The 68,859-nt window shown below is 31.0% G+C and overlaps 4 protein-coding genes and 1 pseudogene across 4 annotated transcripts; 3 read left to right on the top strand and 2 right to left on the bottom strand.

Annotated features, from left to right (window-relative positions):
- Nucleotides 1–12,004: 12,004 nt before the first annotated feature.
- On the bottom strand, nucleotides 12,005–13,989 carry LOC100798505 (glucan endo-1,3-beta-glucosidase 12). Its single transcript, XM_003539235.5, has 3 exons — nucleotides 13,698–13,989; nucleotides 12,448–13,563; nucleotides 12,005–12,322 (listed from the first exon to the last, which is right to left on the bottom strand). The coding sequence occupies exons 1-3, from the start codon at nucleotides 13,744–13,746 to the stop codon at nucleotides 12,291–12,293; spliced, it is 1,197 nt and encodes a 398-aa protein (XP_003539283.1). The 5' UTR covers nucleotides 13,747–13,989; the 3' UTR covers nucleotides 12,005–12,290.
- A 12,703-nt stretch (nucleotides 13,990–26,692) lies between these two features.
- On the top strand, nucleotides 26,693–32,068 carry LOC100798670 (formin-like protein 6). Its single transcript, XM_003538743.5, has 4 exons — nucleotides 26,693–28,419; nucleotides 28,515–28,717; nucleotides 30,444–30,685; nucleotides 30,783–32,068. Exons 1-4 carry the CDS (start codon nucleotides 26,969–26,971, stop codon nucleotides 31,572–31,574), a joined length of 2,688 nt encoding a protein of 895 aa, XP_003538791.1. The 5' UTR covers nucleotides 26,693–26,968; the 3' UTR covers nucleotides 31,575–32,068.
- A 9,857-nt stretch (nucleotides 32,069–41,925) lies between these two features.
- LOC100798140 (cyclin-D5-1) lies at nucleotides 41,926–44,548 on the top strand. The gene is made up of 5 exons (XM_006590567.4): nucleotides 41,926–42,545; nucleotides 42,639–42,725; nucleotides 42,824–43,115; nucleotides 43,207–43,340; nucleotides 43,472–44,548. The coding sequence occupies exons 1-5, from the start codon at nucleotides 42,264–42,266 to the stop codon at nucleotides 43,670–43,672; spliced, it is 996 nt and encodes a 331-aa protein (XP_006590630.1). The 5' UTR covers nucleotides 41,926–42,263; the 3' UTR covers nucleotides 43,673–44,548.
- A 7,835-nt stretch (nucleotides 44,549–52,383) lies between these two features.
- LOC100797615 (uncharacterized) lies at nucleotides 52,384–58,908 on the top strand (annotated as a pseudogene).
- Nucleotides 58,909–59,112: 204 nt separating this feature from the next.
- Nucleotides 59,113–64,764, bottom strand: LOC100792691 (calcium-transporting ATPase 2, plasma membrane-type). Its single transcript, XM_003539230.5, has 7 exons — nucleotides 64,138–64,764; nucleotides 62,841–62,895; nucleotides 60,813–62,761; nucleotides 60,535–60,693; nucleotides 60,217–60,388; nucleotides 59,790–60,088; nucleotides 59,113–59,682 (listed from the first exon to the last, which is right to left on the bottom strand). Exons 1-7 carry the CDS (start codon nucleotides 64,312–64,314, stop codon nucleotides 59,443–59,445), a joined length of 3,051 nt encoding a protein of 1,016 aa, XP_003539278.2. The 5' UTR covers nucleotides 64,315–64,764; the 3' UTR covers nucleotides 59,113–59,442.
- Nucleotides 64,765–68,859: the final 4,095 nt, after the last annotated feature.

The raw sequence follows: 68,859 nt of genomic DNA, 5'->3' as shown, positions 1-68,859 counted from the left end.
ATGTAAGCCTCTACTGATATGGGCACTTGGCCTTTTTTGGGTGCAATAAGAACTTGCGAGTTGTATGATTCTGTTGGTTAGTTTTAGGCTTTCCGTTGAAATCGAATTGAATGGTAACTTTCTCTGATTAGTTTTTGTTTTCAATGTTATACAAGCAAATGAATATCAAGGTATGACCTGTCAGATGTCATTATTTTTTAGTTATTTTATATGATAAAAGTGAGACAATATGTATCATTTTCTTTATTTTGAGAGAATTTTTAATATACATATAAACGTATGGGATTAAAATATAATTATATTTTTATTAATTATTTATGGCTAAATAGAAATAACGGGACTGTAATGTCTTATATTTTTAACTGAAACTGTAGAAGTCCACATCATTTCATGATGGATTAGAGAGGAGAAATGGATAGAAAAAAGAAAAAGCACCAGGAAAAATGATAGATATAATTAAAAAAATACAGAGAAACAAGTAAAAAAAATAGACCGAAAATGAATTATAGGATCTTGACGTATATGTTTATAAGCACTCTTTTTAACCTTTATTTGGATCTGTGCTTTTCATTATGTGGATGTAGGCGTGTGGTCTATTCCATGAAGATTACTACTAGCTCAGGCCAATAATAGGAGGCAATTGGTAACGGTTAAATTGGTGGATAATTTATTTATCGTAAGAAATATATCATCTGTACAAAGTTTTAAAGAGAGCTGTTCAATAATTAATAGATTATGCAGTATAAAAAAATCATTATATTATATACATGTATACACAAATAAGTTTTTGTATGCTAAAAATTAACTTTGTATGGATGATATTTTTTTTCTGTAATTATTAGCTACTGTTGTGTAAAATAAAAGGAGTCACCTATCATTATTAGTTTTTCTGTCACCATATTTAGAAATAGAAAAATACATAGATTTTGCAGCATAGACATCATATAAATGAATTAGAAAAAAATAGCTAAAAGATGTTAAATAAAATATCAAGAAAAAAACAAAAAACAAAAACACTCAAAATCATTAAAATTAAACAATATATATCTTGTTGAAAAACAACCACCACATTATGACATTGTTTTGGTTCAAATTTTATTAGTATTTTGCAATATACAGGGCAGAACTAGGTTGAAGGAAAAAGGGGCAATCGCCCCCTGATGCAGATTTTTTTTATGCATACACTAATATTTTCCCCTTTTAAATTCTCATCTTGCTTTCCTTTTTATTTTACTAATATACCACCCTTATTCTTTTACTCCTTATACCTATTTTACACGTTATTTGTAGGTTTACAAAAAATAATATCAGTAATGATACACTTTATATTATGTTTAGTTAAAACTCAAAAATCTTTCCACAGGATAAAAAAAAGTTAAAACTCAAAATACATAAATTAATAGTTTTTATGTTTTATAAATGTTTAGGTGTGCATTGTAATAAGGTATCTGAAGTAATCAAATAATGTATTTCCTTTTATTCTTTTACTTTATTTTTGAGTTTGTCGTCTTCTCTCAAACATGTATTTCCTTTTTCTATCTTCAAAGACACTAAGGTCAAGAGTAAATACGTAACATGATTTCTTTTTTAACATGGTAAATATTGCATCATATTAAAAAAAAATTATATTAAGATTTATTTATCTTTTTCAAATCTTGCGTTAAATTTTCGTCCCCTGACCGTTTTTTTTAGTTTCATCCCTGGATATATATATATATATATATATATGTATGTATGATATTTTTATAAATAAAATAAGCGATAATATATTTTATATTATAACTTGTATATTATAAAAAGACGAAAAGTAACAGTAATAATGAGTAAAACTAAGAATATGAATTTTACTAGTACTGTATAACAAAGACTCATAAATGTATCATTTTTGTAAGGAATAAGCATACGTTAACTTCTCTTAATATTTTCCTTCATGAGTAACGCTATTTGGTGCGAACCAATTGTTATGAAGTAAATATGAACAGTGGGAATTACTAACCATTCATGGATGGATCCTTGTAAAATACTAGTATTGTTTTTCCGTTACAACTTATCCTTCTTTTACATTCTCCAACAATAATATTCCTTCACTTTTTTAAATAAAAGTTGTTCGTACTCAACTGCATTTTCCTTCACTCTATTAGTATTATTTTTCTTGTTCTTTTTTCATCACATTCTTTAATACATTTATTACTTTAGTAATGGTAAAAGAAAAATTAATTAGCGTTAAGATTATTTTTAAAATAAGATTAATTTTAAAAGAAGTAATGAAGTAATTGAATTGAATTAAATATTTAATAATTTTAATTTATTAAAATTAAAGTATAAATATAAATTTATTTATTTTAAAAAATATATGTTAACTTATTATTTCTTAAAATTCGTAAACCAACTACAATAACTAAGTTTATGTAAAGTGTTGGGCTGTGGGGAGAGACAAATAAGCACATAAAAAGAGTTTTGTTTGATTTTGTTTTTAATATTATTAATTGTTAATTGATTTTTTTAATTTTAGGTCAGACTTCATAAATATTTTTTAATTTATTGAATCAAAGATTAATTGTATTCATGATGCATGATTATTGTTGATTAAAAAAAATTATACACAGTAAAAATCTAACATGAATTTTTTCATATATCTTAATTGATAATTGTTTTTGTGGGGTTGAAGCAATGGGGTAACGCATGAAAGTAATGGTGAGGGGATCAATCAGTGACCGATTGCCACGTGGCCCATGTAAAGGGGAATCTCACGGGTAATTCACTAAAGACTAAACTCAAGTGGAGTGGTTGAACCTTTTTGGTCACTTTTATAAAAAATTTATTAAGATGTGTTTTTTTCTAAAATAAATTTTTGATATGAGTCTATTTTGATAAAAGTTTAAAGTTAAATTGATAATTTGAGAACATGACATTTCAATAGGTAAAAAGGATGAACCATTCAAATTATTGAATATTGATGTGACAAAAAAAATTTTAGATTATTACTTTTATCATGTCAAAATAAAGTAACAATTTTGATTTGTAGACATGCAACTCGAGTCCATAATAAAAAATTATAGAATATATGAATCAACACTAGTTCAAGTATACGTGAAAATAACATTATGCTTAACATCAAAACAACAATTTATATAATTCAAATGTTAGGATCTATGTTATGTAGCTGTTATTGCTCAAAATGGAGCTAAGCATACTACTCTTTCGATGTTAAACATATTATTGTTTTCATTTGTACTTGAACAAGTGTTGATTCATATATCATGTAATTTTTTTTATCGTGGACTCAAGTTGCACGCATACCAACTAGCGGTTGCAGATAACTATATCAACAAACCAACAATTTCAAATTGTTGAATGTTCGAGTGAAAAATCAGTAATTTTGAGTTGTTACTTTATTTTGATATGATAAAATAACAATTCGAAATTGTTGATTTATCCTTTTTGCTTATTGAACTATCATGTGCTCAAATTGTTAGTTTGACTCTATACTTTAATTAAAAGAGATCCATGCTAATAATTTATTAAAAAAACTCATTTTGATAATAAAAATTTATAAAAATAACCCAAATGAATCAATCACTCCTCAACTGATGAATTAATAGTGTCATGTGGGACTGGCCGACGGGGTTAGTAGGTCACAACAGTAGCAACGTATTAATGTGAACGCCTAAGTGGCATTATCCTTTGTTTCTGATTTCATTTTCCTTTTCATCATATCTTTTTGGGGCTTGCCACCCGATTCATATCCTTCCCCCACATCTTTTTTGGCTAATGGGTATGGCATTCATTTTTGTTAAGACATGACTACTAGCTAGTTGAAAAGAGATAGCTACAAATTGTGTCTGTATTTATGGAAAGGATAACGTATATAGTAATTTTATAAGTCAAAGGAAGAACTCAATCAAAAGGGTAGATGGAGTTGACCATATACCTAGCATGCCTACTTGCTTTGCTTCAAAAGTTTAATGCTAAGCTTTTATCTGAAATGAGTTTGCTCTTATCCTTGTCTCCTTTGTCAAACGTGATCAAACTCGTGCTTTTCAAATGTAATCACATTTGTTCTTTTGTGTGGAGCCTTTGAAAATAGGGGTTTGAGAAATCCGTAGGGATCTAATAGATACCTTCAACGAATTTAGCACGCGGAAACATCCTAGCTAGAAACTAGAGGCAAGGATTTAATGCGAATATTTATAGGAGTAAAATATTGTAAACAATGAAAAATATAAGAGGAAAACATATTAAAATTCAACTAAAATTATTTAGATTATTGAGAAGTTAGTTGTGTTCGTGTGCCTCTTGATTCTTATATCATTGAAAATAAATGGTTTTAAGTAGAGTTTACTTAACTTTCACACTTCATATTTTGTTTTAAATATTACACATTTTCTCCTAGTTCTGAATTTACACCAAACAAGTGCTCATAATTGAATAGTTTCCGGTCACATGTCTTTTTCCATGCAATATTTCAAAGGGTATTACTTATTTTTAAAGAGTGAGTATAACTTACACAAGCATTAGATGGTCTTAACTCTTATATTACAATTTACTCTGAAAACTATAATATATACTAATTTGAAGTTTTAAGTGAAACTATTATCAAATTAAAATTTTAAAGTTTCTGAAAGTCAAAAAGTATATATGTTTTTCCAATGCTGACACGTAGACTTTTAACGTGTAATTTTTTTTTTATTTGGTTCAAATTATTATAAAAATACAATAAGTCGTAATAGATATTATAACTTCTGAGTTAGAAGTTGTCACATCTGTTATAATTTTTTTTAATTAAAATCGTAAAATCTTTTATATATTTTTTAATCTTTCGACTTTGAAGTTGCAAGTTTTCTTTTTTACCCTTAAAGTTTTGTCTTTTAGAATTTTTTATTTTCTTTTGTTTTGCTTTCAAATTTTTATGAATATTGTACATAATTTTATTTATTTATTTATTAAATAAATATAATATAATTTTTATTTTTTATGTTTCTCTTTAATTTATATTCTTCATTTTATATTAATGTATTATGTTATTTTTAATTTAAAAACTACTTTTATTACTAAATTATTAGATGTTGTTAATAATAAATTCTTTATACAAAATAAATAATATTATTTCATAAAGTATAAGTTAATATTAATAACAAAATATTTTAATATTTATTTTAAAATTTTAGTTTTTTAAAATTTAAGTATTTAAAATAAAAAATATTCAAAAAATATATTAAATAACATTATGTTAGTTTTTTTTATTTCATTTACAAAAGAAATGAAATTCAATAACATTATTACAAAATTATCTAAATTTTAAATATACAAAATATATTAAATAAAATAATATTCAAATAATTAAATAAATAAAATTATTTACAATTTTTTAAAAAATTGAAAGCAAAACAAAAGAAAAAAAGATAAATGAAAAATTCTAAAAGAAAAAACTTTAAAGGTAAAAAAGAAACTTACAACTTCAAAGTGGGTAAGATTAAAAAAAAACATATATAACTTTTGAAGTCATAAATAAAAAAATGAAATTGTAAAAAATTTATGACTCCAATTAAAAAAATAAAATAATAAATTATAAAAGATATTACAATTTTTAACTCAGAAATTATCTGGTACAATTTATTTTATTTTTAATAATAATTTGAAAGTGACCCTCAAATAAAAAAATAAAAAAATTACATACTTTTGATAAAAGTCACCCTGGTGTGTTATAGAATAACGAATGTGGTTTTATCATTGTATGGTTGACTGGTTGTGCTTTGTAATTGAAAGATATATAGAAGAAAGACGACGAGTAAAAATCTCTCTTTAATTTATTACTCAATTATTTGTTACATTCGCAATTAAAAAAGTATAAACATCAAGTACTCCCGCCACTGCATGCATCCAAACTTTCCAATTTTAAAATTGTCTATTACGCTATAGGTTAAAAGGTCTCTCTACCTGCAATTGTAATTATCTGATGTGAACATTAAAAGAAAAAATAAATTAAAAAGTAAAAGGAAGGAGAAGGATGCACGAGTGAAGTGATCACGGATCAGTGTCTTTACGCGTCTCGCTAAACCCAACAGAATAAAAAGTAATGATTTGACTGACTAATCTCTACACCAAGATAGTCTTAAATCATTAGGTCAATAAAACGACCCCAAGTTTGATTAATTATATCCTGTAATTAAACTACATATACTATTATTGGTATTAGTCAATTATGTGAATGGAAGTGGTAGGCAAGGTTCGAGCATGCTAAGTCTTGCCTAATTGCCACTAATTAAACATAATTTAGGTGTAGAAGCTCACTCCTCTAGTCACATTTTACTATTTTAGAGTTTAATAAGATAGACCATAGATACTTCTACGGAGATGGTCAGAGACAGAAGGAGACATGAAAGAAAGTGATTGCCAGTTTGCCATGAAAAGAGAGAGACGTAGAAGATTGAAATGTTTTTCTTTTCTTTTCCTTTTCACCAAGGAATTAAAGAAAGGTGCTCACCAGTGGGTGTTTTCTTTTTCTTTTCCCCCTTGTCTTAGTTTAATTGACTAATTCATTGGTTTGGATATAAGGACAAAAAGACAATTGGTTAGTTATAAACTTGAAGTCAAGATTGGACGGCATTATTTAATAATGCATGTATAGACTCAATACTTAACAATTCATATATTCACTTACTCCCTTAATTTTAAAACATACCATTCACATTACTTCAAAAAAATTATAAGTTTTTAAGCCTCAATTATGAAAAATATATAACAACTGAATTATTTTATGTGAAATACAAAGATATTTTGATTAATATTTTATCTTATTTTATTTAGAAGAAATTACAATGAATAATCATGAAGTTAAAAAAGTCAATGCATTCTTCAATTTTCTAAAGTTATTATATGAAGTCAACTTAGTACAAGGAATTTTGAGTCTGATTACACAAAACATGTATGAACGGGTTGAATATACAAAGGGAATATAAACCGAGTTTATACATAAATTACTCCGTTAATTTTGTGCATGCAGCTTAGCTATTTTCAAGTCAAGGACAAGTGGAAATTTTCTGTTAGCACTGTCTTTGTATGATAAGTCTATTTCTTTCTTCTGTCTAAAAATTAAGGTTGGATTAGACAAAGGAGGCCAGTGCTGCCGGGAAGATAATGTCACAATTACGTCCTAATTGATATTAATATTATGTTTTAAAAAGCACTCCTGTTTTGAAATAGATTACCTAAAAACTGATTTGTTTGACACAAGAAAAAGAAGAGGGAGAAAGAAGAAGAAAGTCTCTATTTAGTTTAGGCTGATAACTTGGTGTTATTTAAAAATAAGTCATTTGACTTATGTATCATTTAACTATATAACATCATGTGACTTATATTGTCACATTAGGTAATTTAGTATTTTATTGAAAGCTCAATTATATTTTTAATTTTTAATTTAATGTTTTATTAGAAGATATTTCTATCTCTAATTAATTATTATTATTCCTGATTCTAAATCAAGTCTTATCTCTTGCAAAATACACTTTCTAAGGAAGCGGCGCCGGGAATTTGGAGAAATTTTATTGGTATTTTGTAAAATACAAGGAATGAATAGAAGTGTTTTACTATTGACGATGATGAGAAAAATTATACACACGGTAGAAAAAACTAAGTTTAGAATGAGAAAGAATAGAAATTAATTAGGGATAAAAGTATTCTTTAATAAAATATTAATTTAAAAATAAAATATCATATTTACAAAAAGATCATAAGACATTAATTACAAATAACAAAAAAATAAACTGAATTATCTGATACTACTATGTAAGCTACATAACATTACATGATTAAATAATACATAAATCATACAAAGGTGACTTAATTTCAACTCACGTCAAAGAAATAATTTTTAATTTAATTACTAAACTGCATGGGGATTATTGGTTAATCTAATTCAGTTGCATAGCTACCTATTATTAGTAATTAGAAAAACAATGATCAATTTTTTATTCGAAAAGAGGCTTGTATTTATGCTCTCCTTAGACAATAGATGAGAAAGAGTGAAGAGAAACCTGAGATAAAAAATAAAATAAAAAATGGGGTGAAAATGACGTATTGTTTGAATGAATAAAAATATTAAAGAAAAAATTGCAGATTTTTTTCTCAGATTGTTTGGATTAGTTAAAAAATATAAAAAGGAATAAATATATTTTAAAACTGATAAATTTAATTCCGAAAACCTATAAAAAAACTACCTCATTAATTAAAAAAATATTCTTTATTTTTTATGTTACAAAAATTATTTGATTTCTAAAAAGTTAAAACAACAATAAAATAAAATAAAACACCACCAACCATTCCTCCCCTCCTCATTTCACGTCTTTGGGTGCAAAATAGTTTTTTTTTTAGTTGCACAGGTGTAAAATAATTTTAGTAAAACCCAACTACTACAAAATTCATTCTTATAACTTTTTTCAACCCATCTAAGCAAGGGAAATATTCTATTTCTTCTGTAATTATCTCTTCCAATACTCTTTATTTGTGAAATCAATGTAAAATTTCGTTTAATAATAAAAAATGGAAGTTGAAAAATTGCTAGTAGAGTAAATATTTCTGTTATTCAAGGTCAACCACAGTGCTTAGTACTAAAAGTGCAAATGGGAATTAGGTTAGCGCAATGGTTTGAAGTTTGAACCTTTTCGTTTTTGGTCTAAATGGATAGAGCCTTGAGCCAGGGAAAATTTGCTTCTGAAAAGACTGAAACAATAAACCATTGATTAAAAAACAAGGCTCTTGCTATTTCCAATTCCCCTTGTTACTAGTACACTCTCCTTGCTATTTCCAAAATACCCAGAAACTACACTCCCCTTTGCATCATCCATAAGTCTTACATTTCAGAAATTGTTCCCAGCGTCTCAGAGTTGTATTCCAGAAATTGCTCTAGAGATTATAATAAAATCCTTATTCTTCAAAACAAGTAAGTTTGCCCCAAATCATGAACAGTGCAAAAATTGGTTTTTCCTGCACTCAAAGCTTAAACAAAGAGTATGCTTTGCAAAATTGTTATCACCAATCAATGTTTCAAGAACCAAGCCTCTCCACCAATGACCCAATGTGAAATTGGTGGTGAGTGGTGACCGTCCATTTAGGCTACAACAATAAGTGGACAGTGTTCAGGTGATGAGAGGTAGAACAAAAATGAAGGGGAAGCTTGAAGTTTGAATGAGAGAAAGGGAGAGGACGTAAGGTTTTGAAATCTGGAAGTGGAAAACTCAACCTAAATGGCAGTGTATTTTGTAGGACATTTTTGCCTTTTTTGAAAAAGATAATCAAAAGGGAAGTGTATTAGTGATGAAGGGGAGTGGAAATAGAACAACCTTATATACGAAGCTCGTAGTTTAGTCAAGTAATTCTGAGACTGTTGCTTCTTGAACCCTTTATTTATTGGCTTTCAGATTAACCAATCTGAAATATAAAATTATATTCCAGATTGGTTTACACTTTTTGGTTTTCAAAATAATCAATTCAAAAGTAAAAAAAAAATATGGAAAGGTGCTGGTCCTGCAGGAAACAACAACCCAATTCTCATGGGTTTAATTTTCTTCTTTGGGTAATGGGCTTTCTTTAGCTTCTTTACCAACTCTTAAAGGGTGTTGCTATGCGCACCATGCAAATTGTTGGTACACCTAGCATAACTTATGCAATTTCCATTTTGCCCATCCATAAAATTGATATGGATTGGTCAATATGTAAGTAGCCCATACGATTTTTTTAAATATCTTTTACAAATTAATTTAAAATTAATAGTCCAAGCAGGAATCAAATTTGTGACTTTCGTGTTATTAGCACGACACTTTAACCAACTGAGCTAATAGGGCAACTATATTATAAAATAATTAATGTTGTTATATATAATACTAAATTTTTTTAATGTATATTTAATGCGCATGTAAATTTAGATAATAAGTTTTGTGACAAATGATTTTGATATAATAATTAATATGTTTACATATATGAATTTTTAAGAAACCTAAGATTTTTATTTAAAATTTATATATGTAAAAAATACATTAGTAAATTTATGTTAATAAACCTATGATTTTTATTTACAATTTATATATGTAAACAAGTTAATTATTAGATCAAAATTAATTGTCACAAAATTTATTATCTAAATTTACGTGTACATTAAATATACTTTAAAAAATTTAGTGTTACAAATAACGACATTAATTATTTTATAATATAATAAACCTTGGAACGTTATGTTAATAACGCGAAAGTCACATGTTTAATTCATGCACGAGTCATTAATTTTAAATTAATTCATAAAACATATTTTTGATAAAAAAAATAAAAAAAATCATATAAAACACTTAGGAATTGATAATCTGTATCAATTTTATGGAAAGACAAAATAGAAATCATACGGTTGTGATGAGTGTACCAGCAATTATGGTGGGTGCACGTAGCAACACCCACTCTTAAATTGGAAGGTCTGGCCCAGAAATAATAAAATGGTCCATCCTAGACTATTGCTCCGTGTCGTTTGAATATATTCACAGGTGTTTTTTTGTTACTTTACTGGTTTCGATCCTATTTTCTTTTGTGAACTGGTTTTGATCCTTTGATTTCAGTGAATAGGCACAAGAATAAATCTGATTAAGGTCCTTATGATTGCACATAAAATATGATATATTTGTTTATGAATAAGTACGTTGAGTATACTGTGGCTAACCGTTGCTCCTTTTTCATGCTCTTTTAGCCTCTAGTCTCAATCAATCATCCAATAATCACCCACCAAGGTCTTTTTAGGCAGGCATTTTCTTGAATCTTGTTTCACCTTCTTGCAGAAAAGAACAAAATATAAAACAAACGGTAAAAAGCTGCAGCAGGTGGACCATGAATGATGAAGTCGAAAAAGTTGAGAGGACAAAACTTCACAATGGTACACCATATTTATTTATTATTATAACTATTAAACTGGTTTTCAAAATTGTATTAATCATAGTATCAGTACATTTTAACCTTTGAGAAAAATTTTAAAGGAAAGAATGCGATTTTAGTTTCTATATTTTTTTTTTCAAATGTATTCAAAGTCATATAACTCTTATATTAACGAATTCAGTCCTCAATTTTAAAAAAAAAGTATGTAAATTTTATCTCTCCTAACTTAAAAAAATTCACAACATTTTTTTAAAGTCTAAATAACAAATTCATTATAAAACTTACATGTCTCTGATAGAATAATTTCCAAGTTCCAACGTTTTTTATAAACAGAATCGTTTCCAACTTATTACCACTGCATACGACAAATGGACAACTCAGTAGAGAACTAACCAATATTCAATTCAATCGAAAATACTCAATGACATTCCAATGCAAGCGCCCTCAAATAATTTTTCTTATGTGCCAGAAGATTCAAGCCCAGCTTGGTTTTCGAGGAAAAAACATTTTAGATAAGAAAAGGAAAGAAATCTCAGAAATACAGAGGAAGAATATTTGAAATCAAGGGGATGGACAATGAAGGAATTTGAAACGACATTAAAAACGCCACACAAAAAAAAATCCAAATGTTTCCTTGTATCTTGTTACAAAAACTCAGCATTCACCAAACTCCTCAATGTTCTAATTCTATACTCAATTCCAAATTGGAATCCAAACACGTTAATTAAAAATAAAAGAGTTTGGGAACTGCCTACATGCAGTTGAGGACACCATATGATATGAGAGCTAGAGTTGAGTAATTTTCACCACCAGACCTTCAGTCTCAACAAAAAAAGTTTGAGGTACCCCCTTCCCCAAAAGGGTTCCTCCTACCCTTGAATGAGCAATCCCATCATAAAACCTAAACAGAACTTTCTATGTTCTTCGTTATGCTCCTCGGGTTAAAATTTTGATTAAACACCTTTTAAAATATCACAATTGTTGACGACATTAAATAATTTAGCGTAACAAAGCAGAAATAAAGGCTGTTTTTCTTATTCTTACAGCTAAAACATAAGACAATTCTAGTAGAAAATTGATGGTCAAATTCACTGAATAAAACAAACTCTGCGTAGGCAAATAGGATTCAATCAGTAAGTAATTTAGAACAGAACTCCAACTTACTACTACTAATACCTATATATCATATGGAGAAACAACATAACAATTAAGCTAGAAAGTATTAAGTTAGTCCAACAAGATCCCAATATAGAAGTTTTAAGTTGGTCCATACATTATACATAAACCGATTGCTAGTTAATCAAAAGAAAAGTCACCTTAACATAAAATCCTCCACACTATCTGCAACAAAAACAGAAAGTCGCCACGCCACTTCTATTCACTTAGCTAAGAATAAACCGACAGTGAAGGAAACCTGCAAACCAATAGTAACACTCTTTATTAATGAAGGGAAACAAGATGAAAGAAAAAAGAAAACAATAACACAAAGCTAGAACAGATTTGAGAAAAAACAAGACAAGATAGATAGTGCATGCTTACTTGGGTCAGAATTTATCAACATGGCAGTTCCTCCAAAGCTGCATGTTCCACCACTTCTCTTGTGCTTCTGCCAGTAACTGTTGAAAGCATAGGAGGCATGAGCAACCAAGGTGTCTGGATTATAACAGTTTCCCTGCGGTGAGATCTCCATGCAATCAGCACCACCCTCTCCACAAGCATAGTCCATAGCCTGTTGCAGTGTTTCTTCAGGAACACTAGGCTTAGCCACACACCACAGTTTCTGGATCGGGAATATTTGGGGTGAGCCATCGTGTAATGGATTACAAGGAGGGAGTGAGAAACCATGAGGAGAATTAGCTGGAACACCAAATGGAAATGGTGGCTCTTCAGGGGCAAAAGTGGGAGAAAGTATTGGAGGGGGTGAAGAAACTACTTGAGCTAAAGGAGGGAAAGCTACATTGGAAGGAGTCATTGGGGACTTGGCTATTTCTGGCACTGGAGCTGGCCTTACTGGGAATGGGCCTATTGGGCTAAAATCAACAACTGAAAGCTTTCTTGCTATGTTTTTTCTCCCTTTTGGAACAATGGCTAGAACATTTATGTTATTCAAGTAGAAAAATCCAGGCTTTTTCAAGGACTCCAAGTGGGAAGAGACCAAGCTCAAACTTTTATCAGAAAAACGTGAGAAGCCATAATGTGGGATCACAGAATATGTGGAGTTTACCTCTTGGAGAAACTCTATGAGGGGTTTGACCAGTTTCAAATCATTGTTAAGAGAAACTGAGTTTAGAGACAAACAGTCCAGATTAAAAGCAACAGAGACTTTAATGTCTTTCTCCAAACCCCATCTCTTGAGAGAGTGGTAGACATTCTTCAAAGAAGACAGAACCACAGCGAGGTTGTTGTTGTGTTGGTGGTCTTGTTGGCAAAAAGCAGTGGTTTCCACAACAATGGTGGTGATATTTGAGGCAGGGTAGTGTGCAAGAACGTTGTGTCTGAGCCATTTTTCAGCCAATAGAATGCTGAAGGAAACCTCATTGAGGTTTCCACCATTCACTGAAATAGCCAAGGGAAGCTCAGCGTGTGATGAGGCTTGTAAAATGTCTTCAGTTGTCTCACAAAGGTTGAGGAACTCAATGGATTCTTGACCAGTAACTGAAAATGCAAACCAAAAATACAAAGGGTATCATTAGAGATCAGTGAAATAATGAAACTGAGAAGAAACCCACATTGCAAAGCATTTATTAAAGTTGAGAGCTTGAAGAGAAGAGTCAAGTTGTTTCTCTTACCAGTAAGACCAAGCGAAAAAAGAAAGAGGAGAGGAAAGAGCCACCTCATCTTCAATGGTTTTGAAGAACAGATAACAAAATCACAGTTTTGAAACACATACACTATGTTCTTGCCTGGTAGTTCTGGGCTCTTTCACTTCTTATATTGGAATGGAACCGATTTTGAATAGTGGAGAGGAAGCTACCTAACGCGTTGCGATGTTCATGAGTTTCCCTACGGTGCCTATACATCTGCAGTTCTGCACCCAAAGTTTGAACCTTTTTGGAAAAACATAGCATACACACTTGCTGACTTGCCCCGTACAAAGAAAATAAATAAGCAAAAAGGACAGAGAAGCTATTTTTTTTTTACCAAAATAAATAGAAAATAAAATACGAACACATCATTTTACTTAATATAAGAAAAAAATTAATGAAAAGAAAATTAAAGATAAAGATAAAGTGACAAAATGAATTATAATAAAAAAATACATAAAAAAGTACTAATAAACTGAAAGTGTATATTTGAGATGTATAATTAATGTAAAAAATATTATAGTCATTAACTCAATTATCATTAATCTGATTTTAATATAATTATTATAAAAGATGATAATTTTATTATATATAATAATTTTTAATTAAATGAAAATGTAACAAATCTTTATATGTATTTTTACTCGTAAGAAGTAATAATCTTACATTAGTTGAAGTTGAAATTGAAATATCAACCGCATTTTAGTTACTTTACCATTGTGATGTAATTATACTTCTTATAATTTAGTTTCTTTTTAAAAGTTAGAATCATACATGTACAAGAAAAAGACAGTTCTTAAAAGAATCAACGAGTATTTATCTTTAAATTTTAATTAATTAAACTTTTATAAAAGTATTTTAAATAATTTTTATCTGTATGTCAATAATAAAGTCAGCATTAGGATGGTATACAAATAAGAAATTCCACTGCAACTATACAAGTACAACCACTTCAAAGAGAGATTATTGGTGATTTTGTGAGACCAATTCAAGTAATTGGAATTATTTTTTAAAAGGCATTATTATTATTATTTTCTGTTTCCTTTGTTAAAGGGTCTAGTTAAATAAGAATCTCTGAGTTATTATAATCTTTTTACTTTTGATAAATATGCTTCCTTCTTTATTTGATTATCTCTTTGTAAATAAAAACTTACTTATTTTTCTAGGATAATACAACCACTACAACTTTTTTTATTCTAAAAAATATTACTTATTTTTTGTATAAGATTATCAATTATAAATAACCGCGACAAGACATGAATAGGGATTTTTAATACTGAAATTTTTGCATTACCATGTCAATTATTGTGATGAGATTTGAATTTTCCATACTATAAATTATTGCGCAAATAAAAAAGATTGTTAAAAACATTGATTTTATCCAAACTCAAGCAAATGCAAGGCCCGTGAATTTAAACTTTTTTTTTTTTTTTGTGAGCCACGTGAATTTAAACTTACAATATAAAAATTCTTAAAGTATTTATCGTTCTGAAATCTCTCCTTTCAGTGCTGCCCTTGAAAGCCTATTTTTCAGTCTAATTGTGTGTCAAGTCTCTACATGAAATTTTTTCCCAAGGAAAAGGAGCATATGAAAAATCACCGTCACGCTACTTTGTGACACGTGGAACAGCAGAAGATGTTGTAACTCGTCAATGAAAGAAAAAGGCCCACACTCCGGGCACCAGCACCGAAAAAGAATCAAGACGTTGCAAATGAGCCCACAACAGAGCCGATGGCCCAATTCCCGATATGGTATATTGGTATTCTTGGTCGATAGTGTTAACGACAATAGGGGAGTTGACGTTTCCTACCCGTACCGTACTATTACTGCACCTACTTGCCAGCAAAGAATGTAAACGACATCGGTGCCATTTTATGGGTGTCGTCTTGACATGCATATGAAGGCAAATTTAGGACTTGTACATATATTTAAGAATTAATTATATAGTTGATTTTAAATATATTTTTACATATTTGATTTTATATTAGCAGAAAATTTATAATTGATTATGAATTGAAATAAATTTGAGTAAATTCTAAGTTTAATTCAAAATATTATATTAAATTAATTTTATAATAAAAACATCCAAAAATAAATAACATTACCGTTGATATGATTTTTAAATTAATTATCATAAAAGTCATCAATTTTATCAATACGATGGATTATAATTGAATGATAGTGTAAAATTTTTTATATTTTTCGTGTATAATTTTTTTCTCTAACTCTATTTATTTATTTAAATATATATTTAATAAATTGAGTTCAAATTGTTCATAAATAATTAAGCTTCTTTCTTTACATTTTACGTAACTTGTTTTTGTTCGTGTTCGAAAGGTATTTTGATAAATAGAAAAAAAAAATCGAATTTAAGCTCCTTAAAAGATTCAACCACCTAACCATGATTCACGATAATCTGTTGGAAGAGTTTTCTCCTTGAGCATAAAAAACTCTTTTAAGCTAACCAATCTTTTAAGATTACCTTATTTGTCCTTTGCCAAAGAAAATATTGTACCAATAATTAAGCTCCAATGCTGACAATTAAGTTGCTATGACACCTAAATTTTTTTAAGGGTATTGGTAGTGGTACAATTATTTTCTGGGCCAATAGTTGAGTAAAATCCCATCCTTATATTTTCATAATACCATAAAATCGCTCTTTGGCTGTTTAATATGGTAACCCAAAGAGAAAGGTTGAATAGCTTTAATAAAAACTACATTACTCCAAATAACAGAGGCAAACTCACAATCTAAGAACATGCAGAGTTGTTTCATAGTAAGCATCACAGAGTAAACACCTGGGATGATCAGTCCTATTTCTTCTAGTTCAATGGTTATTTATTAATAAGACACCTTGAGCCACCATCCACATAAATGTTTTGATCCGTTTGGGGACCATTTCCACTTCCAAAATTGGCTAAACATCCTAGAATAATGATGAAAGCCCTCGTGGATTATAGCATCATAGGCAAAATTGATAAAGAACCATCCGTTATTTTTTAGACTCCAAGCTACCATATGAGTAAAGTGAGAAATAATGAGCTTGTTGAGGAAAGTGGACCAATTAAAAGGTGTGCATGCTGCATTTGACAATCGATCAGCAGTGGCCCAAGAGACGTGGCTTTCCTTTACAATACGCCTCTTAATCTAATTAATACCTCAAATTAGATTAGAGATGAGCATATCCCATCCTTTACAAACATATTTCCAACGATTTAAGTCTCATATTTGCATGTGTTTGAATATAGGAGTATGTTTTAGTAGTTCATATTGAAAGACTGTTATTAAAAAAAGAAAGAAATCATCGAGACTGCAAAATGGCGCATAACATTCATATAATAATTTTCGGTTAGCGTTGGAGAAGTGGAGAACTGTACAATTTCTTAAAAAGGCAGATTTTTCAACATTACTATTATTTAAGTACCTAACAAAATTCAGCCTAATCCACATTTATTTTGTATTGGGATATTGCGACAATTATAATATGATATTAGACTTCTAATATTATAACAATTCCTACCAATCCAAAAACAAATAAAAGGTGAAAAAAAAAATGAGCAAATGAGACTTGAGAAATACAAACACGGATAGTTAAAAAAATGTACAAACTTAAGCCCGTTGAAGCTTAATTATTTCATTCATCTTTAATTATAATAAGACTCTTTTAATTAATTCATAACAAAAGTAATTATTATATTAAATCTATCAATTATTTATACTATAAATTTAAATTTATTCATTTTTTTTCTCTTTCTATCCACTTATTTCTCATTAATGTTTGGAAAAAAATTTTAAGTAAAGGTATGTAAAAAAAATCAATACATTTAAAAATTACAAAAAATCTTATAAAAAAGACAAATAAATTTTTAAAAATAATTTTATAATTAAAAATAGACCGAGTTCGACTTAGAAACAAGTATAAGTCCGTGCAAGTACTAAAAAATGGTACTAAATAGTGAAAGTACAAATCAATTTTTTTATTTTATTTGTAGGAATAAAAAATAAGTATAAAAAAAATATTGAATCATTCAATTATTAATTTAACAAAAAGTATGAGAGTACTATAAAATCTCACCTCATACAAATAAAAGAGAAACCAAAGTTTACACGAACACAGAGGAATTGAGTCCGATTCAAATCCTTTTAACTATACTCTTCTCATGCTTAACGTAAATCCATCTCAATACATTTTCTTATAGAACTCAAGCTTCACATTTCAACAAATCTTTTTAACATAGGACTGGTTTTAAATATATAAAAGTGATATAATTTTATTGAGAAAGAAAGTATTTATTATATTTTATATTTTCAATATAATATATTTTTAATAAAAAATGTCAATTTTAAACGTTTAAAATTAATTTAAGGATTGATATTGACATTTTTAATAACTTTTTATATTGTTAATTGTTCTATTTTTTTGTGTGCTCTTGTTAATTGTTCTATTATCGATGCATAAAATTAAAGAAAACCTATATAGTTCTTCGATACGCATGAAAGCAAAGGATAATGTAATAATTTAATATATGCTATAGGAATAGTCGCTTAACTTGTTTATTAGTTGTAAATGGATGCCTTAACTTTTACTCTAAAATATTTTTTACTTATTTAATTTATGAAAAAATAATTATTTTAAAAAATCAATTATTTTTTATTTTTTAACACAATTTTAAACATTTTTTCATGATTTAAAATTTAAAATTTATTAATTCCATTAAATTCATGTAAATAAAAATTATAACAATCAACTAATATTTGAAATAAAAAAATCATAAATCGTATGAAAAATGAATTTCATGAATAATAAAATAATATATGACATTAGATTTGTAGATATTTGATTGATTATGGAACTCGTTTTTCATGTATATTTTTTACCTTGTTTGTGTTTATTTTTAGTCTGAACATTAGTTGTCTGCTTATTAATAGATTAAGAAGATAAAAAAAATATTTTTTCAATTTTTCATTTAATCGAATAAAAAATTAATAATTTAAATTATCTAAAATATGAAAAGTGAAAAACTCTTCTCTTTTTTTTTTTTTTCCTCTCGTTTTCTCCCCTGGTCCAAAAACGTGAAGGATATCGTCTCAAAACACTTTTGAGTCATGTCAACATGCATGTACAGTGGTGGGACACGTTAATATTGTCTGTGTTCGGTGCGGTTTAAAGATGCTGATAATGGAGAAAACGAAATGGAAGATATGGTCTTAACTTTCTGTTGTTGGGTTCTGTTGTGTTCTACGAGCTCTGGTCAAGATGGATGTTTCGGTGTCAGTTCAGAACACCAGTTTCCAGCTGGAACCCTCCCTTCAATCCATGATTATTGATTATTGGTCCACTTACCATCCCTAACTTTAACACTGTCTTTTTTTCTCCACCTTTGGAATCTTTAAGTTTATTCGCAGATTTATAAAAACAAAAACAAAATAATATAGAGCCAAAAAAGTAAATAAATTAAAATGAAGTGAAATTTATTTTATTTCTTTTTATTTTTTCTTTAATTTAAGAGTTATAAGAAGTAGTATGAAATGAATAAAGCATCAATTTAGTCTCTGGAGTATTACTTTATCTCTTAAGTAGTCTTTAAATTAATAAAGTTATAAAATAATTTCTAAAGTATTAGAAATCATGTTACACAGTCTCTCAAATATTATTTTTTTCAAATTAGTTCCTCGATGCTGGTAAAATATATCAAGCTAAGAATTAAAATTGATAGATATTTAATATTTAAGGAATTGCTTATATAATTATATTTGTTTAAGAGTAATTTAGGAGAGAAAGTGATACCTTGATTATTTATTCAATATGGAATTGATTTCTTATTTAAAATTTTAAATTATTTATTTACTTCTGAATACTAATTCATTATTCTTTAATAAAATCACACATGGCATTTGTATATCTTTAAAGTCATAAGCGAAATTAGCATTCTCATGATTTTGTTCACCTAAATCTCAAAGAATATGTGAATAAAACATAGCAACATTTGAGGGAAGAGAGATTATCACTTAGCTTATGCATTACTTTGTCAAGAGATTAGTCTTATTTTTTTAAAGACAAAAGATTATTCTTATGATTTTTAACTATAAAGATAACTTGTTTCCAAAAAAACAAAACTATGTTTGATCCATAAAAGTGTTGAGGGTGAAAATTTGTTTTCGGAATCAAAATGTACAATTATTGAAAGAATGACTTTCCTCAATGACTCTAATCAAAATCCAAAACTAGCACTCACCTAATGCTTAATACCATGTTAATTTGGTATACAAAAGAAAGTTTAAAAAATAAATAAAAAGAATGAATGAATAGATACTATGTGAATCAAATAGCATGTCATCTGATAAAAAAAGAAGTGAAAAGAAGGAAAAACACAAGCTTCTTATTCTTTTGTTTGATTAAGTAGAAAATGAGATAAAAGAAATAGATATTTGTGAAATAACATGAATACCCTTAAAAAATCAAATGTAATAAAAAAAATAAAGCATAAAATATGGTCTCAATAATAAAAAGAAATCCTTGTCAAGTTACAAGATAAATTTAAAGAGTTATAATAAATTAAACATATATTTTACCACCTAAAGTAAAACAGAACAAAACAAAATCAGCAATATTTTACAACTCGTGGATATATATTTTTTTAAACCTCAAATCCACACACCCCTTTTTTTCAAGTTAGAAAGAAACAAATTTTGATAAAAGACGAATCAATTTATTTTTCCTTTGTTAATTATTTTCCTTTCGTAAAATTTAAGATTGGACCAAGAAGAGGGAGAGATTAGTTAGCAAACTTTGACCACTCTCAAGTGTTAGGTTTAACTGCTCTAGAGTCGCGCCACTATGAGGGTGTAGTTTGTTGATGCTTAACGACCTAGCTAGCTGGAGGTCTACCTATGCGTGCTATTAGATCTTGGTTTAGTAATGCTTTTTTGAGTTTTGGCCCTCATTGTAAGTTTGTAATTAACCGTTGAAAATCAGAAATTAGGAATTTACAGTACACAAAGTAAATAGAGTAAACCAGATAAATAATACTATGTGAATCAAATAGCATGTAAATACACCAACATATAAATACTCCGAATAAAATTGAGTTCAATCCGTTAAATAAGTTCTATCAGGTTCTAGCCTCTTATAAATAAAAAATATGATTAAATAAATATTAAAAATGATTTTTCTGTAACACTCTTTTCTGAATAAATTTTATTAAAAATTATCAATTCTATTATGTTTCACTCCTCATTGATTAAAATTCCTCTTAAAAAGAATGTATGACTGTTTTAGTCCCTAAAATTATAATAATTGATTAAATTGGTGACTAAAATTAACAAAATAGTTCTTAAATTTGTATCAATAAAATAAAGTTCTTAAATTTATAAATTATTAATCAATTTAGTTCAAAAAATTATAATGGTTGATCAAATTTTGCATGTCAGATTTGTCTAAGTTTGTTTTGTAATTTTTCCACTGAATAAAAAAAATCATGTTAGAGAGTTTTCTATATAAATTCATATTTTTTTTTTGTATAATATTAATGTGTTTGCTGTTGTGGTTCAAATAATCTGGGTCCAATGCAAATTTACATAAAATATTTCAAATCTAACTAATAACAACGAATATCACGTATTAAGTAAATAATGTATAAGCATGTGTAAATTATTAGATGATAGGTGACTTGTTAATGAATTTAGGACAAATTTTTGGTATCATGTTAGAATATGGATTTGAGCTTAATTTAAGTTTAAAGATTAACTCATTAGATGAGAGTTATCTCTCACTTTCATACTCTATCCATTGTGTTGAGTCGTGAGTAACAGAGACAAAAGGAAATCTTATTAATCACGGTATCTTCCGTTTAGGTTTTGTGGTGCTCAAGAGGCTTCATAATTTCACTTCCTACTTAAGAAACGTATATGAAAGAGCGGCGTGAAAGGCTTGTTCTTTAGGGAGCAAATTTACGTGCACCCACATTTTCATCTCCAAATGGATATATATAATGATGATTATTTTTAGAGAAAATAGCATGTATGAAGAACAATTTTACATTATCAAATTAACTTTTATAACAATTACAGTTATTTTAATAATAATTTTTAATTAATTTACGGTGTAAAAAGTTTATATTTGAAAATATATAATCATTAAACTATTTTTTTACATATTAAACTCTTTTTTAAGCCATAACATTATAATTATAATAAGGATGAAAATTCTACTCAAACCTTAATAGTATCCGCATAAAATATCACATTAATGAGTAAGGTAAATACATTCTCAATGAAAATGAGTCCAAAGACAAAGGTTTATATGTAACAATTGATATATAGATATATGAATGTAAATACCACTGTCAGTACTATAATACCCACCTCACCTGAGTTGATCGAGGAGAGGCCTTTTTCATAATATGGAAAATTGGAAATAGGTCCTACAGTACTGTTGCTAAAAAACTGTTCATCGCAGTCCCCAGATTTTCTAAACTTCCAAAGATCATATCGAATATCACAAGGCATTAGTGCCTTTGAGACAATTGTAGAAGATGTGCAGTATACAGTATAGATTCCATAGGTTAGAGTTAACAAATGCATACGAAAGTATCCTCACGTCTTACTCTTTTGCTGATATTTTGGCATACTCCTCGTAATGCACGATTTTTTTAGCGAAAACATACATGAGAATACAGTGTTTGGATCAGATATTGTGATCCTCGTTATTTTATATTTTTCTGTCCAAAATTCTCAGATGACACAGAAGTTAATATTTTTTGCTTCAACTTGATCCATGTTGAAGTCAACAAACATCAATCCAAACATATATATATCACTACAACGATGAGGCAAGGAAACAAAACATCAAAGTATCAAACTCTATATAAAACTTGTTTTGGCTCTTTCTAAATACCGTTTGTTTCCACCAAATTTCAAAACGAAGGAACTAGAGTTCTGTATTTCAATCCAAATATAATCGGGATCTTATTCTTTCCTTCACCTCTCGTCTGAAGTGCGACAAATAAGTATTATTTATTACCGTTTCCATATTTATTTATTTATTTATTTTTACAAAATTTGTTATGTACTTTGACTAGCTATAGATGGTCTTCAATCAATGCTATTCATAATTTTTTGGCATGAGAAATTTCTTGAAGTTATTTATTTTTATCTTTGCAAATGTTTCAATCTTTGAATTCTAAACGAAAAAAAAAAACTCAAATTTATTGTCATTCGGACAAACAAACATTATTGATGTAGTTTGATGCTAAAAAAAAGCAACTTATTTAACTATAATAGTAGCATGGTGTGATGGAATATTAGAATTGTCGGTAACTCACTAACTTGTGATAGGACAAAAGGTCCTTTGCATTTTCAATAATTCATATCTATTGCAAACCTTTTCACTAGTAAGTGCTTGCCTATATATATATATTAATCTATGGCAATCAGAAATGGAATTTTAATTATTCAACTTCGATGCAAAAACAGAAAAATTGTGTCTAATTGAAGGAAACAAAGAAATGGAAAGCTACTGATATTTGATTGAAGACTGGAAAATCTTGATTGTCTTCTCTGTTTTTTTTTTATAAAAAAAAATGAAAGGTAATCTCTTCTCCCGTACTTACAACTTACAAGTGCCAAATTGCATAGTTTTGAAGAAAGGCATAACTTTAATCATCCCGTTTTGGTGAAAAGGGTATTATTAAGAGGGTGGGCCAAGGAAGGATAAGATTGTCTTTGCGTAGTGGAGGAGTCGAAATACAAAGAAAAGTGAAAAGGGGGATAAAGAAAAGCGATAAAGCATTAACCTGGGGCGTGTGCAATGTGCATGTCCCCTACACAGCACAAAATCTCCTAAGGCCAATGAAACAAAGCAGAAAGAAGAAGACGTTGTGACCCCATGCATCACTTTTCGCTCAATTACGTGTTTGACCTCGGATTCCCAAATCTCTAGTTACTCGCTAACGTGGTATTATAAGGAATTAAGGATGGTGTCACATATGATATAATATATCACATGGGATTTAGCTAGCAATGATATATTTAGCATTTAGCTAGTCGACTGTGTCGGCAGGATCGGACAAGCATGGCAGTCAAGGTGCCTTTCATTCTTTCTTTCCTTTTTATGCTTTTGTTCGAATAGTATGTGATACGAATTATAATTTTATGATACCATAAGCATAATTAAGGATATTTTCATTTTTGATAGAATGATGGTCTTATTTATTAGGCTCAAAAATAAGTCATGTCAAATTGATCTTTCTATTTAGTTTTGTAGTTATCTGGTTGATATTAAAAGAGATAATGTTGATAAGTGATTTTAAAGTATTATTAATGAAAGAATTAAAATTATTTTTTTTTTATAAAAATGTTATTAACATTTTTGTTTTGCAATTTTCTATATATTATTAATGTGGTTTTAACAAAAGTTTTTATTTACGAATTGTTTAATTAGACACCTTTTTAGCTTTTGAGCTAATAAAAATATAATGATAAAAAATACTACAATAGTTTATTTGAAACGTTTGATTTCAAGGGTTAAATATAACTATGGCAATACAAAATAACTTTTTTTTTTTTAAACGGAGTGATAGAAAGGAACTATACTTATTTGGAACTTTTTTTATTTACTTATTTGGAACTTGTTGCTAGATTAGTGGGATATTAACTTTTGAAACAAAATATTCTATAAGAAAGTAACATTGTTCAATGGTTTAAATGAAGAGTAAGTTTCATTATAAGCTTTTTACGGCACATTGATTATAGTTTTTTTTTCATAGTTACGGTAAAATATTTACTACCTTTCCTATAATATTCGTTAAAAAATCTGACCTATCATTATTAATTATTAGAATTTCTTCGTCAAATTACATTTTTTCATCATAAAATTCAAACTCAAGATCTTATTCAAAATCACATTGATTATAGTTTTTATTTCATAGTTACGGTAAAATACATTTATTATTAGTTTAAAATATTGCTTTTTAAGCATTGATTATTAATTAGAAAATATGTGATTGATACATATTATCTTGAATACTTGGTCCGATTGATTACTCTGTCCATATTATCATAATTTTGTCCTAGGTTATCTTACACAAACATATAAAAATAATAAATGGATTAAAAATAATAATAATTTTACAAACTTAAATTTATTATTAGTTTTTATTGCTTATATAATTAATATTATAAAAGATATATATGAAAAAAAAGATAATAAATATTATATTAAAAAACTAAAATAATAATTATTTTAAAATAATCTTTTTATACGAAAATTATTGTGGAAGTATTAATTAAAAACTGTGCGAAGAATCTATAGCATAAAGATAGCCTTCTACCCCAATAGAACATATAAAAAAACTACCGAGAATACAGTATGAAAAATACCCTCCCTGGTTACAACAACTTGGCACAGCCTTACACGTAATTGCATTAGTGTTTATACAAATTAAAGTAGTAGTTTACATATTAATTTTTTTTTTCTATTGAAAATTTGAAAACGGTACTGGAACGAAGCCTATCCCTTCAATCCGTCCCAGGCCGAAATGTAGGTGAATGATATACATCACTTTTAATAGTCGTACAAGTTTTGGCTAACCAAGTGCTTCAATGGCTCAATGAAGAGGAGTTTGATTTTTTTTTTTTTTGTAATAATGCACTTTTGATTTGGTGAGATTTACACGTAACAATATATAAAATATATATTTCTCTTAATCACTACAAAAAATGAAAATCAAATAAATATTTCTCTTAAAATTTTAATTACAATTTGTGTATTAAGTTTTGTTGCATCATATTCTATAATATCAAAACTATTTAAAAATACCTAAGAGTTCCGCTCTTCAACACCAGTCGAATTTAGTTTTTACTTTTATTTTGATTACGTATTAGCAGGTGATCTAGATCTGTCACCTTTCTAGGGTAATATTCGGAATTAAAATTGGAGATATAAAAAGGTAGTAATGTAATCCTCAAAAAAAAAAAAAAGCCATGTACGCTAATAGGCATTTACTCGGAGAAATCTATAATCTATATTTTTTTTACTGCATCTATAATCTATAATATATAATACATAATAATATATACATATAATAATATTTTATAAAAATAATACTGACATGTAATATTCTTTAAAAATAAAAAAATATTTTTTTATTAATTTTAAATAATATAATAAATAATAAATTGAATGACCAATCAGTACTAACCATATGAGAAAATAATCAATTAACATAAATAAAAAATTCTTCCAAATCAATTTGCATAAAGAATTAAAAATAAACAAAAAAAATTAATTTTTTTCCTTCCATCCAAAGGGAGAGGTGGTGTGTGTGGCCAGATTTTCTTGACATGATCGTTGTTGCTACATTTAGTTTTTCTAGTTAAGTTATAAGTTTTTCTAATTAGTGTTTTCAATACATTAGTTAAAAAAATATTAAATAAAATAAATTCATTCAAAAGTAATTATAAGAATACTGAAAATTGTAATAATAATAAATTAATATAATTATTTAATATTTTTTACGTTAACTTCTTTAATTTGTATTATTTTTATTTATTCTATAGTATTAATATGAACGTTTTTGAATTTGGGGATTGCCAAGCAATTACTCAATTGAACAAAGGAAAGCCGAAGGGGCAGCAATACAAGCAGAATATAACGACAGCAAGGTCGAATTTGTGCCTTGCCCTCGTTACTTGCAAACAAGAAATATAAAGGACACGAACGTACTTATATTTTTTTAGTAACTTATTTTTTTAATAGTATTACCACTACATAACCATCATCTTCCTTATAATTAAATATTTATTTATTTATATTTCCAATATAATTACAACGTGAATGAATAACTGAAAATGAAGGCCCGGAAGCGCGCAGAAGACTGCCACGTTTCATTCCCACTGATAGTATATTGCTATATTCTCTCCGTATAAATTGGCTTCATTTATTACACCGTAAATTACGAAATTTAGAAACAAGAAAAATTGCATTTGACGAAGATGTAACTTTAAAAAAATAAAATAAAGGAGTAAAACAAAATAAAATATAGGAGTATAAAAAAGAGAAAGAGAAAAAAATAGAAAGTGTGGCTACTGCTGACGGAAGCTTTGTAGCATCCAGATCTTTACAGCCGAAAGAAGTTTCCTCTCTCGCTCTCTCTCTCTCCTTATTTCGAGGAGAGGAATTTGCGGGAAAGAAACGAAACCCAGACATGAATTGGGTGAAACAAAAGGTAACAAGCCAACCCCACGATAATTCGCCATGAAAGCTCGTCACTTGAGCTTCTTCTACCTCCACATCATCGTCTTCACACTCTCCCTATCCCTACCCATACAAGTCAACACTGCAAAAGGGATCAACAACACCATCACGAATGAATCTGGCAATAATAGAAGAATCCTGCACCAGCCATTGTTCCCGGCGAGTTCCGCTCCCCCGCCAGCAGGCACGGCGTCTCCACCACCGTCTACACCGGTGGTGGAAACTCCTCCCTCTCCGGACGGCGGCAACAACATCCCCTTCTTCCACGAGTACCCGGCGGGCCCCCCGGCGGATCAGAACCAACACGCAGCACCGTCGTCCACGGTGAACTCCACAATCGCAAACCCAACGGCAACACAGCCGACAAAGGGAACAAAAAAAGTAGCAATCGCGATCTCAGTGGGAATTGTGACGCTTGGGATGCTCTCGGCACTCGCTTTCTTTTTATACAAACACAGAGCAAAACACCCCGTGGAGACTCAAAAACTCGTGGCTGCTGGAAGTGGGAACAACAATAACTCAAACAGGAACAGCAACGAGGTTGCAAACACAACCTCGGCACCGTCGAGTTTCCTCTACATTGGGACCGTGGAGCCCACGGACTCACGAGATAATAGAAATGCTATTAAGCCCAACAGATCGCCGTATCACAAACTCAAGCGATCCGATCGCTACCGGCCGAGTCCCGAATTACAGCCAATGCCGCCGCTCACTAAGCCTCCCGACGGGAATTACCCGCCGGCGGTGTCTTCCTCGTCGGACTCCGACGAGGAGAGCCGCGATACGGCGTTTCATTCGCCGCAGAACTCGTCCGTCGATGGATATTACACGCCGGCTTCACGGCATAGCTCTCTGGTTAATGGTAGTCCTGCGAAGAAAGAAACGAATTCCACTCCCACACCCGTTGCTGTTCCGTTCTCCAAGAGAACTTCGCCCAAGTCACGCGTTTCGGCACCCTCGCCGGAGATTAGACACGTCATCATACCTTCCATAAAGCAGCCTCCACCACAGTCGCCGCCGCCACCTAAGCATTCGAGAAAGCCGAAATTCTCGGCGCCTCCCCCACCTCCGAATTTGAAGCGTCTTCAGTCAACAAAAACAACCGACACTGCTTTGCACGTGTCAAGGACTTCACTTAATCCTCCTCCTCCACCACCTCCTCCTCCGCCACCACCTCCACCGCTGCAGCGAAAATCAGTGTCTCCGGCGGTTAGTGCTTCCTCTACTACTTGTGCATCTGTAAAGCGACAATCTTGGTCACCAATTCAATGTAGTGTGACGAATGTTTCTGAGGAGGTGGAGCAAAGTCAAAGTGTGAGCTCTTCCGAGAGGCATGAAGCCAATGACACGGATGGAGCCAAACCAAAACTGAAAGCTCTGCATTGGGATAAAGTGCGTGCGACCTCAGACCGTGCTACTGTGTGGGACCAGATCAAATCAAGCTCCTTTCAGTGAGTTAAATTAGTTAACTTAACTATCTCCTATCATTTTGGGACTAGTGGTATCATGGTATAACTGTAAACTAATGTTTCGTTTTTTTTAATAGGTTAAATGAAGACATGATGGAATCGTTGTTTGGATGCAAAGCCACAAATTCTGCACCGAAAGAACCTCCAAGAAAAAAATCAGTTCTTCCTTTCGTTGATCAGGAGAACAGGGTGTTAGACCCGAAGAAGTCACAGAACATAGCTATTCTTCTCAGGGCTTTGAATGTGACAAAAGATGAGGTGTCTGAAGCTCTTTTAGATGGTAAGTTGCTTTTTCATTCTTTTCCACTTTCTGGATAGTAATGGGACATTTGGACTTGATACTTGCGCCACAGATTTCTGATTTGGCTAAAATATACAAAACGGGTAATTCAAGATTCTTTAATGCATTTTTGGTATGATCTACAGTGTTGATTCATGAGTTCATGTTCACGCACCTAGCAAAAGCATCCAGTATTTCCTTGTTTAGATTTTTAATATCGCTCAAGAAGAAAAATGCTACTAAGATATGTTAATAGATTCGATGTCTGTATATCATTCAGGGGAAGATGGAGTGAGGAGCATAAAGTTTACCCGTAACTGTTTATGCCAATAATGTAAAGAGAATGAATCATACAAGAAACAGGCTGAATAGCACTAGAACTTAAACTTTAAGTCACCATCATTGAATCTAAAATCAAGTATGAAAATGTCTAAGCAGCATCATACCTTGTGAATTATTATGTTAAACAGTGAAATTAGGTATAAAACAAAACAAAACCACCATAAATTATAATACTCTGGTCATAAGACTTCCTTCTGAGGTATAAAACAATAACTGAGCATCCACGAAGGTGGGATCACACCACTTCTTCCTCCACTCCCACCTGACTTATTCAAAAACTGTTTTTCTTCTATTTCTTGAGGAATTATTGTTATAAACTCTATATTGTCATGGTCACTGTAGTCAATCAGCCTATCACTGTTACAATTCCTTAACTAATCTTGCTTTGCAGTTTTGGGCTCTAACTGTTGCACCTGTTCTAAAAGCAATAGCACCATTGTATTTGAAAAACATGAATTTCAAAAATGGTACAACCAGATCATAATACCATGCTTGCTTCCAATGCTCAAATCCAAAAGATGGATTATTATTCTCAGCAAGTGTACCACATTTCTTTTTAATCTTTGCCTGTGTTTATCTTTTTTTCTAATAGAAGTAAAGTACTAATCTCTAATTCCTTGATGCTCGATAAACCAGTAAGTGGTAACTCTGTTTTAATTTCCCTACAATCCACCGATTGTCAGCCATCTTTCCTAGAAACCGTTTAAAAGTATATTGCGGTCAAAGACTTAAATGTCATGCATCTTTACTGTCTATTCATTCATGTTCTTAACAGAGGAGCGGCATTACTTTTGTACATCCCACCTCAAATGACACAAGTAATTTGTAAGGCATTAATATCTTATAGAGTTTCATCCATAATAAAAGTTTTCCATTATATTTTACACTCAAGTTTAACGTAAAGCTATTTTTATTTCTTAATTGTGTTTATCTTCTATGGATGTTGATGAAAAGGTACAAAAGTAAAGAAAGAGACACGCATAAGGTTTTTTATTGGCGTTAAAAAAAAATACAAATGAGTATCACCAGAAGTGTTGTAGAAGGTTTTGTTAAAGAAAGGTGTTTATGAGGCTTATATCTAGGCTATACAAGACATGTATTATAGGGTAATTGCTAGTATGAAAATTGATGGAGGCGAGACTAGGGACGTTCCTATAAGGATAGATTTAACATTAGGGCTCAATCTTGAATCTTTACAGTGACATATAGAAGGTTATATAACACATGCAAAATATCTGAATATATATTTACTTAAAGTAATGTCTCAGGTTGTTTCCTTGACATGTCTATTGTTTGTTTTTACCTTGAACTCTTGAACCAATTGCTTATCTACATTCTGTATTTTCACTTTGCTAATCGGGGTTATTATTTTTGGATGAAATAGGGAATCCTGAAGGCTTGGGCACTGAGCTGTTGGAAACCCTAGTAAAGATGGCTCCTACTAAAGAGGAAGAGATAAAACTCAAAAACTATGATGGTGATCTCTCAAAACTTGGATCTGCAGAAAGATTTCTTAAAGCAGTGCTTGATATCCCTTTCGCCTTTAAACGAGTTGAAGCTATGCTATATAGAGCCAACTTTGATGCAGAAGTTAACTACCTTAGAAAGTCTTTTCAAACCATGGAGGTCTTCTAGATAACTTATTTCAATGATTCAATCCCTTGTTATCTTTGATTTATTTATCTCCCAGGAAACTAACCAATCAGTTATGAATGTCTTTCAGGCTGCAAGTGAGGAATTAAAGAACAGCCGGTTATTCCTCAAACTCCTTGAAGCTGTTCTAAGGACAGGAAACAGAATGAATGTTGGAACTAACCGAGGGGATGCTAAAGCTTTCAAATTGGACACACTTCTAAAACTTGTAGATATAAAGGGAACAGATGGAAAGACCACATTGCTCCACTTTGTGGTCCAAGAAATCATTAGATCTGAAGGTGCTGGAGCTGAATCTGCAAATGATAATGTGAAGATGGATTCCAAATTTAATGAAGATGAGTTTAAGAAGCAAGGCTTGCAGGTTGTGGCAGGGCTCAGTAGAGATCTTAGTGATGTAAAAAAAGCAGCCGGAATGGATTCAGATGTCTTGAGCAGCTATCTTTCAAAGCTTGAAACAGGGCTTGATAAAGTGCGATTGGTTTTCCAATATGAAAAGCCAGATATGCAAGGCAATTTCTTTAACTCCACAAAGCTATTTCTGAAATATGCTGAAGATGAAATTGTACGGATTAAAGCAGATGAGAGAAAAGCCTTGTACCTTGTAAAAGAAGTTACTGAATACTTTCATGGGAATGCAACAAAGGAAGAAGCCCACCCTCTCAGAATTTTCATGATTGTAAGAGACTTTTTGAATATCTTGGATCTAGTGTGCAAAGAAGTGGAAAAGATGCATGATAGAATTGTTGGTGGTTCTGGCAGATCTTTCCGAATACCTCCAAATGCATCATTACCTGTTGTCAACAGGTACAATCATCGAAAGCAAGATAGAAGCTCAGATGAGGAAAGCTCATCTCCCTAGTGTTGTGAATATGAAAGAAACCATGGTCTTTCAGAATAACAGTGAAAGTAAATGAATGAAGAATGTTTTGCAAATTAGCATTCCAGGATTGGATTCATTGGGTTTAATGCCATTACACTATTAATGCTGAAACAAAGTCTTCCATGAGACTGAACATCAAACACTGCATGGTGGGGGTGGGGATAAGAAAGTGAACTCACTGTTGAACAGATTTCCTGGTTTACAGAAATGGGCTGCAAAGGTTCATAGCATGCATCCTCATCCTACTTCATAAGAAGATATGAAGAAGAATAAATAAAATTTTAAATGGAAGGTGGAGTGAATGCATCATTTTGTTTCTTCAACTCCAATACATATTCTACAGTCAAAATAGGTTTTATTAGGTCAGAGTTCCACACAATTGTCATATTGTAGAACGTTTCGATTTTACTTAAGAGGCTCTTATATGTATTTTTTAAACCAATTATTAATAATAAATAGCAGTTTTGCAACAACTATGTGTGCCTAACATTTAATATTTACACCAGCACTTGTACTAGACTCCATAATTAATCTTCAATTTTTTCAATGTTTGAAGCAGCCCTAGAGGCTAGAACCCAAGGGAAAAGGGAATTAATGTTGCAGTAAATGATAAACTCCAGTCTGCACGCTAGTTTAACAACAGAGAAATAGTAAATCAGTTAGCTGGGACTGGGAGATTAATGGAACTTCAAAACCGGAAAGTAAACAACATTATTGGGATGGTTATACAAACTTGAATTCAAGCATGCACTTCATGATAAAAGTTCCGTCGGCTTTTATACACTGTTCCTACAAGAGAGGATCTAAATGAGTATTTCTAATAGTATTTATTAGGTTGAGTTTAGGCTAACCAACTCAATCCTAACAATTAGTTTAAGATATGAGGTCCTGAATGGTTGTCTTCTAGTATATTATTTTATAGTAATGTTATATTTTTCTATTATATCTTCCTACAAATCTTTCTGTTACCTTTTATACCAAGTATTGTATAAAAAAAAAAAATATTTAATATCTTTGAAAATATAAAAACACATTTATTATAAGTAGAGTGATTTGTAGAAGAATAAAGTAAGAAGATTTAAAATTATTCATTATTTTAACCCTATGTCTAAGAAACTCCAACATTACCTTGATGAGTTTCGAACCAATCTTATTCACCATCATCGTATAAATTCCTGTAATTTAAATACAGTAAGACGCTAATATTGTGCCATTTTTTCGGTGGATCATTATTGGGCTAACTTAATCCGTAGTAAATACTCTTAAAACAGCTTCACAGTTGGCCCACGTAGATAATACCTTAAAAGCATGCGTCATGGACAGGGTCGTTGAACAATGTACAAGTACACTGTACGCCAAGAATATATAATTTTGAAGTTAAAAAATGATTAATTTTTTTTTTCTAGATGACACCCACAAGTAACCACAACAATATATGAGCTTTAAATATTTTGATATGGGAATTCGAATATAAAAGAGTTAGGTATATGACTAAGACACCAATTAATCGCATGAATAACACGGGTAACAGTGCAACGACAAACGTCCAAATAAAGAGGAAAGCGACAAAACAAACTTGTCTGCATCCACGAACGAGCACTGACTGAATGGTCCTGAGATTTCATTTTAAATGCATGATCACTCCTCACACCCTTTAAATTGAAATGTTTCTTATACGCATGAACTACTCAAAATGAGTTTATTAGAACAGGTTTGAATAGTTTATTTTGATAAAAATATCTTTATTTGCAGTTATTTTAGAGAACTAAAAATATTATTTCCACAAAACAACGATTTTTTAAATACTGTTTTATTCTTCTTTCTTTTTCTAAAGTTTATTTCCCTCAAATAAATTAGTAGACTCATAAGACTAGTTTATTGTATTGTTTATGAAATAGGACAGGATAATTACTTAATTATTACTTGTAGTCATATTAAGATATGTGACCTCGTCTTCTTGATTTTCTTTATTTGTAAGAAAAATTGCTTGTTAATATTTAATTAAAAGTTGTGTTGCAATTAAATTTTATCTGAGCTAAACTTGTTAAAATAAATCATATTAATTAGTTTTGGAAAAATATGATAGATTTAAATAAATTAATTAATTAAAAGTTTGTGTATAGATTAAAATAAAATTAGCTAGCTATTAGAAATGTTGTTGTATGTGTGTGAAAATGAATAACTGGAGTTAAATTAGATAATTAGAGGAGTGTAAGATTAAATTAATTAATTTGGTGAAGGTTAGATTATATTTATTAAGTTAGTGGGCTGATAGGAGGTTAGTTGGGCTGGATGAAAATTTAGTGAATTTTGAAGTTTGGAATTATCATTTAATAATCATTATTATTATAATTAAATGTCAAGCATTTAATTAAATTTCATATTTAGGTATTTCCTTTTATTATATGATTTGGGTAAGGATTGCAAAACAAAAAAAATTATTAAGATAAGTCATTCCACATCAGTTTGGATAAAATTTGTACACTTTTGTTAAATTATAAATCGTATAATTAATGTTATACAATGCCATGAGAAAAACATGGGTTAAATACATTTTTAGTATGTCCAAATATGACAATGGTTCTTTTTAGTCATTCAAAATAAATTATCTTTCTTTTTTGTAAAGTATGATATTCTTTAGTTGAATGTTAATGATCATTCCCTTAGTGCTGAGATTCATTTAAGAGATTGATCTTTTTCAACAACTATTTTTTCATACACATGAGTTAAGAATCAAATCTATAATCATATGTTTAATAGATAAGATTATCTACCAAACATTTCACACCTTATTTGTTTAAAATAAATTATCTATTTTTGTCTCTTGCTCATGTGTTAGATGTGGTCCTTATCTTTTAAAAAAGAAAAAAGTCTCCTTTTCATCGTTCATTTATAGAAAAGATTAACTTTTATGTCATATTAGTATAAAAAATTTGCACTTACAACTAATAAAAACTATCATTAATGTGACTTGGAAAATAATTATAGTATAAGTTAACATACTTATCATTTATGATTGTGTAAAAATTCTTTATATATTATCTATGTGTGGACTATTTATTCTCTCTATATATATTATATGTTTTTATAAATAAAATATCAAAATGAAATAATTTATTTTAAGATTATTTATAATGAGAATTATCAACTAAAAGTGAACCCTATCATATTTAGACATACTAAAAACATATTTAACAAAATAAGAATCATTAATAAAATCTATACTTATTGAAGCCATGTTATGACGAGATGATATATATACCAATATCAATAATATAAATATTTTTTATATAATTATTCAATCACATATCATAATATTATAATAAATGATATATTTATAATTTTTATAATAACTTCTTTAAAAATTATAACAAAATTATTCATGACAACATAAAAACATCTACAATAATAACTTATCACGTATGCCTATTAAACTTTGTTGTTATATATAATGTTTAATAATATAATGCTACTATTATTATTATAATCATAAACTTAATTTGTTGTGACATTATAAACTTAAATTGATCTATCTAATTCTAACTTTATACAAAACTGAAAAAAAATTATGAAAATTTAAGCTACATGTCTGATACATAAAGGATCATGCAATGGGATGATTTTCGAATTCCTTGATATATTCTTTTTCTAAAACAATTGTGATATTATTGTTTGTTCGTATGTATGCTTAACAAGGCCTAAGGCCCAAAAACACACACCAACAAATAAGTTTGGGCAAATAAACTCCTATTGCATTTGGATCAAAACAAAAACCCTATGACATTAACTACGGCGATATAGGATGTAGACAAAAAAAAAAAGGCTAATTTTATTTTGAAAATACATTTATGTCGGAAAGTATACAAAAATTAAATTTCATGTATCTAAACGGTTAAAAATCAAAGCTCTTTATAATTAAAATATATATATATATTATGTCAATCAACCATCTTATAAATTATTGATCAAAATAAGAAAAAAAAGAAGTCGAAACTTCAATCAATTTATGCTTGTAACATAAACATCTAAAAGAACCAACGATCTTTGTTGATTGTTCTAGAGAGATTTTATGCTAAGCAACTAACCCAGAAACTATTATTAACCAAGAAACAAAAATATAAAAAGCTCCAATCAATCTACACCTCTAATTAACGTAAACATCTAAAATGATCAAACACTTGGATCTCCCATGCTCAAACGCGTCTATCATTTGCTAAAGCCATGCAAATATCACACAAGGGTTGTTTTGATTCTCAATTGATCACACAATTTATCGTGACGTAACTTGTCAAATTACGATTAGGAATTATGGCAACAATGTTCTTCTGCTCAACCCAATAATGATTTGGAGTTTTGATTAATTAATGTTTTATAACGTGTCTAGTTTCTCCATCTAAAATGTGATTTTTTACATTTCATGCATAATTTTAAGAAGTTGATAGTTATAATTTAAAAAATGCATACGCAATTTCTTTCATCTCAACAAGTTTTTAAACCCGCTACTATTAAACATTTGGGATTCCCTATGAACCAAACGAAATTTCTACATATGTTAGGGGGTCTAAATGATGAACATATAGCTTGAGTGGACAAATTGACAAATTGATCAATGTTAATAGTTATAATTTAAAAAATGCATACGCAATTTCTTTCATCTCAACAAGTTTCTAAACCCGCTATTATTAAACATTTGGGATTCCCTATGAACCAAACGAAATTTCTACATATTTTAGGGGGGCTAAATGATGAACATGTAGCTTGAGTGGACAAATTGACAAATTGATCAATATATATAAGATGTAATCAATTTTCCAATCGCAAATGGAACTAAATTTCACATCCACGATCTCATATCAAATACAGAAAAAAATAAAATTAACAAAACAAATTAAGATCGACAATGGAAAGAATGAATAGAGAAAGTGAAGTAGGTTACCTAGTCCAAACCTGAAGCGTTCCTCTCAAAATTCTTTTAAAAAATAAACTAAAAGACAAAAGCAAATATATGGAACCACAATTAATCAATATTTTCTCCGAAACCTAAATCTCAACTAAGAATTATAATAAGTGGTTGAGGTTGAACTCTCCTTTCTCAATTTGACATCACCTTCTGGATAACCAATTCAGAAATGGGAAGACATGCTGATGCAAAGGAGAAAGGGAGAGACACAACGAGGATGATTAATTATCATAGCCTATTTGTAAAACTGCATAGATTTTTATGAAAAGGGAAACAAATAAGCTAAAAATAAAACTCACCAAGTGTATGTCACTCTTGTTCTTAACTAAAAATATGTCAACAACATAAATTGTGCACACCTTAATAAGACACGCTATATGCACATCGTATTCTGGTAGATATATTGGTGGTTTACTTTACATTAACAAAACTCTTCATGTAAACATGTATGTCTTCGATGCAATCTCATTGATCACTACAATCATTTTCACTTGTCGTACGTAATTACTATTCTCCAACAAAGTCCTTGCTGGAATTAATTCGTACATATTTATGATGACAGATAACACATGTTATTGTGTAATTTAATTAACAAAAAATATTTTGCTACTACTGATAATAAGTTTTTATTAAAATAAATAAATCAATTAATAAAAAAACACCTCAATGCTAATTTATTAATATCTTATTATTTAATATTTGATTAGAAAATATTAATATTGAAAAAATAAATTTGAAACTTTATTTGATTTAATTATTAATTGTATAAAAACTGATTTATTTTGATATAAAATTTTACATGAAATGATAAAGAAATATGGTTGTATAGGAAAATAAAAATATTATTTATTATTTAAATTTTTAAAGTTCAGATGCAAATCTATAATATAAAAATGAAGCTTTGTATTTAGTTATGTATCTATCACATATTATATTTGTTCAAGACCAGTGTCATGTCTTCACATTTTTAGAATCAAGAGTAAAAATTTTAAAAAAATTCCTAAATAACATAAACGTATTTTATAAATAATTTATTGACAAAAAATTTCATCAATTTATAAATTCAACCATAAAAAAAAATAATACACAAAACTCTTATATATATTAAAAAATTAACCAAAATTATGAATTACATTATTCACTAGAAAAATCTCGTCCTCTGATTCCATGAAGCAAATTCATCGATCAAATCCTCACAAGCGATATTATCCAACACCTCATTCTCGATTGCCACCATAGCTAGTTGATTAAGCCTATCTTGAGACATAGAATTACGCAAGTAAGTCTTGATCAACTTCAACTTTGAAAAACTTCTTTTGACACTTGCTACAGTCACGGGGATGATCAATAATATCCTATAAGCAATAATACCCTAATTTGCCAAAATTTGCGATTGATATTATTGGAATTTCGTGCCTTATATTGTTGGAATACTAACTCAAATTGTCGGAGTTTTTGTCGGGTCACTGTACCGAAATTACACCGGCCACCGCAAGAACTTGAGATGAGAGAAGGGGAAGAAGGCAAGATAAAAATTGTTGGCATGGTTGTGGGTTTAATTAGGAAGAATAAATAGCAAAAAATGATAAATGTTAGATGAAGAATTTAAGAGTCATTGCTCTTAAAATTGAGGGAGGAGAAGTTGATAAATGAAGTGAGAGAAAGATTAAAGATTGAAGTAAGAGAAGTAGTTGATGAGTTGAGAGGAGAGTACGAAAAATAGATTTTTGAAGTAGTGAAGCGGGGAAGGCGGTGAATTCAATGTGAAGTTTTGGTAAATGAAGTTAATAATTTTTTTTAGATTTTTTTAAAAATTGTGAGTTCCCTCAAAATGGGGTCCCGTTGATCACCTATAACCTGCCTGTTAAAGACTTTATGTAATGAATTTATAGATCATAACTTACAAGATTATTCAAATGAATTAAATCATAAAATCAAGTTGATATAATGCGTGTTTGCGCGTTGTAAACCCTAAACGCATGTGACCTTTTATTTCCATGCCAAAATCTTTGACTCAAAGTTTGTGTAATAATCTTTTGAGTAGATCTCTGGTCACAACCTAACGTGAAATTTTAAACAAAAATCCAATCCAAACAACTCATTTATACAGTAACGTTAACTCTTCCATAAACTATATGTACTATAAGATTGAAATATATATTTATAAAATAAAACAGCAATCTAGAAAGAGGGTGAAAGCTTAAAAAGAATCTTGCAATGCTCATATTCTATACAGTATTTTTTTTATTTTATGATATGGATATCGCTCTCGCAAATTAATGAGGTCACAATAATAGTAACCAACATCATCCATCGTCATTCAATTTGATAATGGAACAGTAGTAACTAACGATACATGAAAATGGAAAGGGAATAATGGTGGTGGTTGTGAAATGATGAAAACCAACACTGAATAGCCTTGAGGAAAAAGGGGGGATTGATGAATGTTGTTGGCCAAACAACATTCAATTAATTTGCTGAATGCTAGCAATGCAAATATATGCAATACACATCACACACACACATAGTCACAGTAATTCTCAAGCCTAGCCATTCCAACCACGCTTATTTTATTTTCCTTATATTCATGCACAGTACATGTCCCTTATAAGTTAGAATCTTTCATGATATGATACATAGTTATGAAATTGAGCCTTGTCCTTATTGTTTGTGCGAGTGAGTGTGTGTGTGCAGGCCAGGGTATTCAGTGCTTGAATGAAAGCAGTGGTCTTGGAATCATGATTTTCCCCACCCCCATTCTGCACCTGTAAGCAAGACAAGAGAGTATCATAAACAGTCAAACTTGCTGACCATCTTGGACTTGCTGATGTTTCAGAGTCAAAGGTTCCACCTAGTCTTCCCATCACTATTACCTAAGCTCTCCAGAAGCTAAAAATATTATCCATGTATTTTAATTATTTATTTTATAAGTATGTTGTGTAATTAATAATATCATGTGCCACGTACTAGTACAAGGGCACATCTAATAGTGCCATATTCTATTGTGAGTGGGTGGCAACTTAGGATAGACCAGGAGCGTCTTCTTCCTCCTTCTGCCTTCCTTTTATAAAAATAAAAATCTTTGATGCTATCACACACAGACTGGAAGTGGTCCAGCCTTTCACACGTGAAGACGCTCCTCCCCTGCTATTTTATTCACGTGTGCTATCATACTTCCATCAATTCTTTTCTTAGCCTCTAATTGTGGCCCCTCTTTATCATTTTTCCCTCCAAATTACCCAAAGTCCTCTACATAAATCAAAACCTTTATGTATATTGCAACACGTATATAGACATAGCCACATAGGGAAGTTGCAAATTAAACATATTATCTGTCACCAATGTAATTATCCTTCTACTGCTTAAAAAAATGTAATTAACCTTCTACTTCTCAAGATGTAAAATCCGAATTAAAATTGGTGAAATTAAATATTTTCAATTAGGATATTCAAAGGTGGGGTTGAAACTTAAATTGTTAGTAAAAGGGTTAGTTAATTACTAAATGGATTAAAATGTAAAATGTATCCATGTGCCTGCAGTATAAGCTAATTGAGGAGGAACATGCTTGCATTTTGATGATGACAATTCACTATTTATTTTGGTGAGACCAGCAGTGTGATCTTATCTGGCAGTCAAAGACTGTAAAAGATGGCATTCCACCGGTTTTAATGGCATCCCAGATTTTGGATCTTGTGTCATTTAGTTTAATTTGATTCTAACATTAACTAGTTAGTTATTTAACCTGCTATTTTTATTAAGAAATACATTAGGGCCATAACATGTAGTCGCTCTTTGATAAAAAAAGATTCACTTTGTTCTTCTGCTCATCCCTATTGGGGCATAATAAATTCCCAAATTGGCAGGGTTTTCTGATCATCAGATTTAAAAAAATGCTTTACCTGACTATTTAGGAACAAAACTGTGTGAAGACTTCATGGCAAGTAAAGTCCACGTAGTTTTTCCATCATTAAAAATCCTAGTTACCCATAGAAAACAAAGGGGATAACTGAGAACACCACGGGCTGAATTCAAAGCCATCACTGTGATTACAGTGATCTAAAACATTTCCATTGATAGCAAAAGACAAAATGGTTAACTACATGGATGGAAGAAGCTACAAAAACTATATATTAGCCATCTTCATGCCTATATAATAGAGAAGAACTAGGTAACTAGGTATTGTATGATTGTATCCATTTCACATTGATTATGTGATTTACTTTAAAGCTCTAACATTGTAATTCCACTGGTATTAACATGCAATGGTTCTTTTGGCACAGATCTATTTGTTTGTTCATATTTGTTTTGTTATCTAGGTATGGATGTGCCTATATGCGGGGAGCAAACTTATAATTGTACACTGTCTTGACTAATTTATAAGGTGTTGATTCGATTGCTCATATTTGATACGTTGATGCTTAAATGTAGACATTAGGGCCTGATTTAGTACACATGATGTCTGAAACCAAAAAAGCGGGACAGAGAAGGCCAACAAGTGAGACCATTGATAATAATGTACGAATGGAAATTGGGGGACAGGTAAGGTCATGGAGCTCATGGTTTATGGTTTATGATAAGACTCTTCCAAGCTAAACGTAATTCTAAAGTAAGAATAAAGGCTTTTCATCATCTCTTAATTTAATTTAAATATATTATGATTTGAATTTACTAAAGTTTAATCATAAATAAATACACTATTATTACAGATTTTAAAGATATTCTCTAACTTTATAATAGCTTTTTTCATAAATTATAATTCATTCCACATCTGTATGGATATTCTTCTAACAAATTCTACTTTAAATGGTGGGTAGGATTGAGCTTTAATCGGTTCCTCATTGAAGGCTAACATAGAATAGTAATTGCAATACATAATTGGCGATACACATGTTATATTAAATTCAGAAACAAAAGGATGACTTAGCTCAGAACTAGTATATGTATTTTTTTTCTTGTCTCTAGAGCACTCCTTAACAATAAATAAATTGGCTTACATCCATCTTAGTATTAAATTATTACAAAGTTCCTTAAAACAGACTTATAAGCCATATCAAACTTTTATGTAAATCAGACTTATATCCTTAAAAAATTCTTTGATAAAATAACTGGGGTCATATAACTTTAACTCAAACACTGAGGTCTAGTAAAGCTTACTTGGACTTAACCTATTTCCATTCTAGTAGGAAATAAAAAAGGGAGGAGGATGATGAACACTAAAACCAAATGAAAGCCTTTAGCATCACATGGGACAAAAGTGACCATCCTACAGCTGTCCTAAACTGTAGGGAAAACCAAAAGTGGGGTAGCACGTACCATAGCAGTACCCCATGGACTCTTAATATTGGGAAGTCTGGAATCTCCCAACATTTTGAGAGACTTTGGGTTGGGATGGCCTAGTCCTAAGCCTCCACACCGCACTCTTCACTCTCGCTACTTGCTAGTGTTAGTGTATAGAGTGTATTCCCATACCCATACCCATACCCATGATAGTACAAACACAAACACAACTCAAAACCCCGTAACCGCTAATTAACGTCCTTATATATCTCATCTGCTTTTTTTTGGCGGCACCAAAACCGCTTCTTCCCACTCTCTTCCATCCATACTCTCCACTAAACCTCCCCAAACCAAATCTCTCTCTCTATATTTCTTACTATTTAGCAGTTGCATATTCTAAGACAAATTAAAGTAAACTTTGAGACGTTTTAATGGAGAGTTCTGGCACCTTCTTTTCCTTGTCTAGCCTCTTGTGTGATGAAGTAGGAGAAGCTGGCTTCTTTGAAGACCCAGATGAGAACCCTGGCATTTTTTACTCTCTTGATAACCCATGTTTCGTTTTGGAGGATGAAGAGCTATATATTGAATATTTGTTCAAACAAGAAACGGGATTTGGATCCCAGAATCATCACTTGTTTGCCTCTGATGATCATTCTAACAGCAGACACTGGTTACGAAGTGCCCGTGTTGATGCCATTGACTGGATTTTCGATGTTAGTTTTCAATGTTGTTATTCATCATCGTGCTTGTTTAATTTGCTTTTGGTTGTTCTGTTATTGAAACTTTTCCTACCGTTGATTAATCAGACACAAGCGAAATTTGGGTTCAAAGTTGAGACAGCCTATTTATCAGTGACTTATTTTGATCGGTTTCTATCAGAGCGTTCCATCGATGTAAGTTACACAACTACTTTATTCCAATGCTTTCTTTCAGATTCTGTTGATTTTAGCTTTCCCCTTATGTTTTACTTAATTTCTGGATTCATATACAGGAATCCAAACCTTGGGCTATTCGGTTATTATCCGTGGCATGTTTATCTCTAGCAGCAAAGATGGAAGAGCAAAATGTGCCTCCTCTATCTGAGTATCCAATAGAAGATTATCGCTTTGAGAATAAAGTAATTAAGAACATGGAACTGATGATTTTGAGTACCTTGGATTGGAAAATGGGATCAGCAACTCCTTTTGCCTATTTGCATTACTTTGTCGGCAAGTTCTGCCCTGGATCCAGACCACAATCAATAATCACTAAAGCCATTGAACATATTGTGGCCATGATCAAAGGTGGTTTTTTGATAATGCAATTCCCTTATGAAATAGTATTATTTATTATCATCAAGATTATATATATCTAAAGGCTAGTCTTTTTGTGCAGATGTTAATTTGATGGATCAAAGACCATCTATAATTGCCTCGGCAGCCATATTGGCAGCTCTTGATGCTACATTAACAAGAAAAGCAATGGATCTTCGTATAAATGTAATCTCATCGTGGGGAAATCTAGAAAGTGTGAGTTTATTTAGATTGCATTGACCAATGTTAATTAATTGTTCTTTAACTCTAGTTATTTTGATAGAGAATTGAAAGAAATCAAGGAATAGAACATAAGTTTGATGATGTTTACTATTTATATGGAACAGGGACATGTGTTTTTCTGTTACAATCTAATACAGGAAAAGAGGAAAAGCAAAGTTAAGACACCTTGCTCGAATTTAATGTCTACCAAGTCGAGCTCCACGTGTGTTCTTGAGAACCAATCTGACACTTTTTCGGGAGCTAAGAGAAAACTTAGTTTTGAGGACAGTGAAAATTGTGCGGGACAAAAGCTACATCGGCCTTAGTTGTTTGCTGCACCTTGCAGAGAGTTTGTGATCTTAAATGATCAATACAGGGAAAACTGATTGGTGTTTACTGATTGGATTATAGGATATTTTTTCTTTCCACTGAAAAATTTATTATTCTTGTTAGTTATAGGGCTAACGAGTGTCATCCACCATTTTTGTGGAATGATTCGGTATTGATGATTGGGGTTTTATTTTCCGGTACCCAACAAAAAGTTTCAGCGAGTGACAACAAAGAAGATAGAGAAGAAAGAAAAAAAAAGGAAGAGTAAATAAATAAAATAAAAAGTGGTAAGCTTTACCCTACAGTAAGTTTGAAGAAGCTGAATGAGAAAATCCACAAGTCATTAAGGCGGTGAAATGAAAAAAATGAGTGAAAGCCAGAAAGCTATGTTGAGGACTATTTGTCCATAGTGAGTTTGGGCAGTGTTTGCTTTCTTGCTCTGTTCCTATTACATTACTACTCTTTTTTTCAGCTCCATTTTTTCTTTTTTTCTTTATTTCTTTATCCCTTTTATTTTTGTGAGGGGAATTATGTTTTTATTTATTTATTTATGTATACGATGATGTCAATAGCAACCCTACCCTATGATAGGGAGCTTGGGATGCTTTCTATGTCTTGAGAAGGCTGAAAGCCGTGGAGAATGGGGAATTGGTTTTGTTTGATTTGATGTATCTGTGTAGCATTGATAAAGCTTGTAAAAGACTAAAAGTTGAACGTGATTATGTGTTTGCTTGGGACGCGGGAGGCTCCTTTTCAGAAGAACTGGAAACTTTCCTTTAACAGTTACTACTTTTACTATGATTTTAATGATATTACACTTACTACAGTCCCTATAAATGGTAAAGAATTGGGGCATGAGACAGGAAGGGGGCACTGCTAGTACTTCCTAATTTAAATATGTAATAATCAAATTGATGAAAGATTAAATAAATGTGATGCTTATATTAAAAGAGATAGTGGATTGAATATACCCTTCTTAATTTTATGGCTCAAAGTCAAAAGTAATTTGATCTAAATCAGTGTTATCAAATTCTAAACCAAATGGGTACTGCGAGTCTCGAGAGAATGCATTGGATAGCCTTTGGTTGCCATATATATGGATGGAAACAGGGAGAGGTATTTTTATAGTAGTGCTATTTCACTCAGATATATTTCTCATAAACTTTTTTGTGTGATTATTTAATCTTTTTGTTTCAAAAAATTAAGAAATGTATTAGAATATGTGTTTAATATTTTTTAAATAAGTGATATAAAATAATGCATTAGAAGTATAGAACAAATACCATTGTTGTATTGAGACATTATACTCACGCAACGTTTCAAATAAAAGAACTTAAGTGTGTTTGGAATTGAATTAGAAATAAGGACAAATAGATTTAAATATGATTAAATTTCAGATCAAATCAAAGCTTGTGGAACTATCATCCGAAAGATAGATAATTTAATTATAGTGTTTAAAAAAATTATAACTTCCACAACATATATTTATTTTCTTTTTCTTTTTTCTTCCATGTCAAAGTGTGTCTTAAACTTCTCATCACTAGACGACTCTAGTAGGAGCATCGATCCGTGGATTGCATATTATAATTATGGTTGAAAATTATTAATGATTGGCTTCAAGAAACTCAAGTATGAAATGGGTTTCAAAAACAATGTCTAGAAGAAACCAAGCAACTATGATGGATCTATTTGTTTGTTCAAATATATGCATGACAACTTTGAAATAATATCTAAATGTGGATAAATTAAGATATGTCGTTAGGTTTTAGGAGACGCATTTTGTTGAAATAAGAGTAATATTTATATATTTCCACAGTATTTTTCGTTAGGATAAACTTGAGATATCTCCTGGTGGAGAGAGGTAGAGACTAGTTCATTGACGGACTAAAATACATCCAAGGAGTGACATTTTCAATAAATATTTTTTCACATAGGAACACATATCACATATTTCACTTCTATCTTTATTTTTCCTCTCCATCATCCACACCCTAAAAATAAGGTGCAATAGGGTCCAATCTATCGTAATTCAATAAATAAGAGATGTTGGTTCAGGGTTGATGGAGAGATATGAAAGATACAATTAATGGTAAGACGTTGGTGTTAGAATCTCAATCACTTGTGGGTTGCACTTGCACACTTATCCAGTCTGGCATGGCATCAACCTTGTATTTTGCCGTAAACAAAAACAAATTATCGTGATTGAGTACCTTATTGTTTCATTTCATGGTTCACATGGAGACTGAAGCAGTGGTGGAGATTCTTTTATAAGCCCCTGCACATTCTTTGGTTAAATTTTGCAGTTAAAATTGCAGATATGGTCGGATTGACCTCGAGTACTAACACATAACAACTCTGACAATACAGAATTCACATGCCAATCATAGCTAAATTATTTATAAGCACATACACACTCAAGGTTGAAGAGCTTCCCCATCTGATAAATTCTTCTCTGCCAGACATGAGCTGGAAAATATACCTAACACAAACAAGTACAATTACACTCTTCACAGACTTTAGACTAAACTTCAAGTAAGAAATCATGTTTAAGTTATAACTATTAACTTCTCAATAAACGTAAAAAAATTACATCTAACACATAACATAGATGAAGACAATTCAAATATGATGAACACCGAGTTGCCTTAGATTCAGAGTTCATGGCAGTAATTAAAATTTTACCATCACACTATATAACGCTGTCTCACTAATTAAGGACCAAATTAACGAAATTGGTGGAGAGGATAAGCACACTTAGTTAAACAATGTCGATGATAAAGACTATCATATCACATTGAATGTCACAGGGCTTGAAGTTCAAATACTTCCATTTACATAACTATACGGATTAGGTTGCAGAGACATGTTTGTTGGACCACAGAAACATCCAAATCATACGACTAAAAGGGTTTCTGATCTTGTTCTTATGTATGCCATAAGAAAAACGTTCTTGTCATCTCTTACTTGCTTTTTCTCATTGGACAAAAATTCTTTTGTCACATTTGAGTGATAAATAAGACGAGGACAAAAATCTGCTCGAGAGTGTATGGGAAAAAAGAGGAACCAAATTCAAGATTTTAACCTCAAAATGACAATATACACTACCTGGAAACACGTTCTTTGTCTCGTCGAGTGTCGCAGGTATCTTCATTCTTTCAATTTTCTTTTTCTGGAATACTTGACAATAGCGATCAACATGACAAGAGGAAAATGTATGTTTACAAGGAGAAACATCGTAATTTTCTTTTCGGGTGCATTTTACACCAAGTGAAATAAGACTAAACAATAATTGTCTCAGTTTTAGATTTCAATTCTTACATGCATGAGAAAGTTGTAAATTTTTATCTCTCTCTATCTATCTATATGACTATATCGGTAGTTAAGCTTTGGTTTTCAGTAAGTACATTGAAGAAAACTTTTTGACTGTTAAAATTGCTTTAAAAACTTTTTAGTAATGATAGACCGGCACAAAAACTGTATAGATCAAAATTGTATTGTTTTTTCTTATAGAAACTAAAACTTAAAGGTTTAACGGTTTTCAATATATATTTGTTACATTAATCTTTATACATGCTAGATTTTTTTTTGTCTTTCAACGGTTGGTTTTCCATAAAACAAGAAGAAACAAAATGGGATAGTAACAATAAGAACAAGTTCTATCTCTTTTCTTCCATTCCGATTAAAAATGAAGGAAAATTTGAAACATGAGTCTCGTTTCATTTTTTCTTCTTCTTCTTTTTCACGAAATGAAAAAAAAAAGAAGCTTTTTTTAGGAGAAAAAAACATTTTGAAGTTATGTTTACAAATAAATAAGTAAATAACAATTACTTCGTTCAGGATATTTTTTGATGATTTTACAATAATGCTTTTTTTAAAAAAAATCTCTTCAAATAAATAAAAGGGAAAAAAGTTAAATGAATTGATGTAAACAATGATCTGATATTTATATATATACAGTCATTACAGTGTAAAGAAAATAATGTGAGCCAACGATTTTTATATTTTTTTTCTTCTAAATGCATTCTTTACCTACACTTGCTGAATGGTGATGATTGATTTAAGGTCTCATGGAAATTGGAATCATGTGCTCAGAGCTTGATAGATCATGAATTTATTAGCATTTTTTCTTATTTCCCCTAATTAGTGGCATTCCTATCACAGAATCACGTGATAATAGTTGTAATATTGACAGGGACGGGGCTGTTTATTACCATTTGTTCGTTCCCGCTCAAATTAAGAGTTGTTGTCATTTACTCTGTTGTTACTTCATATCAAATCAAATTGATTTAAATAATTTTTATCCCAGTGTTTTTAATTTTACTCATTTAAATTTTTTAATTTTAGTTTTTTAAAAATTAATTATGTTAACAATTCATCAATTATTTTAAATATACGTGGATTTAGAAGCACATTTTACAAAAATAAAACATATACTTGTCCATCAAATTTCACGATGATATTATCAACATTATTATTATATTATTATTTAACATTATTACTTAACACAAAAAACTAAAACCAAAAAATAAAAATATTTAAAGACTAAGATAAACAAGATTTAAATGAATAAAATAAAATAAAAACTCAATATTTTATAAGAACCTAGTTTATTTAAATCAAATTTAAAATACAAAACAATAAAAATATGTATCAGATAGTCTATATGTGCATTTTTTTAAAATTTGAATTTGGAGTCAAAAGTATCATTACAAGACGAAGTCATAAGACCAATAAGTAATAATGCTTTAAAAAAGTAGAGTATCAATTAAGTATAATACTCATGGACTATTATTGTTCTATTTACATAATTAAAAATCGAACCCTTGTCAAATATTTTTAAAAATATAGGATAGATTCTTGTTTGAAAAAAAAAATTCTCTTATTGGATATTTTTTCTATCCCACCTATTGAATTTTTTTTATATTAATTAATTAATAGTTCATTTGATTTTTATACCTTGTCAACTTTTCATTTTAGCCTTCATACTTAAAAGTTATACGTTTTAGTCATCATACGAGTATTCTTTTATGTTTTAGTCCTTAGAACTCCAATTTGTAGTAGTTTTATATTATAAAAAATTATGAATAAAAAAATACTATGAAAAACTAACAACATAAACGATTTTTTAAATACAGAGACTAAAAAAAAATTGACAACACATGCTAAGAGAAGGTAACTAGTTCACAAATTGGTTAGCAAAGAATGAATCTTGAGGAAGAGGGACGGATATAAGGGGGGTAGCCAGGGACTTCAGCCCCTCTCAAACTCCTTCCATTATATACATAATAATATTTTTTAAAACAATATATATTATTATTAATAATACATGTAATAATAATTAATAATAAATATACTTTTTCCAGTAAAAATGAAATTAAATAATATACACTAGTTAGTATATAACAATATATACTAATTAATAAATCTTATTATTAATATATGTTATATCACTTATTAAATACTGATATTTTTAATGCTAAAGAAATATCAATCTTTTCAATAATATATACTATCACTCATTACAATTATAATGTAACCCAAATTGATATATATATATATATATATATATATATATATATATATATATATATATATATATATATATATATATATATATATATATATATATATATATATATATATATATATATATACTAACTAATAGATCTAATAAGAATGAGATTTTTATATGATTTTCAATCAATTGGTATTTTTTACACTAATTATGTTTTTTTAGTATTATAAGTATCATTTATCTATCTATATATCTAACTATTAATATTAATTATTAAAAAATTTGATGAGTTTTAATCATTGTTATATTTAATGTGTTTGTTCTTTTTTTATTGAGATTATTGTGAGACCGGTTTAATTGTTATTGTGCTTATAAAATCAAAAAGTCTTTTTAAACTTGAAAAAAGATGTTTGAGTTATAAAGTATAAACGGATGTAATTCTTCTTGTATCATCTGAGAAAAAAACAATTTTAAATTTATTTTACAAAAATGATTATTTATTAAATATTATTTGTTAGAAGTTAGCATAGATATTTAAATAAATTATGTACGAAAAAAAATCCAACCACCCTTTGATGGTTTATGGACTCGTGACTGTTCAAGAGCATCGGATTTGTTAGGTTGCAGAATTGCCCTCCTCAACTACACTCCCTTGTCTTGGCTGATGTAGTTGGTTTGGTGTAGCTTTTGTTAGATTTTAGAACATTGTTATTGGGATTCTTGAATTCAAGAACTTATGTGCATCAAATTTATCATTATTCTTACTCAAAATTCTTATGCTGGAGGTTGAATTTTAAGAAGAGAATTTTCAAGAACTCATTTTTTTAAAATATTATTTTAAACATCATTTGAGAGAAAAGAGAGACTTTGTTAGTGTTTTTTTTTTTGTGCATATAAAATCTAATAATTTCAATCAGGTTTGATCACTAAAGCAAAAATAACAAAAATCCTTGCATTTTATGTAACAATATGGCTAGGGATGAATCCAGAAATTTTGTTTAGTGGGGGCAAGAAAACAATATTTTATTATCAATGGCAAAAGAAAACAATATATTATATATTTACAAAAGAAAAATACTATATATTTTTACAAATTATTTATATAACCTTTTATAAATTACAATCGAGTCAAGGTGTCTATTTCTTACCAACTTTATGTATGTCTTTAGTATTATAAGAGCAAATAATAAAAAATTTAAAAATAAAAATATAAAATTAATACCAATTTATTATCTCTTAGCTATAACTTTCTATATCCATCTAAAAAAATATTATCTTTGGGGCAACACCTGTTTTGATGGGAGCAAAATCTTTTTTTTATCAAATGCATATAAGAAAAAAAATATTGTGAGGACAATTATCCTCATAGTTCCTAACCTACATCGGTCTCTGATCGTGAAATTCACAGAAAATTATCCAAGAGCTCAAAATAGTTTCTTTTAGTAAAGCAAAGATGTTTTCAGTCTCTTTCACTTTCCTAATGATTAATTAGATTAAATCTCAATTAATAAATAGTATGAGTTTTGGGCCACTATTGTGGTGGCTGTAACTTGAGAAGCCCAATGGGGGCGAGTGTGGGAGGTAATTGCTTGGGCACCCCGCAGTTTTTGAAAATGACGAAAATACCCTAATAGGTATTTTTGATTACAAATAAAAAATTTGGTTTTTTTTTCTAGTTTTTTTTTTTTGAAAAATCTCACACTTTTAATGTAAGTTATTTTCCTTAGCTTCTATTAGTCTCCTTTTCTAAGCATTTGGAATTGGGTGGTTATTCGTCACCGGAAAAGAAAAAATACGTAAAAGAAATTTAGAAAGATACAGAATGTCAATCCGTATGACTCATACAGATCATCAATCCATATGGCCATATGGATTACTGATCCGTATGAGTCATACAAATTATCAATGTGTATGTTTCTAATTTTTTAAAAATTTTTAAATCCGCATGACCATATAGTGATTAATAATTAAATTTTAAATCTTAAATTTTGATTTCAATATTTTTTATAACTATCAAATTTAATATATTTTTAAATTTGATTTCAATCATTATCTTAAACTAACAATCTTATCATATTTTAAATTTTGGTTTTCATATTTTTTATAACTACCAAATTTAATATATTTTAAAATTGATTTCAATCATTATCTTAAACTAACAATCTTATCATATTTTAAATTTTGGTTTCAATATTTTTTATAACTACCAAATTTAATATATTTTAAAATTTGATTTCAATCATTATCTTAAGTTAACAATCTTATCATATTTTAATTTTTAAATTTTGGGTTCATAATTTTTTATAACTAATAGATTTATTGTACAATTAAAAATTATGTTTCAATGTTTTTATGACATTTTAATTATTTAAAATTTTTTATTAAATCTTTTTTGTAACTAAAAAATTTAAATTATTTTTAATTATGATTTCAACATTTTTATTAAGTAACAAATTCAATATCTTTTAAATATTTGTTTTGATTTTTTTTAAAAGTTAAACAAATATAATATGAAAATATTAAAAATTAATTATTTCATTAATCTAATCTTAATTTTAGCAATCTGATCTAATCTAATTCTAGTAATAATTAATATATTTTTTATAAATAAAATCAATACTTAACATATAAATCAGAAAAAATTACAAAATTTCACTAATATTACGAAACAACATTACACTACAAAATAACAAAAATAATGATTGACAAATATATATTTACAATGTAAACAAAAATTAAAAAAAAAACAAATTTAGAAGAAAAAAATAGAAAAAAAATTATTCAACAAAAACATAAAAAAAACCCATATGGATCATCAATCCGAATGCTGATCCGTGTGGGGTTTTTCTAGAAAAATATCATTTTTGTTTTCAAACAACAATATCAAACCAATATGAACAACATCCAAAACAATAACATCCAGCACCCACGAAGAACGAAGAAGAAGCATCAACGGAGTGAAACGACATAGGAAAGAGGAAGAATAAGAACTATAACGACATGGAAAGTGGAGGAAGAAGAAGGAAAGAAGAAGAATCATAGCTGCGTGGGAAGTGGAGGGAAACGAAGAACCGCAATGAGGAAGAAGAAGAACCGCAACAAGAAAGAACCACAAACCACCACGAGGAGAATGAAGGAGACCACGACGTGCATGAAGGAGAACGAAGAAGAAGGAGAATGAAGGAGATCACCATGAGGAGGAAGAAGCACAACACGAAGGAAGAAAAAACACTGCGACAGAAGGATATTTTAACCCTTTCACCCGGATACGGGGTGTCCCAGCAATTTTATTGGGTGGCCAAAGTAACACCCTTCTCAGGATTGTAGTTTGAATTTGGATTATTGCAGAAAGGCCCAATGAATTAAGATGAGAATTTGAAAAAGAAATTTCCCTCTCCTGTGAATTTTGAAAATGGAAAATTGGAGGTGAGTAATGTTACAGTGGATAAAGCGCGGTGGAGAAGAGGCTTCGTTCATCTCTGCAATCCTCAGCCACAAAGAAAATCCTCAAATCTTCAAAAGCTTCTCTGAAAACCCTAGTCCATTCCATTAAGCCCTCTTCCCCTCTCTGTTCTTCTCTCCCTCCCATTCTCTCCGACTCTATCTCCGCCTCACTCCAATCCTTCCTGAACCTTCTAGAACCCGACTCCGCCGCGAACCTCGGCTCCCCTCCCTCCAAGCGCCCTCGCCGCTCTTCCCTCTGCTCCGAACCCTAACCCGTCGACGAAAAACATGAAGTTCTCTCGCGCCTCGAAATTCTCGCACGCATCGCGCTGCTGTGCGTTTCGCACCCTAGAAAGCCCTTCTCTCCTTCCGATCTGCTTCCCGGCATTCAGGCCCTGCATGATAATTTGATTGTTTTCGCACCCTAGACCCGGCTTTGTGTGAGGAATGGTGGAAGGAGAATTTGGCGGGAAGAGAGTCCTTAATTTCTCAGAGTCACCCATTCCTGCTGTCAAGGTCGCTCACCCTGAAGAAGAAGGTGGACGTGCACAGGGTCTGCGTGCTTCGCGAGGCGTTCGCTCTGTTCGATTTCGACGACGAGAGCATCGAGGATTTGAAGCTGTTGTTGGTTCGGTGCTTGATTTCACCCTTGTATTTGAAGACGGAGCATGGGAGGCGGTTTCTGGCGTTTGTGTTTGGGCTGAGCGATCAGCTTGGGAAGGAATTTCTGGCGATGATTCGGTCGCAGATTTCGTTCGGGAGGAAGTCGATGCTGGAGGCTTATGGGGATATTCTGTTTCGGGTGTGGAGAGCTACTCAAGTGGATTCGAGGACTGGGATTGAGAATGGGTTCTTGCAGGAATTGATTGAGGCTGCCATACACGCTGGTTCCGGAGTTTTTGCTTGGTATATTAGGAGGGTTTTTGGAACTTTTATTAACCAGAGGACCACCGATGGGGTTGAGAAAATGCTTTATCGACTCGCTGAGCCTGTCATATTTAGCTCTCTACAGGTAAATGCCATCATAGATGAAACACTCCCACCCCCGTTGAATTTGAATGTTGGTTTTACATGTAAGCACCGTGTATTTATTATTAGGGTGCTAACTAACTGTTAAGGTCAGTTGCCAAAGGAGAAGTGTTAGGGCGAAAGTGATGTGGTACTTTAAAGGTTCCTCAAGGTGATTGTTTGTAATGGTGTTAAATGAGTTCTCTTGTTGTAGGTAGGTTTTCACAACCCAGGAAAATACCACAGCCTCTAGCCTGTGTAGTGCATGTTTTGGAAATGCATGAGAAAGCAATGAATCATGTCAATTTAACCCAAAAATGTGGAAACCATAACTATTAGCTTTTGGTTAAATACTTACATGTGGAGAATCACATCGCAGCGTGCAATCAAACATGCTATGATGTAAATAAGGCAGCATAGGACTTTTTAACAGTGTCTGGTTGGAGGGGAATGGAATGGAAGGATGGGCTTTATAGAAATACCTATTTTTATATGTCTCTCCTCAAATATTGAGGGATTTGGAGAGGAGAGGAAATGCTTAATGTTTGTGAATTGTGTTAAAAAAATTATCCTTTGTTTGAATATTTGTCTATTGTAACAGTATAAATAATAGTAGTAAATTATTTTATTTTCCCAACTTTCTCCTTGTAAACCAAACAAGGGGTTCTTTCTCACTCCTTCCTTTCATTAAAGTTCTTTTCATCTGTTCTCCTCATTTTTACCAAACGGATTTTAGGGATGTTATACCATTTTATAATTTCATGCTGCTCGTATAAATCAAAGGGATCCTCTTAAAATTGGGTTTCTTGAAAAACATTTTATTGGAGTTGCAATAAATTTTAACCAGTAGTACTAGTAATATGACTGATATGTTACCTGCATTAATTTGTCATTTGTCTCTGTGTTCAGAGCTTTACTTTGCCTTCTTTTCAATAGGTTGCAAACTCAAATGTTCGTCAAAATGCTTTGCATCTACTTCTGGACATGTTCCCCCTTGAAGATCCTGATGCCACAAAAGAGGAGAAAGATACATTGCTTGATAAGCAGTTCTTTTTATTAGAAAGGCTACTTACAGATGATTGTCTGGAAGTGAGAATAATTGCTGTTGAGGGTTCTTGTCGCATCCTTCATCTGTTTTGGGAAGTTATTCCTTCACCAATCATAACAAAGGTGATGACAAAAATATTTGATGATATGTCTCATGATGGATGCAATGAGGTTAGGCTTTCTACGTTGAATGGCATCATTTATTTACTTGGCAACCCCTGCTCTCACGAAATTCTTAAGGTGCTGTTGCCAAGACTGCAGCACCTAATGCTTGACAAGGTTCTCGCAATACGAGTTGCTGCAGTGGATCTCTTACTACACTAAATGATGTTCAAAATTTTCAGTTCAACAAGGTACTCGTATTCTTTAAATTAGAATTGTTTAAGTTCTTTGTCTAATGTCTTATGTGTTTCTTAGTAGTATCTGTTCTGACTGATCCGTTCTTCTGTTTGGTATATAGGTGGCGGAACTAGATGTGCTATTGTCTGCACTTGCTAGTGATCAACCTCCTGTAGCTCAGAAGATAACAAAATTACTTATACCTTCGTACTTTCCCTCAAAAATACCCATTGAGGAGGCATGTAATCGCTGCATTACACTTTTGAAAAGGGCTCCAATGGCTGGCGCAAGATTTTGCCAGGTTGCTATCTTGGAAGGAGCATTTAAATCTCATCTTATGGAACTGGTCAAAGTATTTCTGAGTTGGATTTTGGCACCCGATAAGCTAGATGCAAATCAGATTGAGGGTTTCCTTTTTGCTACTAGCTATGTTTGTGATAGCTTGGCTTGTGAGCCATGCTATATAAATGCTCTCAAAGAGTTACTTGATGGAGAGAAAATGAAAGGTTTACTAACTGTGGCATCTAAAGGCCAAGCCCAATCTTCTTTATTCAACATTGTCTCCATTGTCTGTCCAGATGATGTTGCTGGACTTCTTGAATGGATAGGTGTTGTTACAAACTGCAGCGGTTTACCTGAGGATGTTGATCAACAAACTAAAATCAGGTCTGCGCACAAGTTGTTGCTTTCACTGGGCGGTTTTGATGACTTGATTGAAGCCTTAACAGCCTTCTTGCATAAGGCTGCCTATCGTTGCCACATTAAATTTGGTGCAGACATGCCATCTCAGTGTTTCATTTGCTAAAAGAAAGAAATCTATATCCTCTGGAAAATTTTCAATTAAATCAAAGATAATCAACAGAAAGCAATCATTTGATGATGATTATTTTTTAGCTGTTGGGGTGGCATGGCAAGTTAGAGATTTACTTCTGCATGAAGATTCCAGAAAAGCTATTTTGAAATCTCAGAGTTTAGAGATGTGGTTTGTTTCTCTTAAGTTGATTTCTGATGTCAGCACTGTGCATTGTGGGCACCATGAATACATGGATGTATCTCCTGTTTTGGCATATATTGCCCTTGCTCTCCAAATGACTGTTGATAATGTAGACAGAAGTAGCATACAGAACGGTGATACAAAGAGGAAGAAAACTAAGATTGATTCTTCTACATTGTTGTCAGAGGTAAGTAGAATCTTTGCACTTTTTGTTTTGTTTTGAATATTTGCATTTTTATAAATCTACCTGACTTTCTTGTATCTCTGATGTTCTCCAATTTCAATTTATTTTCTTTAAATAATTTTGCACATTTTGGTTGCCATTAATGCCAATGATTTTCTTTGCTAATTTATCAAACAAATTTCTTGCCTCAAACAACCTGCTCAAACCATTTGTATTGCTGGTTCTTGGTCAGACTGGTTTGACTGGCCTTTCTGAGCCAGTTTTTAAACCCTTCCACTGTATTGATGAATTGATATTTGATAATATCATAAATTAACCAGATTGGCTTTAATCATGACTTGTCTAATATGATCCCCGCTTTTTTCTGATTAAATTTTCTTTTAAGTAGAATATCTTGGAGCTGACAATAGAGCATGTGCTCAACTGCTTAGAAAAACTATTTGGAGCAGATGACATCATGAAAAATCATGATGCGGATTCATGTAAGTTGCAGCCTACTAATAGAACAAATGAAAATCAAAATTTCACCCGAAGGCGTAGACTATCCCCGACAGATGCATGTCGCCCAAGTAATCGTGGTGAGTAAATACATACATGATACCGTTATCTGGGTCTGATAATGGGTTGTGTTGCTTTGACCAAATGTAAGTAACCCAAGCACACTGTACTTCAATTGATTGCATTTACTTTTGAGTTATAACCCCTCTTTTCAGGTTTCTCCTTTTTTGGTCATCATATTTCGAAAGCACCGTTAGGAATTTCTTTCATATGAGCATATCAGGCTTTAAACCCTTAATTATTATTAGTGACAAAAATCGAGATTTTAGACAGTGATATGCTACAGAAGGAGCAAACTATGCCAATTTGTTATTCTGAATTATGAGGATTTAAGTATCATCCCAATATCTACAAAAAGATGTAGATTATTTTAATTTTTAGAGGCTCAATTTGCATTTAAAATTCTATACAAGTTGTTTGAGAAGATTCCTCATTTTTGTGTATTAAGAACTATGGGTGTGTTTGATTTCTATTTTCAAAAACTGTTTTTAACTTTTAAGATCATGAATCCCTGCAAAATCAGCACAACCATGTCTGTATCAGGATCCAGTCCCACCAAGCTTACTCCAAATGAGTCACACCCTTGAAGAAGATGAGAAAATATTTTTCAGTTTTTGTTTTTTGGCTTTAAAATATTGTTTTGGAAACAATTTCCTAAACTGAATAGATTTTGAATGAAAAATTGATTCCTGAATAGTGTGAAATTATTTTAGAAAATAGTTTTTAAAACCAAAAAGGTAGAAGGAAATCAATTAGATCCTAAATATTTGCTTTATGTACATTTTATGATTATTATGTTCAATGTCTTCATCATTTGCTTAGCTTGGAACAATACAAACTTCCACTTTCTGCGGAAAAGAAAGTAATTTTCTTTGTAGAAGCAAAGTTTTTTGTAGTGGTGTTTGTGTTTTGCCCATTGTTGCTAACTGACTAAAACTTTTAACAAGCTTTATTTGGGTATGTACATTCAATATATGTTTGTTATGTCTTTGTATATTTCTCTTGTCTGTGACTAATTATCTAAAAGCATAATATGCATAGGATCTACATACAATGAAGCCCAACAAGTATTTTGTGTGGTAAACTTGCTTTCTGCTGTTCTCAAGTTCCTGGCTGATGCAACTGCTATGTGTTTTGCTCCTCACAACCACGGATTATTCTTAAACTACACATCAAAGTGTGTGCAACATATCATATTGTTGTTGGACCAGCTACATCATAACCAAATTCAATTTAAGGAAGAGGATAAAAGAAACATTGTTTTTTGCCTAAAAGGCTTTTTCACCTATGCAGCAAAAATACTCAATGTGATACTCACCGACTCCTGTGAATCCTCAATAACTCTACCAAAAGCTTTTGCTCTTGCCAATAACTTGCTTGATTTAATCATTTCAATTGAATCATGTATGCGCTCTGGGTATGCAGTGCGTATTGTTGCAGCCGCAAAGACTTGGCTTCCTGATGTGCTTCTGGCATTGGGATCTACAAGTATCCTAAAACACACTGACTGTGGTGAGGAACATTCAACTGCATCTGAACAAATGAAGTTGCATTTTCCAAAATGGCCCTTGATTTTAGCCAAGACTGAGCTCTTTGAAGTAAATAAAGCTGAAGATGATGAATCTTCTCAACCAGAAAAATTCTCAGCATTCACCAAGCTTATGGAAATGCTGATTATATTACTGAAAAAAATTCCCAGTATAATGGATGCAGTCGGTGTAATTTTCATGGTTTCTTCAGTAATTGGGCTAGAACAGAAGGACTTTGGGATGGCATTAGGACTCTTGTGGTTTGTATGTCTTAAGTTGTTTAAACCTGATGACCGGGATTGGGTGACATGATGCTCTCTTCTCTGCAAGAAATATTTCCCAGGATAGAGAGGGAAATTGCAGAAGAAAATGATGATGAGCTGGAGAAATTAACCTATGCAAAGGAGTTGATTGAACCTCTTTGGATGTATCATCTGTATGAAACTGGAAGGGTTTCCTTGGCTGATGACTAGAAAATGTTATTTCTTGTTTGCTTTTTTGCTCCCTCTGTAGGAATTTAAAGATGATTTATGAAAGCCTTTAGATGCTTGATGTACATATTATTACAATTGGCACTGCTATTTTTCTTGTGAATTGTACAGAAAATTAATATCCGTACCTTCTAGCTTGTCCTAACTTAAAGCTTCTTTAAACATATGCTTCATTAGTTAACTAAGAAAGAAGTATCTGCAATAAGGAAAGGTTCTTGTTTTATATATTGCAGTTTGTCATGTCTCAGTCAATTGTGCTGGCACAACAAGATTATGACTACGCAGAGCTTTTAAAATAACGGAACGGACAGTTCAGGATCACCATTATAGAACATAGAAACAAATGAGATTTATAAATATAAAAATTGAAACAAACTGAGGAAGGCTAGTAATTTACTTATTTACAGCAAGTCATCAATCATTCTGCTATCCTAGAAAATAAACAACGTATTAAATAAAATGGTTAAATGGTTAATGCTAGTCAAACTGCTTCGAGACATCACTCCAGTGATTTGTTTCACTGCTCGATTTCTGATTCCAACCCAAGAAAGCCTCAAGCATTACCAGGCGAGTTAGTGAATGTAAAGGCATAATGGACCTTGAAGCAATGCAACAACTAACGGTAACCAACTACTGCTTTTTATCCATTCAGGTGCTTCAAACAGGGATCTTCTTTAAGCGAGCAGCAATTGGCATGCCCAAAAATCCAACCAACAAGCAAAAGAACCACTGTGCCAGGGTGAGAGGTGTTGTGTTTGCAAAGGTTCCCAAGTACTCAACTATTATGATTTGGAAGAAAACAGTAGCACTGATGACACCCACGAAAACATAGTTATCCAATATGCCTTTAAAAACGTTTATTTTCTCCATTTCACGTGAATTTATCTCATTGAAAACCTGCACAAAACCAAATCAACCCACATCTGGTAAGACACTTCGAATTTAATAATTTTTTGAGTAATAAATATTCCTAAACAAGTTTGTCTGCTTTTAAGAAAAGTTACCTGGCAGAAGACAAACGTGTTAAAAATAAGCGTGTTTAAGACTAGATCTGAATTGGGGCCCTCAAGTAAAAAGATTGATTTTCCTCTTGACTGAAGAAACCATATCACCATAAACTGATACAAGGATTGACCTAAGATGTTCCTCCACATGACATTGCTGATGAAATTTCCCTTCCTTCCAACAGGTGAACGTTTCATTAAATCATCATTTGGAGGTTCAGTAGCAAGAGCAAGTGCTCCCAGTGTGTCCATTATCATGTTCACCCACAAGAGTTGAACAGCTGTGAGGGGTGCAGTTCCTGGAGAGAGAAATTGCATGTAAGATCATAAGATAACTAATAATAAGAAGAAAACACAAAAAACAGTTTTTATAACCTGTCATGCAGGCTATTGTTTTGGGGTAACAAAATTAAATTAACTTTCTAACCTGTTAAGCAGGCTGATGTGAAATTCACTATTAATGCAACCACATTAACAGTTAACTGAAACTGTACGAATTTCTGAATATTTATGTAAACCGAACGTCCCCATTTGGCCACTGTTACTATCGTGGAGAAGTTATCATCCAGAATTATGACATCTGCACTTTCTTTTGCAACCTGAACATATATTAAGAAATTAGCTTGCAGTACAAAATTAAGAGTTAAGTGACTAAAATGTAGCAGCACAACATTTCCTTTTCTTTTCCTTTGGTGGGTAGAATGAATGGTTCACAAAGGGAAACATTGCATAGCATTGCACTCACCTCAGTTCCAGCAATTCCCATTGCAAGTCCAATGTCAGCTTCATGAAGGGCTGGGGCATCATTAGTTCCATCACCTGTTACAGCTACCACTTCCCCAAAAGTAGTACGCAAGTGTTTCACCAATGTGTGTTTGTCTAAAGGTGAGGATCGAGCCATAACCTAAAAGGAATCAAACACTAATGTTAGTTAAAGTACTAACCATAAATAAATTATGTGTATGATTAAGTAGTACTGAAGGAGTCAAAATATAATTGCATATTAGAAGGTATATGTGGCACCTGAATTTTGGGAATCAGTTCAAGCAACTCTTTCTGACTCTTCTCTCTAAACTCTGGACCTTCAATAGCTATGCCATCATCAGTTAAAATCCCACACTCCCTGGCTATAGCCTTTGCAGTGTTAATGTTGTCACCAGTAACCATTCTAACTGTTATTCCAGCTGAACGACACATTGCCACAGATTCCTTAACACCGGGACGAACAGGATCTTTTATACCAACAACTCCTATGCATGTATATCCAGAAACAGGAATAGGGTCTTCAGTAGAGAACCCGTTTTCCAATTCCACATAGGCAAGGCATAGAGTTCTAAGGGCCTCACTTGCAAACTGGTTTATTGTATCCTTAAGATGGTTAGTTGATTCTTCATCAAGGGGTACAACCTCACCGTTTGAGTTGAGAACTTTGTCACAAGCAGCCAGAATTATTTCAGAAGCACCTTTGCAGTGGGCTCTTAAGCCTCCACCAGGGAGCTCAACCACCACACTCATTTTCTTTTTGGTGGAATTGAATGGCTCAACTTTAACAAGTTTACATGCTTGTCTCTCTCCTTGAAAATCTCCACCTAATGACAAACCAAACTCCAATATTGCAGCCTCGGTTGGAGTTCCTAGAATCTCACGTTTGCCATTTTGGTTAATCACAACCTCTCCTCCTGTATTGTTGAATATTGACTGTTGTAGAAGTTTCACAGCAGGTTCTGGGAGTTCAGAGCACAAACTAGAAGAATCCTTATTGCTGCTCACTTCCTTGCTGTTCAAGCAAAAGCATGTTTTGACAACAGTCATGTGGTTGGTTGTTAGTGTCCCAGTCTTGTCACTACATATAGTTGTGGCTGATCCCATGGTCTCACATGCTGCCAAATGTCTCACAAGGGCTTTGTCATTCATCATTTTCTTCATTGCAAATGCAAGGCTCAGTGTCACAGCTAGTGGCAGCCCCTCCGGAACAGCAACAACGACTATGGTAACTGCAACTGCAAAGAACTCCAACAGTTCCAACGCATCGTCACCGGTCCAGCTCCGTAAGCTTCCTTGTTGGAGTTTTTGGCTTACAAGTCCTTGCACCAGAACTGCAAAAGTAACCACTGCAAAGAATAGGCCTATCTTGCCAATAATTGTTGCAACACCATTCAACTTCACCTGTAGTGGGGTTTCATCATCTCCACCTTCACTGAGAGTAGCCATCAACTTACCCCATTGAGTCCTCATGCCAACACTGGTGACCAGCATCTTGCATGATCCATCTTGGACCTTTGTTCCAGAAAGAAGAAATGGATTTTCTGAACTCACCATCACTGGCTCACTCTCTCCTGTTAAGCTTGACTCATCAATCAATACGGAAAATCCTGAGACAAATAGTCCATCAGCAGGGACTTGATCACCAATGGCAAGGTGCACAATGTCACCAGGAAGTAATTCATATATTGACATTTTCTGTCTGTATCCATTTCTTGTGACCTGAATGGAAATTTTCTTCTTCTCCTTGTCTAAATCCCTGAACTGTAACGATTGGCGATAATCGCTCGTTGCTGTCACAAAGACAACAAGCAATATACTTGCAACAATTCCAAGACCATCGTGAGCCCCCTTTGGCCATCCTTCAGTTGCAATGCCAACTAGCAGTGACACAATAGCACACACTCCAAGTATCATCAGAGTCATGTCTTGAAAGGCTTCCCAAACAAAAACCCAGAAACTTGTAGCTGCACTTTCAGTGAATTTGTTGATTCCATATATCTGCTGTCTCCTATTCAGTAACTCGGTATCATTGTTAAGCCCCTCAGTGGTTGATGTAGAAAGCTTCTCAGCAATGCCATTAACCCCACCATGATGTCTGAACTTCTTTACATCATGGCCTTCAACAATAGACCCCAATTCATCGCCGCAGATTTCAAAACCTGCATCTTCAACTTCCTCTGGCACTTTGTAATCGCTTAGTTGCACACCTGAGGATGTGATCACAAGTAAGTAAGCATACTGATTCTTAAATATATAAGGTATTGAAATAATTCTGAAGAAACTTACCTAGGATAAATTGAAGTGCTGCTTTGGAAACCAAAACTGCAACCCTGATCTTCTCCTGCAGTAAGAAGAGAGTAAGTCTTGGAGAAGTAAAACATGGAGATGTCACATTTTTCGTGTTGGGGAGATAAAAGCATTACTTATAAGTATTATCAAGTCCCTTATAAAGAAAAACAGTTTTTATACAACAAAAGGTGAAAACAAAATTATATGGCAATTACTAAGAATAAAATCTAGAGAAAATAAAAAAGAATGAATACGAAAATGTATACTATAGTACAACAAAAAAAATGGGAATAAAGAGTAAGCCGAAAGGAAAATAAGTGTTACGTTTTTTTAAAACTTATATAGAACAACTGTGGATGTAGTCAAATGCTGGTCATAACCTGCTAGGTCCTGATGTTTCCATAAATTATCTTGAGAAATTTATTACTTGTAGCCCGGTGTAATGCATTTTGTATCTTAATTAAAACCAAATTGTCCATGCCCCATCAACAATACCAATAACAAAAATTCCAGAGTTGAATGCTAATTAGCATTTTCTATTCATCATGTCCTTTTTTATAAGTTGCTCAACAACTGCTAATTAGATGAGCTCAAGATCAATAAACATGCAAACTCTTTAGTGCCAAATGCATGCTTATAAGCAGCAGTCTTGAATTTATCTTTAAATAAAAGAATGAACTCTGAGGAACAGGGGTCAAGGGAGGTAATGTGAGGCATAAGCATGTTTGTGTTGGAATTTTGATCAAATTTCGAAATTGCTGCTCCAACGTTTGTAAATTGTAACTCCTTTTACTATTCAGTTTTTACTTACAAGGAGTATATCGGCTTGGTTATGAAAACTAACTAGAGTGAGTAGAGTCTATGACTCTATTTATTAAGAGGAAGGAAGAAAACCAATTACAAGTGCGAGGCTATGAAGGAAAGATATAGCAAGAGTCCAACAAATATCTCCAAAATATAACGACACAAAGTATATAAGTACAACGATATTCATATTTCATATATATTTAATTAATACTATTTAATTATTTATTTAGTGTGCAATGTCACGTGTATTTAAACACTTGAAAAAACAAAATTAAGAACGGTGAAAAAGTATAACTTGATGCCCATTAATTATTTGAAATTTTAGTCTCTCGTGGTTTTGATCAATAAACTTTATCCAAAAAAAGTGTTGATAAAAAGTGTACTAATTGATAGGAAATAACTTCTTTTGTTTTTATTTAGCGAAGTGTATCCTTTATCTAAAGTATGACTGGAGCATGGAAAAATATATGGTGAATAAAAAAGATACCTGATTGGTACGACGCATAGCAGCAGCTTCGCCCCTCTTGGAGAGATTTGCAGTGAAACGAAAGCGTCTTTTGGGGTTCTTCACGACCCTGCATAGTCTCCTCCATCGTTGAAGAGCCTCTTCAGATGAATTTTTGGACTTCACTTCAAAATTCTCATTTAAATAACTCTCCATCATCTTTCAACAATAACAACTAACACACTTTGCTTTGCTTTGCTATGCTATGAACTGTTATGTATTTTGTTGATACCTTCGTTATCAGTAATGAAATAATCAAATGGAGTTTCAGACAAAGGTCATATAAAGTGATGGCATGTTTGTCATGTCTCTTCCCTGGTTTCAAAATAGCACCCTTTCTTGGATGTTTGGCACCACCAACTTTGACTGGAATTTGGTGGAAAGAGACCAAGAGAGGAAGGTGGTGTGTGCGGACCTCGTAAAAAAGCACGATGATATTTCTAAGACCTCGTCCTGGACCAAACAAAACTGATGACTGGTTCAAGATAGGAAAAAAATTGTACTTCTTGTAGCAGTTAATTGAGTAACGGTCTTTTGCTCGTGGGAGAGATGGAACAACTTGGTCTAATATTAAAATGCCGTTTTTTTTTGTTTTTGTAACTCTTGTAGGGGTTATGTTATTATATATAGGAACTAGGAAATTAAAAGAAATTACTAGTGGATATTCTTTATAAGGGGATTTCATTTACATCTTTAACATGTGATCCCACTGATGGACACGCGGTATTCTTTATTGCTTTATTTTTTTATTTCACCGCGTATGTCTGAAAATGTTCTGTTAATAATGTCAATAATCATGCATCAAAACGCGTAAAGATATTTTCAAGCTAAAAAAAAAAACATAAAACGCGTAGAACGCTAATGACTCGGAACTTTTTTATTGGTCTGCGGTCTGCCAATGACTTGGACCTTATGGCCCCTCTTAAAGGACATGAGCGTCACCAAAGAGGCACAGACGAGTCTTTCGGCTCTCTTTTGTGTATCGCATTGATGTGAAATACTACTATTATTTATTATTAGTTTTATTGATAATTAAATTTTTCTCCAGATTAACAGGTCTCTTCGTAAGCCCGACTAAAGAATTAATAAATAGTTTTTGTATATAAAGGATAAAAATTGAAGTACAAATTTTAAGTTTTTTAGTTTTTAATTAAAATAGATTTTTACTTTTTTATTCATAAAATTAAAGATAAATAATAAAAAATTTATAACACTCAGATATATTATTCAACCAATTAAGTTAAACTCAATTGCTAAATGAATTTTTAAGTTTTTTTGTGAATTAAAAAAATTACTTTAATAACTTACACAACAAAAATTAATATTAACTACGAAGATGAAATTATATTTTTTAGAAAATCATATCAAAATTACTAAAGGAACTATACTTAATTAGCAAGTTTCCATACGAATAAAGAGTATTTATGGATATTTGGGAGTATTTATGAACAAGATTTGTTGGAAGTTTAAAATTAGTGATCATTTTATGAACAAATATATCACTTAATATTTTTAGTCTTTTTTTTTCAAAGTATACAAGGTGTTTTAAGAGCTTAATATCTTTACAGGAATTTATAAAAAAAAATTACAAGAAAGAAAAACTCGCATCAATTTTTCGTGTTTTGTTTCTTTGAAGCTTATTTTATATATAATCTTCATCTTCAAGTATTCGTTGTATTTCAATGGTTGGATTCTTCACACTGATGTTTGTGTAAGGTCTTGAGTCTATTTAACTTGCATTAAATGCATGTTCCTTCTTCATGCAAAATTCATGCTGATAGGATAGCGTGTCTTGTATCTCGAGTAGGAAAGTCATTTCTTTCATCATAGTAGGTCTGCAACAACAGAGTGCGTCTTTTAATGAAGATCAGTGTTTTTTAGACGGTAGACTTCATTTATTTTTTATAGGACTTTGACAAATTCTAGAAAAATATTTTTTGCATGGAAGAAATTCAGACATAAAGTACTAAATGGAAGTGTTAAATACACAACTTAAAGGTTATACTAGATCGTCTTGTGAGTGCATCGTCTGAAAACTTCAGACATATAAAGATAGATCATAATCTAATAATATATCAGATACAATTTTTATTATTTGTATTTATTTGCATTTGGTTAAAATAATTAGAAGTCATGATTCATCTTTAAGACACAAATATCTTTTGACTTAACAAGATTTGAATAGAAAATATTAAAAAAAAAAATCTCTTTCTCTATTTTTCTATTAAAATATTTAAAAACAAGACATAGTTAGAAATAAGATAAGAATTTTGTAATCAAGAAGTTAAAACACAACAAGAGAAAGGTATAAGAGCATTTTTAGTGGAAGAACTCATTTTAAGTTCTTTAATCACTTTTTGTTAATCTTATAATATCACATAGGATATAAAAATTTGTCATTTTTTTCTCCCGTGCTAGAACCCAATTTGGATTCTTGAATTTTACTTGCATAAAAAGAAAAAAAAAATCTTTTTCTCTCTCAAATGACATTAAAAAATAATACTTTTTTGAAAAAAGTGAATTTTTTTAGAATTATGGATGAGTTTTTGAGCTCAATAATCCAACTCAATAATTCATATTAAAAATATCCAATGAGTGTAACTCGATTGATGATATAGGTTAAGTTTATAAAAAAAAATTAGGATTCAATCCTAGTATAATACATTTTTGAAGGAAACGATAAATTTTAAGTGTGATTAAGCCTGAAGCTAAAAATTAATTTTATAATCGATCCAAAAAATCAAAACTTCTCCTAATATCTCGAGTGACACTTAGAAACCAGAGATACTAAATAATTTAGTTAAAAAAAAGTACAAGTAAATACTTCTTATCTTCTTATGAATGACATGACTTTCAGGGCTTTACAAACAACAAAGATTGTGCTTGACTGGGATTTCAGAGAAGATCCGAGGTTCTATTTCTTTCCTTTCAATTTCTCATAGCCGTGTTTACAAAAAAACGGAGACTCATGGATCTAAGGTCAGCATCCTATAATGTCGTGGAGATGAAGAAACAACGCAAAAGGGTAACACATTATCAATTAGTCAAATATAAATGTACTCAATACTTTTTGTTTTTAATGTAAATTACCTCGTATTATTTTCAAAGAAATTTGTGCATCAATACAATTGAAAGTATCACTAAAGTGATGGGAAGGAACATAGAAAATTGTCTTTCTAGCCAGGCTATGAACGATAAAATTTATTTGTCTCCGAACAAAAGAAACACTATAGTTTGATGAATTTTTCAACATGTTACAGCCCCTGAGAAATGATGAACCCGAATTCAGATTGGTCTAGCTTCTTATTGTTGATGGCGTTGACTTCTCCAACCAACATTCGCTATCCGCTTCAGTGATGACCTTCTCCTTCCTTGACCACGGGGGAAAATAAAAATATACTCCATTTTAATATATTTTAATTAATAATTAAAAATAATAAATACTATTCAGTGTAAAAGTAATATGTTACGTGAATTATTATAATAAAATTAATTTACGTTAGGTCATTTTAATTTATAAATAATATAATGGTCATATTTATTTTAATTTTTATGCATATTTTTATTTTTCAAAATTAAGGCAATATAACAAAGTTACATGAATATAATATATGTTTAAATAAATATTTTTATAATAAAAATTAAATTTTATCTCGTCTAATACTAATAAAAGTGTATATCAAACGTAAACTAATATTATCGTGTACATACAATTCAATATTTTTATACAAAGTTTTATTGAGCTTTTCAAAATATTAACTTTTTTTATCAAGTCTAAATTAAATTTCAGATTCATTTGGGACACACGATAATGAGAAGTTACAGTTTGAGATTTTCGATGAACTTGTTTCAAGATCATTTTGTGGATAACCTTTTAATACTAGTAACTAGGGTTGTACAATATTTAGTGACATATCATTAAATATTCTGTAATCATTTACAGTTGGTTTTGGGTGTGTCACACGGGTACATTAAATGCAGGTACATACGATACTGGTAAGCTTGCCAATTCTTCTGGCTATTTATTGAGGGATCGCGGATTTTGATTGCTGTAATATGTTTGATCTTGATACATCTTGTACCAAGGTTATTCAACTTATATATTTATGATAGATATATTGATTTTGCTTTCCAAAAAAAAAAAAAAAAGAAACTAGGGTTGTATTCGCCTACTGTAGGAGTTTGTAAAATACAAGTATATATCCATGTCTTCTATGGGTGTTAATTATACAATTTTTAATTTTAAAAATATACATATATCTTATAAATATTTGTGAATATTAATTTATATTATGTAATTTTATATTCTCATATTCATTATATCATTTTAATTTATGTGAACACGTATTTAATCTTGTCCATGGTTTGGTTCAGCCTAATAAATCGAATAGAATTGAACCAAATTGGAAATAATCAACAAAAAAATAATATTATATATTATCTATTCATTATTTATTATCATCTATTATTAAAAAAAGGTTTTGTCATTTGGCGACACCGTATTATTTCTTTACTGACAAATATCACTATTTTTTTAATTCATAAAAAGTATAAGTATAGTAATTAAGGTAATTGCAACAAATATATATTTTGGTTGAATCAATAAATTAAACTATTATTTTTACATATTTTTTTTTATTTTATATTATAGAACAACCAATTAATTAGTTTTATGGAATCTTTTTTATAATCACAATAATTACG

Source organism: Glycine max, chromosome 11 (genome assembly GCF_000004515.6).
Source record: "Glycine max cultivar Williams 82 chromosome 11, Glycine_max_v4.0, whole genome shotgun sequence".
Taxonomy (NCBI): Eukaryota; Viridiplantae; Streptophyta; class Magnoliopsida; order Fabales; family Fabaceae; genus Glycine; species Glycine max.
The sequence above is the reverse complement of the archived record's forward strand: the minus strand, read 5'-3'. Positions and strand labels throughout refer to the sequence as shown.

Coding starts and splice junctions, on each gene's coding strand:
- LOC100798505 (XM_003539235.5), bottom strand. CDS start 13,746: ATGAGGTGGCTCTTTCCTCTCCTCTTTCTTTTTTCGCTTGGTCTTACT. Junction 13,564..13,697: donor TTTTTCGCTTGGTCTTACTG/GTAAGAGAAACA, acceptor TTGCATTTTCAG/TTACTGGTCAAGAATCCATT. Junction 12,323..12,447: donor GTTGATAAATTCTGACCCAA/GTAAGCATGCAC, acceptor ATTGGTTTGCAG/GTTTCCTTCACTGTCGGTTT.
- LOC100798670 (XM_003538743.5), top strand. CDS start 26,969: ATGAAAGCTCGTCACTTGAGCTTCTTCTACCTCCACATCATCGTCTTC. Junction 28,420..28,514: donor ATCAAATCAAGCTCCTTTCA/GTGAGTTAAATT, acceptor TTTTTTTAATAG/GTTAAATGAAGACATGATGG. Junction 28,718..30,443: donor GTCTGAAGCTCTTTTAGATG/GTAAGTTGCTTT, acceptor TGGATGAAATAG/GGAATCCTGAAGGCTTGGGC.
- LOC100792691 (XM_003539230.5), bottom strand. CDS start 64,314: ATGATGGAGAGTTATTTAAATGAGAATTTTGAAGTGAAGTCCAAAAAT. Junction 60,694..60,812: donor AACTGATTCCCAAAATTCAG/GTGCCACATATA, acceptor GATTCCTTTTAG/GTTATGGCTCGATCCTCACC. Junction 59,683..59,789: donor ACACGTTTGTCTTCTGCCAG/GTAACTTTTCTT, acceptor GGTTTTGTGCAG/GTTTTCAATGAGATAAATTC.
- LOC100798140 (XM_006590567.4), top strand. CDS start 42,264: ATGGAGAGTTCTGGCACCTTCTTTTCCTTGTCTAGCCTCTTGTGTGAT. Junction 42,546..42,638: donor CCATTGACTGGATTTTCGAT/GTTAGTTTTCAA, acceptor TTGATTAATCAG/ACACAAGCGAAATTTGGGTT. Junction 43,116..43,206: donor TATTGTGGCCATGATCAAAG/GTGGTTTTTTGA, acceptor CTTTTTGTGCAG/ATGTTAATTTGATGGATCAA.